Source organism: Saccostrea echinata, unplaced genomic scaffold, assembly GCF_033153115.1.
Source record: "Saccostrea echinata isolate AGI-Se365-2 ecotype Australia unplaced genomic scaffold, CSIRO_AGI_Sech_v1 ptg000006l, whole genome shotgun sequence".
NCBI classification, from domain to species: Eukaryota; Metazoa; Mollusca; class Bivalvia; order Ostreida; family Ostreidae; genus Saccostrea; species Saccostrea echinata.
Genome location: NW_026889755.1, coordinates 10,573,863 through 10,645,951, shown reverse-complemented (window position 1 = coordinate 10,645,951; position 72,089 = coordinate 10,573,863). Strand labels below are relative to the sequence as shown.

At 33.6% G+C, this 72,089-nt stretch overlaps 2 protein-coding genes and 1 long non-coding RNA gene across 3 annotated transcripts; all 3 read left to right on the top strand.

Moving 5' to 3' along the window:
* Positions 1-23,222: 23,222 nt before the first annotated feature.
* On the top strand, positions 23,223-29,032 carry LOC133180520 (uncharacterized). The gene is made up of 8 exons (XM_061315018.1): positions 23,223-23,464; positions 23,585-23,765; positions 24,127-24,212; positions 25,610-25,747; positions 26,532-27,181; positions 27,316-27,455; positions 27,749-27,930; positions 28,145-29,032. Exons 1-8 carry the CDS (start codon positions 23,329-23,331, stop codon positions 28,942-28,944), a joined length of 2,313 nt encoding a protein of 770 aa, XP_061171002.1. The 5' UTR covers positions 23,223-23,328; the 3' UTR covers positions 28,945-29,032.
* Positions 29,033-48,305: 19,273 nt separating this feature from the next.
* LOC133180113 (uncharacterized) lies at positions 48,306-50,536 on the top strand. The gene is made up of 5 exons (XM_061314689.1): positions 48,306-48,732; positions 49,037-49,071; positions 49,205-49,397; positions 49,488-49,622; positions 49,722-50,536. Exons 1-5 carry the CDS (start codon positions 48,306-48,308, stop codon positions 50,528-50,530), a joined length of 1,599 nt encoding a protein of 532 aa, XP_061170673.1. The 3' UTR covers positions 50,531-50,536.
* A 15,088-nt stretch (positions 50,537-65,624) lies between these two features.
* LOC133180519 (uncharacterized) lies at positions 65,625-68,863 on the top strand. The gene is made up of 3 exons (XR_009720347.1): positions 65,625-65,667; positions 65,931-66,060; positions 67,990-68,863. It is a non-coding gene; the product is annotated as an uncharacterized LOC133180519 (long non-coding RNA).
* Positions 68,864-72,089: the final 3,226 nt, after the last annotated feature.

The following is a 72,089-nucleotide window of genomic DNA, read 5'->3' as shown; positions in this document are numbered from 1 at the left end:
AGGGACTTCTAGGGGCCAAAGTTGAAAACAGACCTTTGACCATAACTTTTTTAATTCTTAATGAATTTTTGAACAGCTTTCTATTCTGGGTTTAGCTTAAAGAGTGCAATCTAAAAATTATGGTCCGTGGGATCACTTTTTGACCCCTTATAGGAGTTACAGAGGACTGAAATAATGATTTTTTTTTATTTATTTCAAATATGATAAAGTAAGAGTTATCTACCTTTGCACATCTGTTGGCGGGCTTACATACTCTTTAGGTTTCATGTTTGTTATGTATATGACAAGTACTTCCGGTTTTATGAATTTCTGAATTTGTCTATGGGAGTTCCCATGTTAAATGGAAAAATGCACATGTCACGATATTTCCTAAACTAAATAAGATATTCTTGTGAAAATTGAGTGATATAATGGCTTTGATATTGTTTCAACCCCAATTCGGTCTGAAAATGAAATTCTCAAAAATAAGGGATTTCAAGGGGCTTATATTGAAAACAGATTTTCCTAGGTATCTTTTTTTATTTTTCAATGAATTTTTGAACACTTTTCAATTCTGAGTTCAGCATAAAGGGTACAATTTAAAAATTATGGTCCGTGGGGTCACTTTTTGACCACTTATAGGTGTTTAAAAGACTTAGAATATAGTAACTTTTAGTAATTTCAGAAATAACAATGTAAGAGTTATCCCTCTTTGCACAGCTCTAGTGAGAATTATATACTCTTTAGGTTTCCATTTTTATAAGCTTCTGAAGACTTGATCATGTCTGATTTTTTTTTTATGTTTTTCATTTTGTTAGAGTTATCGCTCTTTAAGGTCCTTGAGATTTAAATCGTCGAAAAGCCCTCCGTTTTTGTTGAACGACAAAAAAAGGTCTAGTTGATAATTGTTTTTGTTTAAAATATACATTTTAGGAGTTGATGCTATGGATGTATTGGTTCTGGCAGCAGAAAATCAGAAGGTGTCAGATGAAAATTGAAAATTAAAGGATGATCTTCAAACTTTGTCTGGAGCCTATAATGATATTTTCCAGCAATCTCAAAGAAAGAAGAGGGATCCAAAGTACAGGTCAACATTCCTTACAATTTTAATGTTAATGTCATTGCTCAGAATGTAAAGCAGTTTAAATACTACACTGCATTTGCACCTCACCAGTTTGAAGGGCTTTCTAAATTTCTTGTGCCTACTGATCTTGAATTAAGAAACCACTTAACAGGAATTAAGAAACCATCTAACAGGGTGAAGGAAGTTATGAGATTAAGTCTAAAAAATCAATTATTTTTAACGATAATAAAACTCAGGCATGACTTCCACTATGCAGATTTAGCTTTTAGATTCAATGTAAGTAAACAAACAACAAGTGTCGTATTCACACATTGGATTAACTACATGTTTCTAAGGTTTGCTGAACTATCCATTTGGCCTCACAGAGATGTGATTTCTGCAAACATGCCTCAAAAGTTCAAAGAAGAATTTCCAACTACTTTCAGAATACTTGACAGTATTAAGATTAAAATTAACAAACCCTCATAATTAAAAGCTCAGTCTCAGACCTATAGCGATTATAAAAGCTTGGTTGCATGTGACCCCAGAGGATCCATAACTTACGCATCTATGTTGTTTAGTGGAGGCATTTCAGACAATGACAATTAGTAATATGGGAACATGATCCGCCAGCTCTGAAATGTGTAGCGTGTTTTGTCATTTGTGTTTAGGTCAGACGTGTTTACCAATTTTACTGCATGGCAATCATTTATTGCTTTTGTAGAATATTTTTTATCATTCCGTATGTAAGATATCCTGCAGTACATGAGCGATGTGCCCTATATAAGGGCCCAGGGGAAACATGTAAATTTATCGAGTGGGGGGACGTCGTTTTTCCTTTGACTCCTGTGACATTTGGCAGCGATCATCACATGCTTTTCTTTGCTGCTCTTGTTCATTTTGAACTCGAATTATAGCTATAAGTAAGAAAAAAGGAAAGAAATCAAACCATAAGAAATTGGGTCTTGTTTGGTTTTACAACACCATGTGTCCTTTTTTTGGTTTGGGTTAGCTTAATTGCCGTTCTGGTGCATCATATCTTGTCACCGCCTGGTGACGCCGACCGTTTTCATTAAGATGAAGAGCTGCTACACATAATCTATAAATGAAGGAACATATTAAGATTATCAGATGCAATATAAAGTTTTCATAATTACAAAAAATACAGAATACGCTTAAAATATTAAAACAACAAAAGATAAAAGCACAAATAGCTACCTGGTCATCACTGTTGGGCAGAAGAAATGGCTGACATACTTTTGAGAAAGATTATCTTTTCTAGAAGCGTTTGTGTGCCAGGTTAATTTATATGTAGTGCTATGTGCCCAACAGGCTTTAAACTATGTTAAGTTAGAAAAATATTCTATAAATCTATTTATAAACAGTAGGCATATAAGCTTTTTTATATATATCTATATATAGATAGATAGATAGATAGATAGATAGAGCACTAAAATTGCTATAATTGACCAACGACAGGAACAATAATAATTGTCCAATTTTCGGGACGCCATGTCCCTTCCTCAGGACAAAGAAAAAAGTGAAGAAGTCATAAAAACAAAGGAAACAGAGAAACAAAAACAACTAGCACTACTACTAAACACTATGTATTTACAATGTTATGAGGTTTAATTTGAAGTTTTTAACCAGTTGTAACTAAAGAAATCCGGACCGCTATGAAATACGTCCGGTCTCTCGAGTGAATTCTTGTGAAGTGCGATTTATATAATTGAACAAATGATACAAAATAAGAAATGGCAATACTTTTCAGTTTGATTAATTGTTACAAACATACAGAGTACCAGGTGAGTTTAATAAAAAGAGTTCACGAATTTTGAAGGTAAATCGATTGATGGCCCGATACAGAGAGTGTCATACTAATCTAAGTACTGGAATAGTTGTCATATAAATGCCACTATTTACAGTATGACAATACATCTTTTCGTACAAATTCTTTGAAAGACACATTATTTATTATTTGGTACATTTTTTCTTTGATTCCTTATTTGTCCTATTAATGGCATTATTTCCGCCTAGTACGCCGTTCGTCGTATGCATAAGGCCATCGCGCTTCATGATAAACAAGATATTGTGATATTTTTAGTTACCCCCCCCCCCCCCAGCCTAAAACACACATAGAAGTCAACAGAATTATGATGTGATTGAGATTCTCTTCTTGCTACAACAATCAGTCCCTTCTTTTTCAAAACTTTATGCTTAAAGTTTCCCTCATTTGCTAAAAGTTCTAATTCAACCTTTCGCTTCTCGGATCTTTTTGGTAAAGAACGAATTTGCATTACTTTGGGTTCAAGTTTGTGGGTAAGGATATGTCTTGATATTTTACTTTTGATATATTTGGAACAGAAGGTACAATAATTTTGTTCATCATATATTTGTTTGCATCCCTCCTTTATTTTTCCTTTTGGAAGCAATCCAAATTCTTCCTTCAAAACAACTTTTGTGTTGAATTGGGAACTGTACGGTAAGCTGATAATATCAGACATACAGGAATCGTCTTCAGTGTCGGAAACATTATCCTTTTCTTCCAACTTTTTAATGAGATTCCTTTTTTTTTTAGCCCCATAAACACTGTGTTCAAGTTTTCTTTTTTGGTGCCTAAACAAAGTGTCACTTTCATCGTCAGAATCACTACTAAAACTGCATTCCCCCTCACTTTTAGAACACAAAAAGATCTGGATTCTTGGAGCTATCATCAGAAGAAAAGTAACATTCATCTGAAAAGTATTGGTACACTGGTATAGCAACCATTCTCTCTGAAAAAAACAAGAAAATGTAGGGAAAAACTAGATATCATTGAGATTGTGACCATCTCAAAGGGCCTCGCTTAAATAATGGACATTAGTATAAAAAGCATTTCAGAGACTTAACCTATAACTTCGAAGTTTTCCAGTTGGCATAGAACTTAAATTCAAACTCATTGCTAACCTCTGAGCAAGATTAAGCCAATGAGAAAGAATTTATGGTCCAAAACTGGATTTTAAAGTTATCAGCTATGACCTTCACATCTGACCTAGAAGTATGGTTCAAGGTCACTGCAAAGCGTTTACCTAAAAGCCCCGTTTATGTGAAGTATGTGTCAGATAGGGCCAAGAGGAGAGAATATATAATCTATAAATTTTTTTTTGGAAAGAAAATGACCTTGATATGGAAACTTTGTTCAATGTCACTGCACAACCTTTGACCAAAGGCACTCTGTTGGTAAAGTATGAGCCACATTGGACCAAGAGGAGAGAATATATGATCTGGATAAGGATTTTTATATAATTCTGCTGACCTTACCCTTAGAAACTTGGTTTAAGGTTACTTCACACCCTTTACCCAAAGACACTCTGTGGATGTAGATGAACCAGATTGGGCCAAGGAAAGAGATATGCTCAGGACAAGTGATCTCAGACAGACAGACTGACGTATAGACATACTGATCACTAAAGGGTGCCCACTGAGCGGGGCCCAATTTAAATTGTAGTAAGTCAAGACTTGACAAATACATTATAAACATATGCATGATGAATGCAAAACAATAGGCCCATAAGCAACATCGCTCACCTGAGCAACACAAGCCATAATAAATCCGCTTAATGGAGTCATATATTAAGTATTTTGACAATGCAATAGAAAAGATCCTGTGTAAAGAGAGTTTCCATTTTTTCGCCAGATATATTCATGTTAAACATTGTAACAGGATGACTTTGTAGTCATATCTAAATGATTGAGAATCAACAATATATCAGGGTGCCTCGAAAAAAAGTAAAATCATATAACATTTGAGTTTCTGAGAATACCGGGTAATTAATTTCTTTTCCTATGTAAAATTGGACGCCAAATGTACGTGGACCTACTCTACCTCCAAAGATAAGGAATTTGATAAACTTAAATCTATACTATCTGACAATACTTTCGAACAAGAGGCGAAAGGGCCTTAACGATCAGTACAATACAACAATTTAGAGGATCCATAAACTGATAAATGAAGCTTTGTTGCCCAAAAGCAAGAAAAATAGTATGATTAGCATCAACAAATAATTGGTCTAGTATCTATCTGTCCCCCATTTATCACTAGTACCATGCAGACTATTAACAAAATGTCTATTTTTTAACCCCATATTATTACTTCTACAATTGGCCTCTCTTGACTTTTGAAGAACACTTAAAAAGATAAGTTATTTTTGTCTCATTTTTTATTCAACTATTATTTCCAAGTCACCTGATCATTAAAACTATGAAAGTACTTTTTGTATTATACAATAAATATTCTTGCATAATAGTCATATTCTTTTAACTTTCAAAAACATTGTTTACAGTGATTAATGATCAAAGGTGAATGACAAAGGGGAATAAATTTGCTCAGCAGAATACAAGTTAATAGTGCCCAGTCATTCTACGATAAATGGACCAATTCAGAGTAAAAAAAAACGTGAAAAAAATAATTGTTTCAAATAGCAAAATGAACATCATAATTCTATAAAGGACATATCAGTGAACTTGAAAACAAAGAATTGTCCAAAAATCTGGTATCGTTAACTTTTTACAACAATTTCAAGATACCATTGATTTTAATGTAATGCTATGGAAGTTAATGCTTGATCAAGCCTTATTATTTTTTTAAATAAAGCTGGATTTGACCAATTTTTCGTTTCTGATGTTCAAAGTAAAGAACGCTAAAGTATGATTCAAGAAGTCTCGCATGAATCCGAATTTAAATTAAATTTTCGGGAAAAATATCGTTACGGAAGTTAATTCCCAGCAATAAAAGTTAAAATTCTCTTCAATAGTTAAAATCAAAGTTTTTTTTTAGGATATTAAACAAAAGTATAAAGCACTTCGCCCCAAAAATAATAAAAAATTTTATATCAATGCAATAAGTATTCTTATAGCCCAGTTACACGTTAAATTGCTTATTTCTTTCCATAATCCTCTCATCACTAGAACACCTTATCTTATCCTCCTTCAATGAATAAAAAGTCTGTAAAACAGTTTGTCGTGTGTTGCCACCTTTGTGACGTTTAATAATTTGTTTGAAATTCTCAAAAGTATTATTAACAATGGCATATAATTTTAGCAGACACAAAATATAAATATGAGAAATAAACCAATTTTGTAAAGGGAGATAATCCAAATTTCCAGTAATTACAACTTAGACTTAACAGAAAAATCATGAAAAATGGGTCTGAAAACGCTTAAAATATAAAATTACAACCAAAAATTTTGCCGGAGGCGGGGTGGAAGGAGGTAAATAACAAACTTGAAAAAACGTCCGTCCTCCAAGGCTGTAGGTGGGAGAAGAGGCAGAGTGACGCACCGCGTGGCCGGAATTTAAATTGTTTGATTTTGATTGGTCAATTTCTGCCTCTCCTAAGACATGAAACAAAATGACCATTATAATACAGCACTATACAATATTTCAGACTTGAACATTCAAGGAGGACACATTGATTACAATAAAAAAATTTTAAGTAAACTTAAATTTATATCAATGCAATAAGTATTCTGATAGCCCAGTTACACGTTAAATTGCTTATTTCTTTCCATAATCCTCTCATCACTAGAACACCTTATCTTATCCTCCTTCAATGAATAAAGTCTGTAAAACGGTTTGTCGTGTGTTGCCACCTTTGTGACGTTTAATATACTGAAACGCAACATCCAATTTTAGGGGGAAATATTATATATAGGATATAATTTTGTATCTTAAATGTAAGGACATCTTCAACTTTGTAAATATCGGTAATTTAACGGTTGAATGATTTTCATACCATAACCGGAAGTTAAGTTTGAGTCCGCTTAACAGAAATCAAAAATTGCATGTTTAACAAAATATTTGGCAATAATATGGGGTTTTAAGAATTTGTATCTGTTCATCATAAGTAATGAAGCAATGTTAAGGAAAATAAATTCTCCTTTCTTTTCCGTAAGCAATGCCAAGGCTTCCTAAAAATGACTTAAGTACGCATTTCCATTGTTCTAGCTGGAAAATCTCAAAATAAAGGTGATGGAGAGTTGCAGATGTTAATATGCAACACATCACGCCTCAACAGGCTCTTACGTATCATTAGCATGAATGACGGTCCTTGGACCGGAAGTCCAAGGGTTACTACACTGCGCTTGGCTAGAGAAAATTCGACCTCATCATCTGAAAAACAGGCATTTAAAAATGGCAAGGAATATTTCTTTCGCTCAGATATCGAGATTGATAAACCTACTTCATCATAAAAAATCAAGCTGCAACTGTTGTACATGGCAGTCTTGCACGCTGTAATTGAATGGCCGGGGTGGGGGGTGTTTTAACATTCATGTGTTACTTTCTAAAGTTAAAAGATTATAATTTAACATTTTTATCAAATCTCTGATGTCTATAAATCAAGTTTTACCTTACTGTATTCATTTTTGAAAATCATTAGATAAAAAAATCAAATATTTGTAGATTACCGCTTGTTGCGTTTCTTTTGCGTTTCAGTATAATTTGTTTGAAATTCTCAAAAGTATTATTAACAATGGCATATAATTTTAGCATACACAAAATATAAATATGAGAAATAAACCAATTTTGTAAAGGGAGATAATCCAAATTTCCAGTAATTACAACTTAGACTTAACAGAAAAATCATGAAAATGGGTCTGAAAACCCACTGACTTTACCGCACTAGGGAAAGTTCAGACCCATGAAGAAAAATGGCAACACACATCAAACATTAATCATACCAGAAGTGAGAAAATTTACCTAATCTGCACATTGCAATATTGGAATAAACATATGTCCAATAATGCAACAAAACACCGTCTGTTCATGAGACATATAGGACAAGATAAATGTATCGATCTATTACAATTCAATTACATGTATAATAAAAAATTAATTTTTCTCGGGGTCTATGAGGGATAAACATATGCTCCATAATAACAAAGTCAGAAGATTACTGTTATAAGTGGATGCATTTCATATGCCCTTCTGAGTATTAACAAATGACTCAGGGACTGATGTGCCTGATAAGGGATAAACATATGCCCGAATATTCACAAAGCTTCACATTCCTCGCTGTCTTTTACCAAGTTCACACGTGTGTAGACTTTTTATCTATCAGCTTGAAGTATCAATAATAGACTTAAGCAAAAATGTGCCAGGTGAGGGATAGACATATGCCCCCATATTAACAATACGTCACACTGTAAATTTCATCGCAGTCTTTTTTCCAAATTTTATATGTGTGCAGTCTTGTCACCTACTAGCCTAAGTATTAACAAATGACTTAAGCACTATTGTTCTGGATGAGGGATAGTCGTATGCCCCCATAAGTTAATATTCGTGAAAATCACTTTGACATCAAGATCCTCAATGAGTAACAAAAGATCTGCCCCCAGGCTCCATTTCCAGTCAAGCATATACATGTATCAATATGGTGTCACATGTCTAATATAAGATTCAAATGCATCCGATTTCCATCTACCCAGGAATCTAATCTATCACTCGTCCCCCTTGATGCACAGTAAGAGGCTATCCCAATTCGAAAGGAATGTCCTTTGAATCTATTGACATCCAAATTACAAAACATGAGACTTTGCTTTAATACATTTGAAAATTCTTGCCTTGTGACTGCAATGTTTGGGGGGTAGCAAAAAAGGGGCCCATCACCCCTCCCTCTCATTTTCAAGTAGTGTTCTAATTCCTCAATAGGACAGTATTTTAAAGAACTGCAGGAATTGATTGTAAGAGTAAAAACTTGACGGCCTGAATGTTTATAATTTTGAAAGTGAATCAAAACCTTACTTGTGACATTTGTAAATGATGATTATCAGTGCAAACTGATGTTATTTCTCCTGTTCTGAGGAAGCCATGGAAAGCCAATAAAAACATTGCTTGAAATATTACCTTTTTTTTTTTAAATATATGTTTGATACTGTATGTTCTAATGCATCACAAATTTTATGTTGAACTACTATGTTTATTGGTAAACGAATATCCATTGAAGGTCTTGTTTTGCGACAAGAACTTAATAGTTTTTGAACAAGGAAGCATGACGTATTATCAGGCAAGTTATTAATTCTATGTATGTATGCTACTGATAAAAAAAAAATTACACAACAGAGGAGGCTGCCTGACCTTCAGCAAATAAATAAGAGATAAACAAAGCCAAAGTATCCTGAGACAATGGAAGATCATTACTGATATTAAATTTGTTCACAAAATTTTTATAAATAGACCATGCTTGTTTATATGCCTGAGTGGAAGCTGGTGCCAATGTTGAAGTCGACAGGTTCCTCAAGACTGGTTCTAACGAGGTAATGCTGGCAGCTGAGGAATCACCATTTGTTCTTTGACCATCCAAGGAGCCAGTTGATGGAACTGCTGCACCTTCAAATGAGACAAGCAGTCACATAGAATATTTTCTTTGGTACCAAGATGCCTAGCTTGAGACAAAATGTTAGACTTCAAACAAATGAGCACTGACATTCCTACGAGATACATTATATGTTTATCCTTAGACAATTGCTTGTTAATGATATGCACAAGGGCATAATTGTCTGTGTAGAAATAAATACACTTGTTTTTCAAAATATGACTCCACACCTTAAGAGCTAACACTATTGGATAAAATTCCAAGAGAGTAATATCAGATTTTTACCAATTATCATTCCAAGTCCCATAGAACCAGTATCCACCTAACACTGCCCCCTATCCAATAGATCCTGAAGCATATGTATACAATTCCAATTCATTAGAATCTACCCACCTATCTGGTGATAAGTCGCCTTAGCAATGCTCATTTGCAATACAACTAAGAAGACCAATTACTGATTGCATATCCTTCAAAGTAATATTTTTGGTTGGTAATGTATCCCTACATTTTTTAACTTTATCAATAGGTAGTCTTGCCTCCATCATCTCAGTGTCTAATTCATAACCCAGAAAAGTCATTACCTTGTCAGGACCGAATGTTTTATCCTTAGCCATAGGTATACCTATGTCAGCACAAATTGTTAAGAATGCCTCAAGTTTTTGTGGCATCCTGTAGCAGATTTGTCAACAATTAGAAAATCCTCTAATATATGAGTCATAAATTTAATACCTAATTTTTCTTGAGCTATCCACTGAAGTGCTGTACTAAACCTTTCAAATATACGACAAGAAGAACTGCAGCCTATCTGAAGACATGTATCAAAATACCATTGACCTTGCCATGTGAAACCAAAGTATTTGGACTGCGATGCATGTAAATTGATAATTCATATTGTGGATTTAATACCACCTTACCTGTCTGTTTTTTTTAACAACAAAGCCATATCACCATATTGTTTTGACCAAATTTTAGATTTGATTTTGTCGGAAACCCTTGTCTCTATTGGCACTGAGGAGCTCACAAATCCCGATTTCTTACCTGCATTTTCTACAGGTGGGAATTCAGTACCCACAATCTGTGAACTGTGTTCGGCTACAACACTATATATTAAACCTGAAATACCTGCATCCCCTGACTTATTCATTGTGTGACCATCCAACCCAGGAGGGCTAGCTAGTTAAGCTGTTGCTTGCAGAGGTGGTAGCATTATTACCCCTTTCACCCCCATATTATGAACAGAGATACTCCCCTGATGTTGTAGCAATGGTTTTATCTCTGCTAACATGTTCTCCATGACTGACTTTGTCATGGTTTGGGTTAATGCAGCCAAGGTTTCAGGAGGTACACTAAGGGGTGCAGTGCTGGTATCGCTTGCCACAGCATCAGTGGTGGTGGGCCCTCTTGTTTCCTTTTGGCCATGGTGTGGTCTTTTCGCCTGACTTGTTTTGGGCTGCTGGCATAATGTTGGTAAACCTATAGAATTGTAAAATTGAGGCAGAAGTACATTTCCAATATTTAACATAATATAGGCCTAAATGTCAATTGACCGGAACTGCATGAGTCAGATAAGATATACCGGTACTATGACCACGCATATGAGCATGTTAATACTTAAAAATACATTATATCACCACTTGAATGCATCAAATACAAAGTCGTATAGGCCTAAATGTCAATTGACCAGAATTGCACGAGTCAGATCGTATTAATACCTTGTCCATGCATGTGATCACGTTAATACTTAAAAATACATTGTAATGATTGTATAACCACTTGAATGCATGAAATACAATGTGTACATCTGATAAAACAAACTATTAAAGTTGTCTAACCTGAGACTTTTTCCAACCGTTAAATTACACCTATCACAGTTGATGACAAAATTTATCCCGGAAATATCACAATAAAGAATAGAACCAATATTGTTCTGAAACAGACCGACATTTCCCGCACTACTGTACTAGCAATCACACCACCCATTGTGCGACTGCAGAAGCCATTAATCAACTTCTCTGGAACCGCTGCTGGTCAGTAGAGACTAGCAACCACATAAAACAGAACGCTGACATCGGTAATATATCACCACTTTTGAAGTCGATTCACCTCGTACCTTGTCAAACCCTAGAGTAGGCTGTAGTGCCTTTACCAAAGACAACTACGCATTGTTAATTAGCAATAAAACTGAACGTGGCCATGGTGGTCCTAAAATAATCAAAGCAGATTTAATTCACAAAGAAACGCCGTCCAAACACTCAAAATAATACTTTTATATAAAGCATCTATAAGCAATAAACCTAAAATGTAGTTTGTTTTTTTTTTTTTTTTTTTTTTTTTTTTTTTTTTTTTTTTTTTTTAATATTAAGCCACAATTCGAAACGAGTAACTTAATAGGCATATTTAACAATAAATCTAAGTGCTGATGCACACCAATAAAACCGTGAATCGTTGATGAAACAAAAAGGTGTGCGTGACACATGAATGTCAAAAAGGGACAGCGAGTACAGAACGGAATTTAAGCAAACAACAAATATACCGCAACAAACAAATTGGCAAACATTCGAACAATTTCTTCACAGAAAAAAGGATAATTAAGGAACTAAAACGAAAACCCAAGCGGGTACAAAATGGCAAGTACAAAAGACTGCCTGAAACTTGTACTTAGGCATTACCTAGAGTACCGTAGAATTAAACAGTTTTAGTAATCAACTAATACCATAACAAACAAATTGGCAGACATTTCTCCAACGATTTTCCTTCTCAGAAAAAAGGATAAATCCGGAACTCATTAATTAAAATACATTCCTAGATAAATCAAATAAAATCGATGGAAAAATCGCCAGGGTAAAAGCTGAAACTAAAACGAAAAAACCCAAGCGGGTACAAAATGGCAAGTACAAAAGACTGCCTGAAACTTGTACTTAGGCATTACCTAGAGTACCGTAGAATTAAACAGTTTTAGTAATCAACTAATACCATAACAAACAAATTGGCAGACATTTCTCCAACGATTTTCCTTCTCAGAAAAAAGGATAAATCCGGAACGCATTAATTAAAATACATTCCTAGATAAATCAAATAAAATCGATGGAAAAATCGCCAGGGTAAAAGCTGAAACTAAAACGAAAAAACCCAAGCGGGTACAAAATGGCAAGTACAAAAGACTGCCTGAAACTTGTACTTAGGCCTTGCCTAGAGTACCGTAAAATTAAACAGTTTCAGTAATCAACTAATACCGTAACAATCAAATTGGCAGACATTTCTCCAACGATTTTCCTTCTCAGAAAAAAGGATAAATCCGGAACGCATTGATTAAAATACATTCCTAGATAAATCGAATAAAATCGATGGAAAAATCGCCAGGGTAAAAGTTGAAACTAAAATGAAAAACCCCAAACGGGTTTAAACTGGCAAGCACATTGAATGCCTGAAACACATACCTAGGTCATGCCTATAGTACTGTAAAAGTAACAAAATTTTTAATAATGAATTTCAAACGTAAAGGTTGAAATTAAAATGATTTCCCAGCCAATATCTGATAAGCAGATTTAATTTTTTTTTTTAATATAATACACTGTAATTAAATAATTAATTTACAAAAACTGCAAAATTTAAACTTGTTACATGTACCATATCCAAATGATTTTGAAGAAAGGATAAAAGTGACAATCTTGTTACATTTTCTAGAAAATCTATTTTCTCACTGAAATTAATGCTCCCCTTACACTCCTATATAACTGTACATTCCCTTGTTTGTTCAGATGAACTCCGTCGCATACAAATTTCCGACTACAGTCTCCGTCCCGGGGAGAAACAAAATAATTCCCGTGTTCCCAAAATACACAATAAGCTAGTGATGGCAATTTGCAAACAATTATTTTCGCAACATTATAGCGGCGATGCATCACCAATACCACAGTTTCAATTTCTGCGGCCAACAATGTAGGATCTGTACTGGGAACGATGTCGTTTTCTCCGATCATTAGAGCAACTACCTCGGGACCTAAAGCAAATACACTCTCCATATTCTTAGATATTATATCACGAACCTTCCTTCCACCCACACCCCTGTACAAAACGGAATGCGTTTTTCCCAGACCAAGATTTGCAGAATATCTAATGTCATCACCATGTTTCAAGAATTCGTGAAAACGACGCACAATTGAATGACCAAGAATGACAACCAAAGTTTTGCCCGTTGAAGACATGATAAAATAATTTTACTCACCAAATACTTGATAAAATAAATAACAAACTTGAAAAAACGTCCGTCCTCCAAGGCTGTGGGTGGGAGAAGAGGCAGAGTGACGCACCGCGTGGCCAGAATTTTAATTGTTTGATTTTGATTGGTCAATCTCTGCCTCTCCTAAGACATGAAACAAAATGACCATTATAATACAGCACTATACAATATTTCAGACTTGAACATTCAAGGAGGACACTTATTGATTACAATAAAAAATTTTAAGTAAACTTAAATTTATTTTAATGCAAGACCTTTCCTGAATTACCGTTGAAATCGACCTTTAAATTTACAGTTAAGGTATTACAACGGTAAATTTGTAAGCGACATAAAAAATTCTTAATTGGTCATGTTTTTGTAGAATGACGGAAAAGTACTTTTCATTGGCTGTCTTACCATTGTTATACCACCTGCGCTTGGGCCGTAGGTCTTTCCATTTATTTGCTCAAGTGTTCTGGTGCTGGTCAGGGCTCTTTTCATCTGTATTCTACTGAGCGAAGATATTCCCTATGCCATTTCTCCTTTGATAATTAATCACTGTAAATAATCACACTGCTCAACGCGTTATCGGTTATTCGGTTGTTATCGGGCATTCGTTGGATAACAAATTTTGACAGGTTAGTAAATTGTTGCAAATAAACACTGTAAAAATAGAAACAGAGAATGTTGATTGTGCTTTTTGTGAACAAGAATGAATACAGATACAAAATAAAGCCCCATTATATCTTATTATAGTATTCGTAGGTCTTGGGAAGACTTAAAAAGTCAAATTTATTATATTTTGCAAGTTTTTGGCCGATTTGCATTGCTGTATATAGCTCCTCTCTTCAAAATCCTCATATTTACCTCACATTAATTATTGTCCACAATATGACATCGTCAGAATCTCGCAAAAATGTAATTAAAGGGTAAAAATAGCCCTTTTTTTAACTTTCAGGATGTTATCGGAAATGCGGTTGAATGGTTCACTTTGTTATCGGAAATTTCGGTTTTAGTTATCGGAAACAAAGGTTGTTATAGGTTAGGAAAAATCTAAAGAAACAACAGAAATCTTCAATAAATCTAAATATTTAAAGTGGCAAGAACACAATTCTAATTTTTTGATATCATTTGTCTCTTTTTAGAATATGTAACTTTAAGAAAAGGATTGTTTTTTTTTATCATGAATGTTTTGGCATTTTTCATGATCACTTAAATGTGTATGATCTTGACTTGTTCGAAAATATCGTATTAGTTAATTCTCTGAATTATAAATCTCTGTTGTAACAAAAATACAAATGCCAAATTTATTGAGATTCTTACGTTGCATTATATTCGCAGTATAAAAGCATCGCAATAATTGCTGAATTCACAGTAATTTACTCTTAGTTTTCTGTGTGTTGCCTTCCAGTTACGCACTGTTCTTCGCTTTTGTCTCTGTTTTCCTTGCTTCGTTTTTATTCCTTGACTTTGCATTTTTGGTCTCCCCTTAACCATTGTTGTTCCTTTTGTTAGAACTAAGTATCTACATATATTAGTTTGGTATAAAGCAATTAAAGAATCTAAACTCAAGGGTGGTTAAATGAATTTTCCAAAAGGGTGTTAGACCAAATACGACCAAGAATTCCAACTTTTGAGAAAAAAATTGACTTAACTAGTTTACAAAGGCGTTACTGACGGAAAGAAACTATTTTTAATGAAATAAAAAGATAACTCATTCAAGTTCAAAAGTCTATTGAAACAGTTTACATTTGGAGCAGAGTAAACACTGAACACTAACAACATCAGATATTGGTTCAGGGGCAAAGAAGGGATCATCCCCTGTCGACCGATCACACCCGCGGTGTGCTCTTTGCCTTATCGGCCGAATGAAAAATCCGTAGACAATTCAATGTGTAGGTGGAGCTCATATTCGGATTTAGGATGGGGGTGTCGGGGAGGTTCGGACCTCACCTGGAATTTGCAGAGTTACTGAATATTTATAGTGAAGTAAATAAAAAAAAACTTTGGCACACCCCCTTCCCCATTGAAAACGCGGATTACTGTTTGTAAAAAAGGTTAAAAAGGTTAAACATGTGAAGAATTGAAGTGAATCGACTAGCATCCCCCTCCCCCCAAATAGGTATATTTCACGTTTGGGAAATGAGTTCAACGTTTTTTTTTAAGTCAATTTTTTTTTACTTATTTATTTTTACTGAACCATGTTTTTGTACAAGGATAGTCTCCTTAATCTACTACATACATGTACCCAAGTATAACAAGAAAGATGTATTTCTTTGCGGTATATTTGCATGTACTTATATACATGTACATTTACGTCTGAAACCGCCTAAAGCCAATAGTGCCTATCTTTAATGGAAAACAGCAAAATGATTGAGCAGATAAGTGGTTCTATTATAAAATCAGAATTATAATTATATACATGTATATCAAAAAACTAACAATGAACAGCTAGAAAATTTTCAAAAATTACTTGAAAAACATTACGTTTGAAATTTTCAAAGATTGACAGATTAAAATGGACTTTTTTCCAATCTATTTCTAAAGATGATTGATTGATTGTATATTGTTTTACGTCCCATTCGAGAATTTTTCACTCATATAGAGACGTCACCATATACCGGTGAAGGGCTTCAAATTTTGACCTTTACTCGGCACTCAGGGCCATTGAGCAGTGAGGGATCTTTATCGTGCCAACGCCTGCCGTGACACGGGGCCTCGGTTTTTAAGGTCTCATCCGAAGGACCCGCAACTTTCACTCCAAAGTGCCGAGCGCATGGCGAAGGAACAGTTGCTACCTATTTTTTATCGACTTAGGTCTGTCGCGGCCGAGATTCGAACTCACGACCTCCCGATCACGGAGCGAGCGCTCTACCGACTGAGCTACCGTGAACGGTTTTCTAAAGATGAAGAAGACTTTTTAACCTGAGTTTCCGATAAAGTGCACTCGTAAAAACCGAATTATCCGGCAACATCAACCTTGTTGACGATAACATGTTTTCACCTATCGAGACATTTTAAATGCCTGTTAACTAACCCTTAATTTGGATTTTTTATCTTAGTCTGCTTATCTACAGGTATATGATTGTCCATAGAATAAATAAATTATTTTGTTTAATACAAAAAAAAAATGAAATTGACTTCTAAAAAAGCCAAAATGTGATGACATATTCCGAATTTTTTATAAAATATCATTTGAAAGAGCTGTAGATCTTTTGAAAGAGAGTGATTTGGTTTGTGCTTTTTGCTGCTGAAAGTATAATCATATATCTGCCAAAAATCACAAACTTTGTTTGCTGGAGTACGCAATTATCGTTGAATTAAGAAATTTAAAATCACCTACGTTTTCTAAACATCGCTTTTCTTGCACCGAATGCCCGATAACAACCGAATTGCCGATAACGCGTTGAGCAGTGTGATAATGCATTTGAAAAAATAGAATAAGAGAATTATGCAAGAATTTTTATTGTGTAATACAAAAAGTTCTTTCACAGTTTTAATGATCAGGTAGACTTGTAAAATACACATGTAATAGATAAATGAAAATGAGACAAAAATAACATATCTTTCTAAATGTTCCTCAAAGGCAAAAAGAAGCCAAAATGAGAGGTAATGATATGGAGTTATAAAAATGGATATTTTGTCAATAGTCTGAATGGTGATTGTGATAAAGGGGGGGGGGGGCAGATGGATACTAAACAAATCATTCTGTTGATCCTGGTCATCCTATTTCTCTTGCTTTTGGGCAACAAAGCTTCATCTATCACAGTTTTAAGGTCAAGGGTCAAGGTCAAAAATAGCCTCTCTGTTTAAATCCTTGTCTCGAGCATATCTTCTCTCTCCTTGGCCCAATCTGGCTCATACTTCACCCACAGAGTGCCTTTGGGTAAAGGGTGGTCAGTGACCTTGAACCATGTTTCTAGGTCTAAGGTTAAGGTCATAGCAGAATTATATGTAAAATCCTTGTCCGCAGCATATCTTCTCTCCCCTTGGTTCAGTGTGGCTTATACTTCACTCACAGAGTGCCACTGGTCAATGGAAGTGCAGTGGCCTTGAACGATGTTTCTAAGTCAAGGGTCAAGGTCAACAATTGCCTCTCTGTTTAAAATCTTTGTTCGGTGCATAATTTCTTTCCCCTGAAGTCCAGTCAGCCTCAAACTTTACCAATTGACTTAGGGTATGGAACATTTGTGATTTTCCTTTCATATTTTTATAGAGGATATGCAACAATTTTCATAGAGGATATGGAAATTTCCTGATTTTTGTGCCGTTTTTTGATAGGAATATGGAGCACTCGTGATTTTCATGCCATTTTTTTTTATCATAACAAGGATGATATAGAAGCCCTTTAGACTCAAACAACACATTCCTTAATAGTACACAAATGTTCCTCTTCAAAACAAACCATTTTCAGCTACCTTACATTTTCATGTTCGTTGCTGAAAGCGGGGCCCTTCGAGATGGCCACCATCTCAGTGATATCTAGTTATTGATGCATCACTAATTTGATAGAGATCGCAACAGAAATTCTTGGAACATTGAATATTACATTCTTGTACTTAAATGAATAACTTTTAAAAGGCGTATATTGGATTAATATTAGGTTTCACATTCATTACCATCGGAATGTAAGTGAAAAATGAAAGTACAATTAAGTTGGATAAAATGTCCTATGTTGCTTGTAACCGCCTGAAAATATTTATCTTTTGTATGTACTAGGGTTGGACAAGTGTTCTAGAGTAAAAAAAAATCAACATTTCTTTCTAATATTTTCCCCAATCTTTAGTACACTTTTTTTCAATATATATAGCAAATTTCAAGTTGATATATGCTCAAATAAACAAAATATGTTATTTTAAGTCATGTGTGGTATCGTCTAACAGCGCACGGATGATAACGTCAAATGTCTAAGGCAACGTCACGTTTCAACTATGCTTAGAAAAACCCAATTCAAGTTCTGGGAATTTCACTGATGTACACACTCGAGTTCCCCTTTATTTCCCCCATGAACAGACGAGGGACCAATTTTGCACACATGGGATCTTTTGAAGATTTGTTTTAGTATGTCATGTAAGGTACTCTCACTTTCGTTGAACTAAATGGGCAATCTTTTTTTCGACGGTCTGCAGTGATAGCGGCTTTCGTTTTGATCAGTAGCTGATTGTCTATATGTTTTGTTCTACCCTGATTGGGACTCGACTAAAGAACCTTCGCTGAAAAAATGCCCACCCACTTGAAAACTAAAGTATTACTAATATATTTTTACACTTTGTTATTTTCTGTTATCATATAAAGTCTCTTAAGACGGCATTACTTGATCTATATATTAATGAACTGCTCTCCGGTGCGCCGTAACGCCATCAAACGTCGCAATTTTTCTCTTATTACGTTTACCACTTTTCCATTTGAAACGCTTGGGAAATTGCCAAAAATTAAGATATTGCCTTGAAATTTTCCAAATGGCAACATATGAAATGGTGAATTAAAAAAATATATTAATTTTTAGCCAAACCTTATCTATTTAAAACTTTTATTTCGAAGTAATACTCGCATGTTTCCTGATAAAACCCTGAAATTTTGGTTCATACCCTGTGCACATTCAATTACAATAAAATCCTTAGTTTTGCCTTCAAAAATATTAAAATATACATAATATGTTAGATAAACATTGCTGAAAATTTCAGCTTAGTGCGCGCATTATTTTTCATTAAAAACACGATGTCCACGATTTAACCGGAAAACTCTCGTATTGGACACTCAGTGTTGAAAAACATTAATTTTCTTTATTTCACAAGACAGTATCTTCATTTCAAAATAGAGTACGAAACTTATCAATTGTATGTTTTTAATTAATTCTTCAAAGGGTAAAATCCTCTAGAAATGTTATAATGCATACTGATAACTTAGCGATATTAAATGTCCATATATATATTTGAGAAGTTCAGATTAGTGATTGATAAAAGCGTTAGAGATTGGTGTTTGGGATTTAATAAAACATCAGGAAAATAAATGTACATGTATTTTTATGACAGAAAATTTCCTACAAGGATGTCCCTATCCAGTGTGTTCAGGTTACAGGAAGACATCGAGATTCAGAAATAGAGCTGCAATTAGCTAATTTGACAGGTTTTTTCAAAGTAAATTGGCATAGAGCTTGGAATGTGAAATTAATATGATTAAAAATATACAACTTCAAAGAAACGACATACACATATATGAACAGATTTCCTTGGAAAAAAATCACCCAACACGATTTTTGATCTTAATTTGAGTATCCAAGAAATATATTAGTTACTGGTGACAGGTGATCGAATTACTAGGTTACTTATAAAATGAAAGGATTTCAGCGTTAAAACAGCTAATAAAAGACAAATAAATGTATCAAAGCTTGCACTGCTTTTCTTGTTACTGAAGCCAAGTTTTTAAATATCCAAGCCTGAATGCCTGAAGTACATGTATGGCGCGATTAGACGGTTTAAAAATAGATTGAAAAATCTAGAATATCTCTAATTTTCATATACGGACGAGTAATTTGTCATATTAAGCATTAATACTGTCCTTTACAAATGAATATCATATTCAGGCAAGTATATAACCGTTCTTGTTCGTCAAAAGAATTTTCGAAGACCTACTGTGGCTAAAATCGGCTCGTTCAAATCCAATATGGCAGCCACACGTGTGTAGAAAAAATGTAAACAATGTGAATTGAACGTCTGGAGGTCTGTTTACTTCATGTTGAACACTATCACGTGACACAATTTTATATTCTTGTTTTTAAACTGTGTCCAGAAACAATTGAAGTATTTTATCTAGTAAAAATCGTACGAAAGCTATTTCGTGTGCGAAAACGAAAATGGAGTCCATCTCAAAGTTAACAAGAATAAATTTCAAGATTGACTTAATTTAAAAAACGAAAGCAGTGAAAGTCAAATAAAAACTTGATTTATAAACATAATTTAATCTTTCCTGGTGAATTAATTTCTGGAAATGACAACACGGCTTACGCATAACGGCACACATAATATACAGTCAAATCTTGAGCTCGAACTGGATGGGACCGAGAAAATACTTCGAGATACCCGAGGATTCAAAATATCCAGGGTGAAATCCTTATGGAAAAGCGTTTGGGACTTCCAAAACACTTGAAATACATCAAAACTTACCACTGCATTCAATTTTGTTGTTGGTTAAATCCCAAACAGCAAGATCATTGATCGCGATGACGCCATCATGGTGAATATGTGCAGTGAGTGGCGGATCAAGTAATACATATTATTACACAGAATATTCTTTACAAATGTTAGGTAGACCATTATTACAAATCTGAAAGCTGCATTAAGTGCCATTATTTAAAAACTATGGAGAGAATTCCTTGCATTAATTAATATTCTACCGTGGTTTTGTGTACATTGTTTGCATGTTTAACGCCGACGTGACTCATTAAATCGCCTTTTTGCAAGGACATACACTAACTAGATCTTGAAAAAAAATTTAATATACAAAAGGGACATATTCCTTAACTTGAAAAGTGCTGATGCTTTCTTCAAATCGAGAGCATTACTTAATAAATACATAAAATATTTGGAAAACGTCACACAAATTTCGGTTAGCGCCGAATAACGTGAAATTTTTAGGAAAAAAAATGATAATTCTATTTAAAGCAGCAGCACTTTCAAGAACTGATAAGTTATGTGGAAACAAGTTATTGGTTAAATTTTTAATTTAAACTAGGGTATGCCCTTGCTATATAGAAATTTCCGTATGACCTACATACAGTGCACATTATATGCATTTATCACGTGACTTTCAATTAACGTGACCAAGCCAAATTCAATACAGAATTGGGTAAACAATGTTATTTCAACTGATATTAAAAGTGATATAATAATTTAATAACTTTACAAAATATATTCAGTTTAAAATGATATGTATTTGTGTCCGTTTACAATGTATATTCTGTTAATTTCTTCCTTATAACAATGCTGCGCAGTTGCGGCCGTGATTTGAACAAACGACCCTCATGGTCACGGAGCGAGCGCTCTACCGTGATAGTCTCACTGAAGATAGAAATTTTTTGTTGAAATTCTTTCAAAACGCCACTCCTCCTAAAAGTTTCGTTTGAATTTTAATAGAACTAAATACACAAGTAGAATACAATAAAATACATATCTCGTTATTGGCTTATGATTTCAATGAACGATGTTTACATGAATACTTAAAATAGAAATTTCTGTGAAATTCTTTCAGCATGCTTCTTCTACAGTTCTTGTCCATAGGTAATTAAAATTTACTCAAAAAGGGACGAATACGTTTATTTATTGCTGTAACCTAGTTTCAAGTCTTAAGTTTTATCATTGTTCATTAAATAAAAACCAGTAGAGGTAGAGTGTCGTCAGAGAGTTCTCTCAAATATTAAAAAGTGGTTGTGCTTCTCTTTTCATTTTTATATTTATTTATTAGAGTTCCGAGAATATGTCTGTGCATGTGACAGAAGAAATAGAGAGAGAGGGGAGCTAAGAATTGGTTGGCTCTCACTTATTGAGAACAGAAATAAAAACCTTTTTGGGATATTCTGAACAATGCGTTAGATTTCTCTTTACTTACACATTTTCACTTGATAAAGTACAATGCTGAAACATGAAATAAAATAAGTAGCATATACATAACGCACACAAAACTTATTTTAAGGTACTTGTTTACTCACGATATTTTAACAACAACGGGTCGCCGTAGTTATAAATGTCGTAAATTTAAAAAGTTGTGTGAATGAATAGTTTTGTATTTTAAAACTATATGTAAGAGTTACACATTACATATACAACTAATATTTGTGTCTTTCTTATTCTAATATTTATAATTTATCGGAAGTATACTGTTAACGACATATGCCGTACATGTATATGCCGTATATCAGCGCGGTAAAATGTAAACAATCGTCTGTCATTTAACATCACCGATGCATCATGACACGCTGGAAGAAACAAGGTTTCTCAAAGAAAATATCCCAGTACAGGAAAAATTCTCAGCTGCTCACGAATCGCTGGTCAGAAAGTAGGATTAATTTAGACCATAATTATGATGTCAATCGATCTACCGAGGATGAGACTGGACATGATGACAACATACATGCAATTGTTCCAGAACCGGCAGGTAGCGACGTTCCCGTCTCCTTCAACGACTTAGAGAATTCTAGGTAATGCTTAAGTCTAAGACCATAAATTATTAGAAACGCTTTTTCTGTAGGTGTTAATACATACATGTAAATCTTTCGGCAAAAATATTGTTGCCTACATATAAACACTGATAAAGAGGTCGATGGAAATACATGTAATAACCGAATCCATCAGCTGTTAATCTGACAATGTCAGTGACATGTAACCTGCTCAACTGCTGAATCCTATTCACTTTTAATGCATAAATAAAGTATAGTTTAAAATGATATGAACTTGTAATGATTGCTTTGACTGCCAAATATTTTTTTTTATTTCGATCTTTATATATGAATTATGATATAGGATTATAAGAATGATTCAGTTTAATTGCATGATCAGTGCATAATTGTTATTGATCATCTAACTTAATGCAAATAACACTTTTTCTAAAGATATGACACTGCTTGGAGAGAAGGGAGAAGGGTGGTTGAGTTAGGGGTGTTAGCAGATGGGCTCTCTGGTTGTGAAGTTTGTGGCATTCCTCTCCATCTTTCTCATACCATGGGAATACTAACTTGTGGATTAGGTTCATTCCTGAAAGTCCAATGTCAAAACACAACATGTCAGCATGTAAATAAAATAGCAACTGGAAAACGCCATGGAAAGATATGGGATGCAAATACTAAGCTTGCCACAGGTACATATTTTGTATTTATTTTTCAGTTACAGTACATGTATATTATGAAAGGACCAGGTTAATTTCCTGTCATGAATATATTCTATTTTTCATAAATACATCTGAATTATATATTTTTAGGAATGGTGCATACAGGCATGGGGCCTTCTCAGGTGAATGCACTTTTAACATCATTAAATATCCCCCCAATCAGTTCTAGGACACTGCAAAACAGACAAAATGAAACAGGAACAGTTATGGAGAAAACTGCAGTAGAAACTACCAGAAGCAGCCTTCATGATGAAATTCAGGCAACTTTAGAGTATGTACATGCAGAAAAACACATCCATTGTAATATGAACATTTTGGTTTTGTATATTTAGGACACTAAAATATATTTGATTTAAATGAAGTTATAATGTGTTTATCAGAATGTAAATGGATAGACAATGTCATTTAAAATTTTAATTTTTCTATTCTCAAATATATTCAACTTTAACATATTACCTGTAAGCAGTAAATCCTATCATTTTCAATTAAAGATTTTAAAATAGTTTTCCTAAAGATATACTGCACAGTAACCTATTATTATATAAAATATTCATTTTAAGAGATTAACCACAATTAAAGTGGGAAAAACCAACTAGCTTCATGTTTCTGATGGCTTTCCTGTGCTTTTGAAGGTATGAAGGTACAGACGAGCTAACAGTCAGTGTTGATGCAGGTTGGCAGAAACGAGGCAGTGGGCGATCATTTGACAGCCTCTCTGGTATGTTGTGCATATTTTTTTATACCCCTCACTTGAAAAGTGGGAGGGTATATAGTGATCGGTATGTCCGTTCGTCTGTACATCCATCCATCTGTCCGTCCTTCCGTCTGTATGTCCGTCTGTTATGATTTGGGGTACCCATCTCTTATCCACAACTCCTTTTATACCACTGGACAGGGTTTTAAACTAACTTGTAATCCTTGATAGCCATGTGGGCTACTGAATCTTGCAATTCTGGGGCCCACATCAAAATTTATTCGCCCACAGATTATCACACCTTCTATTGAATATGAAAACAACAACCCCATTTTTCGTTTTTTTTAATCATGTGCTTCGTGTTTCTTTTCTATCCGTTGTAACATTATGTACGACTTATCTAAATTTGAAGTGGAACTCTTCTGTGAATGAAGATTGATATGATCATTCAATATCATATATAGAGCACATGGCATGTTTTCATTCACAAATAACAACAGTACTTTTTGGTTTCTTGCCACATTGTGCCCGACACAATCACTTAGACGCTTTATGTATAAGTACTTCTTACGGGTAATTATAAAGCACTTTACTGATTACAAAATTTTTCAAGAGAAAAATACAAAATATTTGGACAAAACTGAAAAACAAATATTTACTATCGTAAATTTTCTAATCACCATGTGGGCAACTTGAACGTAATCTTAAGTTGCGCACATGGAACATTAGTCGCAAATTGCGAGTGGGCTACTGTTAATTTCAAACCCTGCTGGATGAAATTTAATGAGACTTTCACAGAATCTTTGATACATAGTGCCATTGTGACCTCCTATTTTACTTTTTGATTGGACACATATTTTGGGTTTCCCAGAGCAAAATATGGACACTGCCATTCTTTCTGTAACATTGGAGGGTACCCATCTCTTATCCGCAACTCCTCCTATACCATTGGATGAAATTTAATGAAACTTTCGCAGAATCTTTGTTACATAGTGCCATTGTACTTACTTACTTACTTATCCTCTCCATGCCCCGGAGGACGCATGAGGCCGTAGATTGTGCATCACCTATTTTACTTTTTGATCTGACACATATTTGGGTCTCCCAGAGCAAAATATGGACCTTGCCTTTATAATCATATGGAAGGCAGGGGGTATCAAACTATCATTTAGTGAGCTCATTGCTCACAGTACCTCTAGTTTTCTTTTAAAAGGAGTTGGATGTTTAACACAGTAAAACTTCAATTGTTTAAATTATTTTGAATTATAATTGTTATACCTATTTTATACAATATTTATCATGTTTATATATTTTATAACAAATATATTTCATAACAAACCTATTATTTATATATTTTATCACAAATTCATTCCTTAGATAACTCAATCTGCATGACTTTTTATTTGAAACAATATTTTTAGGTCATTGCTCAATGATTGGATCTCAGACAGGTAAAATCATTGATTATGATATACGAACAAAATGCTGCAAAATTTGTGAGAGTGCTACAAGAAGTGGAAAAGACCCCAAAGATCACGACTGCCGAAAAAACTGGGAAGGTATTTTATTTTCTGAGAGAGAGAACTGACCCACCTATCCTTTTCTCTCTATTATTCTCACTTTCAATAATAACTAATCATCATGCAAATGTATGTACTTAAAACCGCTTGAAAGCACTTGTGGAAAACAGAGCAAGCAAATTTATTTTGTGCGAGACATGTGAAACAATATATCCCATGAGTATGGTGTCCAGATAGGGCCTTTTACAAAAGCTCACCAGTGATTTCAGAAAAGCAGGCCTTTGCACTTACAATCAACAACACATCAAGTTAACACAACTTCCCACAACACGAAATCACACTAACACGCAACATGTCAACGCACAGGAATTTTAAAAAATACTGTAAAACAACAACATCCAAGAATATACAAACATGCTTTATTAGTATATACATGTAAATAAAAATGAAAAAGTGAAGTTATGTTTTTACACTGTATTTGTTAGAAAAAAATCATGGAAATTCATTTAAAATCATAGCAAAAATTATGTGTAAAAATATCATGATACATTTATTATCATAATATTCTTTTTAAATCGTGATATATCTCGATATAAAATTTTGGCAATACCCATCCCTAATAACATAGGTAACTTTATTTATCGGATTACTTTTATCTGATAACCCCGTGCTTGACTTTATTTGAGGGAATTCTGCAAAATGATCCATTTAAAATGAGTTGTAGAGTGTATATTGTAAAATATAAACAGTTCTAGTAGCAGATAAAACATTTAACTAACTACAATAGTTTCATCTCAAGCTTTACTGGACTTCTTTTATATAGGAAGCTCTAAGGCGATGGAAAAGGACATGGTCGCTAAAATGGTCTCCAGAAAAATGGAAGAAGGGGTGAACATAACAAATGTGGTTGCAGATGAGGACACCACTACCTTTTGCCATTTGAGAAACATCCACAAAAACATTACAAAGATTAGTGATAAAAACCATATAAGGAAAATTTTCTCTTCAAATTTGTATGGTTTACAATTAAAACACAGATCACTGAGTACTAAAGTTATTCGGTACTTGGTAAAATGTTTTAATTACATGATATCACAAAACAAAGGGAATCCAGTGGGAGTACAGAGAGGGTTGGAAGCACTAAGCAGACACCCTTTTGGAGATCACAGTGCTTGCAATGAATCTTGGTGTTCCCATATCAGCAATCCGAAACAGAAATATTCTGCTTTGCCATATGGGAAACCACTCAAGGACAGCCATCTTCAAGAGTCCATTCAACTTGTCTGCTCCAAGCTACTGAAGGACACTTCCAAACTTTCAAGATTAGGAAGTACACAAGCAAATGAAGCATTCAACAAATCTGTCTCCCTAAAAGCTCCTAAGAATCATCACTTTGGTGGATCTGCAAGCCTCAGTTACAGAGTTGCAGCAAGTGTTGCAGAGAAAAATGCAGGGCAGACATATCTGGTTGAGGTAAGTCATATATAGTTCTGCATTTGAGTTATGATGACAACTTAACATGTCATAGATTGAATATTTAGGACACCATTGAGTCAGTGATATATTATTTATTGAGCTTTAACATTATAACATCATACTTTTAATAGGTGAACAGAAGAGTTGGTCTCTCCCCAGGAAAACACACGAGGAAATTCTGCTATTTGCGTGATTCTCAATCAAGAAAGAGAAAAGCCATCGCAAGAACAAAGAATGCAAAGAGGAAAAGAATGCAACTGAAAGCCAAGAAGTGAGATTTTTAAATTTAAAGTTATTATAAGTATTACTCCACCTCCAACCTCTTTGTGGGGTTTGATTGTGTTGGACTACTCAGTCTGTCACATACCTAGAGCACTGTATCATAATTTTTGTAAGGTGTATATAACGATAGTATTAAATGTAGACGGAAAAAAATTAGTTGTGTAATTCATGCATACTTGTATATATTTACTTTGCTCTTCTTGATAAGTTTTGAAAATCAGTTTTGTTTTGAAGTTTCAAATAGTTCAGTTATTGATATTTAAAATTTTATTGCCTTTATAGATGCCAGACTACAGCATGTAAAGAGATAAGAGAGGGACCTACATATGAGTCTGGAGTTGGAATCTCTGATTCCAATACTGTAGTTGATGAAATTCCACCACCTTCATCTGCACCACAACCACAGATTTTGTCAACCAAAGACAAAAATTTTGTCTTCTTTGACCTGGAAACAACAGGACTTGGTATTGATAAATTCTATTTCTCTAAATTAAATCTGTACAATTGATTTTAAGGGAAACTTCAAAAAAGCTGTCTAATATCTTAGAAATCATAAAAGAAAGCCAATGCTGATTTTGGTAAAAAACAAAAAAAAAAAGGTTAATGCATGCCATTGTTGATTTTGTTATTTTTTTTTTTTATTTAATGAATGTCAATGCTGATTCTTTTTTATTTCAGCAAGAACATCACACATTCTGCAGGTGGCTGCCATTTGTGGGAAGGAGACATTTTCTTCCTATGTAATGCCTAAGAAGCAGATTACACCCTCTGCCTCCACAGTTACTGGCCTAAAGCTTGATAATGGAACCCTCTATCACCATGAAAGGAAAGTCAATGCTGTTTCAATTTCAAGTGCACTTGGTTCTTTTTTAAGCTTTATTGAGAAGCAAGGCAATGTTATTTTAGTTGGCCACAATATCAAAAGTTTTGATGTTCATGTTCTTTTTCATGCTCTAGATTCTTGCTCTCTGTTAGATCGAATGTCAAAATGTGTACAAGGTTTTTTAGATACCAAATTTCTATTCAAACTTGTCCATCCCAATTTGTGTTCATATAGACAGGAACATTTATCAGAAGTATTATTAAATTGTACTTACAATGCACATGATGCTGTAGAGGATGTTTCAGCTTTACAAAGGTTATTTGACACTGTTCATTTTTGTGATGATGAACATTCATCCTCTACATTTACATTTCAGTATGCTTTGAGTGTCCATAACTACCAGAAGGTTGTAGATAGGAACATTCCATCCTTAAAATGTTTAATTGATAAAAATGTTCTGAGTGTCAGAATGGCAAGGAAGGTGGCAGGTAGTGGCCTAGACTTTGATTGTCTCAGATTAGCACATTCTAGAAGTCCTGATGGAATTAACAATCTATTCACTGAGCAGTGTGACAACAAATCTGTCAGAGTTACGAAGTGCAAGAAAATTATTGATATTGTTACACAGTTTTTCATGTCTTTAAATGAAAGTTAAATGACTGATCACTACACGCATAAGCCTGGAGTGTTGCATTCCTGTATTTTCCTAACAAACATTGAGGTCATACATACAAAATTAATGAAAGAAGATGATTATTAGTTAAATTACATGAAAATTTATATTTTGCCTTGAAATGGATTATGTTAAGTTGTGTAAGAAAAAAAGTACATTCTTTTACTTTGTTAATGCAGTAATTCATTTTTAACATATTAATCATTATATTTATTACATGTAAATTATTAATTTATTTTAACTTAATGTTTTAAAATTTATTTTAAATTTTATGGAATGTTTTTTTTTTTGTATATATTATGAAATTTTGTATTAACTCTTTCGGTTTTACTATAATTTGAGAAATGTGTGAAAATTGGAAAAAAGGATAGAGAAAATTCGAAATATTATAATTAAGTTTGTTTCCTTTTTCTTTAAAATGTCAATCAATTATATTTGCAGTTCAAAGTATCAGACAGGGTGACCTGAAAAAGATTTTGTTAAGTACATCAACTTTTTTTTATTGTACATCCTAAGGAGAACATAATGAAATATCGTATGAAATTGAAAAATAACAGAGGAAATTCAGGTTATTTTGTAACAAAATATCTCAATATTTTGATCATTGACAACCACTTTGTAATTTATTTTTATTTCTTTTAGGGTGTTTTCTATATGTATAAATCAACCATTTAGAGTTATCATCAGTCAAATTTTTAGAATATTTGAATGAAAAAGGTTCATTTTTATGCATAAAATGTTATAAAACAGAGGAAATTCGAGTTGCAGAAAATAAAAACGTGATTAATTTTGGAATTGATTTTATGTTATTTTTGAGATAACACCTTAAATAAAAAATTCACGTGATAAAATGTTTCATTTCTGTGCTCTCAAAAAAAAAAAATATTGTAAAAGATGGAAGTAACCTTTAAAAATTCATATCTACAATGGTGAATTCATGCTATAATTTCATTGGCTAATAGGAAAAAAAGTAGGTCATTGACCACGATGTTTTAAAATGGATTTCATCAATACATACATATGTCTTACTAATTCAGTAGCTGAGTTTTGATTATCATCAGTGGATTTTTTTTTTCATTCTGAGTAAACAAGTACCTTAAATTAAAAATTACAGGATCAAACAATCATTTAAAATTCTCCAATTTAAATTACTGACGATTGCGCAAATTAGGATCGATAAACACAATTATTATACCTCTACTGATTTTTCCCTAAATAACATTAGATCGTTAGATGTGACTAATTCCCTTAGAAATCATTATGAAAGGACTAATCCCCATGTGTTAGTCAAGTGAGCTTCTCCCTGCTTCGGAAGCTAATTCCCGGTTATCTGCAATCCTCTAGATTTTACTTTTACATTGGTATGATATGTGAATGGAGTAATCCCCTTGTGTTAGTTCGATGAGCTAATCCCTGCTTTGATATCACGCTATCTGAATCCTCTACATTTTACGTTTGTATCGGTATAATAAAACCGTTAAAAGTAATTGCGGAGCTAACTCCCTCAATGATATACTTTAACTGTATACTAACGACTAATTACAATGAAAAACATTAACTCTACGTTCTAAATCACGTCTTTTTCTGCATGTAATCGCATGTGCGTTTTGGTGAAAAAGATAACTTAATCAAAGCGTTATAAATGTAATGCTACTAATTAACGTCTAACAAAACAAAGTCTTGATTTTATAAATCCTCGAACATCAAACAGCCTCCAGAGATATATGAAGGGGTTTGTCAAAGAATTTAAAACACAAAGACAAGTCGATACGCCATGGTATGAGTAGTTTGCGGACGTACTGTCATCCCATAATCCCAAAATGAAAGGTCCCGTCAAAAATACGAGGAGTATAATTAGTATACCAACTAGCTTCAATGTACTGACAACTTTTTTTTGTCTCAGTGAAATTATTTTGCGATTACTCTGGGACTGTGAATTTTCTTTATGGTTGTCGAAAATAGACTTCTTCTTGTTTGTAGCACCGACCATGGCAGGCAATTGCCTCATTTGTACATTAATTGTCTTTACATTTGTGGAATTTGAATTACCCACAGGACTTACTTTCTTGTAAGTTTTCACAACATGGCAGACTGTTAGGGAGTAGAAGATGAGCGTTAATGATAACAGTGACAGTGAAAGGAACCTCATGTAAATTGTGTGTGCCAGATAATGTCCATGATAGGCATAAGGCAGAAAACGGTCATTATTCAAATCAAACTCCCTGTTAGGCGGTGAAACAAAAGCAAAGTTGATGAAAACCACAGTAATTGAACTGCCGATACAAATATAATACTTCCGGTTTTGCTTAAAAATGTACAAGTTCCAGCTTTCTTTACACAAAACCAGATATCTCTGTAAGCTGATTAAAAATGTCTGTAAAAGAGATAGACACAAGCCATTCGACATCAAAACTACTTGTAAGACAGTTAAGATCTTGTTTCCGTTCAAAGTAGGTTTGAAAAAAATTGGTCCGAAGCAGATGATTCCAAGACCGATTATAAAATCGCTCACAGATAACATGAGAACTAAAAACTTGTAGGGGTTCTCTCGTACAGCCTTATCTTTCTTTAAAATAACGAAAACTCCTCCATTAACCGATATGACCAGGATTCCTACAATAAGCACCGGAATAAACACCAATGGTATTGAAGTATAATCTTGTTCAATATGAATGAAACAGTTTAAGCTGTCATTGGATGAACAATTTCTTGGTTTTATTTTATTCATACCGCCTTTTGTTTTGGTAGTGCAGTCTAAATCAGTGGCTTCGTGTTATGTTTGCTCTCAGTAGGAGGTCCCCAGAGAAGATCCGATAGCAAAGGAGACTGCAGGTATATATGGTTTAAACTGAAATTACAGAAAAAGCATAAACTTCAAAAAATAAATTATGTTAAATGAATGTAAAAAAAATCATATAAAGTACTTAAAGTTACCCAGTCCTCAGTCTTACTTCCATTAACCAACTTTTCAACCTGTCTTATGCCAATCAAGAAAAGTACTTTCGAACATTAAAACAAACAAGAGGTCCAAAGGCTTAAACAGTCTTCTGAGTATAATACAACCATGTTAAAATAAAATAAAACAAAATAAACTGTTAGTATAAGCTGCATTGCCCAAAAACCAGACAATTCGGATAATAGGGAGTCAACAAAATAATTAGTCTTATACTCACTGACAAATCTTAAATCTAGTTCCTTGCCCCTATTTGTCGCTATCACCAAACAAACTATACAAACAATTGTGCCTGAGCACACCCAACTCAATCTCTCTTATATTGCCTTTCTGGCTCTTTGAAGAACATTTTATGTTCAAAGATAACGTATTTTTATTTCATTTTTATTACTTTAGAATTTACAATATACCTGACCATTAGTCTTTAAAAACAGAAATTTCTTTTCGTTTTATATATTATAAAATTTCTTATACAATTCTTTCGATTACATTACAGTGTTAACATATCAAAGGTATATATCAAATGGGAACAACCTAGAGGAATACAAATTCAAACAAGAAGTCTGTGAGCCAATGCTCACTAGTAATACCCCCGCTTTGATGTGAATGTACACAAGTTTAGTTATGGACAGACACAAGGATGAACAAGAAGTTGACATCAGATTCGTACAAAAATGAATCCCACCATATGGCATGCCAAAAAAAAGAGTTTGCTAAAATGTCAAGCATCTGCAATCAGTAGTTGCTGAGAAAACTGCGACCAAAATTTGTTATGTAGGGTACGGACAGACGCACGGATAAACAGGAAGTTGACATCGAATTCGTACAAAAATGAACCCCACCATATTGCAGGCCTAAACAAAGATTGTGCTAAAACTTCAAGCATCTGCCATCAGTAGTTGCTGAGAAAACTGCGACCAAAATTTGTTATGTATGGTACGGACAGACGCAAGGATGAACAGGAAGTTGACATCGGATTCGTACAAAAATGAATCCCACCATATAGCATGCCTCAACAAAGTGTGTTCTAAAATGTCAAGCATCTGTGATGAGTAGATGCTGAGAAAACTGTGACGAAAAATTTGTTACGGACAGACACACAAACACACAGACAGACAGACAAGGGTAAAACAGTATACCCTCTCTCCTTCGGAGCGGGGGTATAATTAACAGAGCCCTGGAGAAAATATGTATCCTATTAATAAATCGTCCGATTACGGCAAATAAAACACTAAGGATGGGGATTAAGCTATATTATTATACTAGTAAAAGAACATCTCCCTGACAGAATGCTTGGAAAAATATTGCAGATTACACTATTTTAATTTGAAATATATCTCGAAGTAGGACCACACCCCCCCCCCCATCCCCGTTTGTTTATTAATATTGTTTTTTACCTTGTGTATTTTTAGGATCCTGTACATGGCCAATCTCAAAACGTGAGAAAAAGTAAAATCTGCTTGCAAAGAGCATATGGATATTTTGGATTGAGAAATCTTATGTTATTGAGCAATTAGAGTTTCTTACTATTTTTTTAGATGCCTGTGAGGAAAATGTGTGTATTTGGTTGATTGTTTGATTGTATGTAGTTTAACCCCCATTCGAGAATTTTTCACTCATACAAAGACGTCACCATACGAGGGGTGATCAAAAAGTTCGCGAACTATCTCTATATTTACAAATTTACAATTCAGATGAGAATGAAATTTGGCCCACATTTAGTCATTCACAGGTTCTATAAATAGCAGATGTTACGTAATGCTAAGCTCCATGTTTTTGACGTCACAATGTGAAAATGTCGTCAATATGTAAATGACTTGTGACATAAAATGGTTGACTCAGTCGTACTCGAGCAAGGAACAGCTGTAAAGTTTAACATATATCCTGGAAATTCCTTTGCAGTACCAAATAATAATTTGTACAAGGTTTATGAAGACGAAAGACTTGCCGGAAGTTCAATCATTAATTAGATTGATTGTGTAAGTGAAGGATTGATTGATTGATTAGGGTTTAACACCGAGTCGGTAATATTTCAGCCATATTTCGGCGGAAGTAAGTAAAGGAAGGGTGATGGTTAAAAATGTTTTTTTTTCTCTTGTCCAGTGAAAGCAAGCTGGGCAGGAGACGTGTCCTTAGTTGAGCAATTTGTTATGAAAGATCGTCGTGTGACAGTTTGAAAAATTATTGAATATCTTAACAATAATATATTAGATCTTCTGAGCCAAAGGCTCAAAGAGCTAATGCTTTGGCCATTTGTGCGGTGAGCCTAATCTTTTTTTTAGAATATGGGCCATAACTAAAACTAGGGTTGTGACCCTTAAATAAGGGGAGATAATTAGGAAAATAGATACAGAAGTACTGTTTGCTAAAAATCCTCTTCTCAAGAACCACTGGGCAGATTATCACCAAACTAACAAAAAAGATGAGAATATGTTGCAGATTGAAAAATTGTTCAAGGCATCACCCTGGGGCAAAGGGCGTGGTCTTAATGTCACTTAAAATTTGACCAAAAATTACATTTTATTCAAAGGTTGATATTTGCCTACTATAAGGACTAGGATCATCAAATCTTGTCAGTTGATGCATCTAAGGACCTCATATCATGTTGACTCAAAAGTAGGTCACGGTGACCTACTTTTTAAATTTTGTAGCCATTCTTTTAAAAAATGATTTAGAGGCATATTTTGAACAATTTAAGGCCTATGATCATCAAACTTTTTCAGTTGATGTATCTTTGGTCCTCGGAGTAGTTCAAATAAAAGTGCGTCACCTTGACCTACTTTTTGAATTTTATAGCTGTTTTTCAAAACAATTAAGGTCATTAATTCGAATACTGAGAGGTTTAGAATCATTAAATTTTGTAAGATGATGCATGTTTGGGCCATAAAACATATTTATTAAAAAGTAAGTCACAGTGACCTAATTTTGAACTTTGCAGGCATTCGATTTCAAAGGCATTGGAGGCATAATTTGGACATTTTAAGGCCTATGATCATAAAACTTTGTACTTATTCGCTTAGAATTATCAAAGAGCAAGAGCCACGAACCATCAAAAATGGCCCTGTGTCAAAAATTAACGGGTTTTTGTCAATTGATAGTGAAGACCTTTAGCTTTGCTTTGCCGTTTTTCTTTTTTCGATATCGATTATATTTTTTGAAAAAGAGAGTTTGAAGTATGATGGTGTTTTAAAAGAAAAATGCTAGTAGAACGTCATTTTCTGTAACGTAACGTCGTAGGGCGGAAAAATTTCCTTGATCGATTTTGCATGTATGAATATGTGACTTTGAATTAAAACTAGTATCAATAATATAATAAACAACATAATTAATTTAAGACGATTAAAAGCATTTGGAACTTGATTTTACTTGCCGTCTTTATGGTAACCTCGTGTTTAACTGATTGAATTATATAGATACATGAAGTAAAAACTAGAGGTACTGTGAGCACGATACCCCGCCTATCATATATTTATAATGGCAAAGTCCATGTTTTGCTATGGGAGACCCGAAATATGTGTCTGATCAAAAGTGAAATAGGAGGTGCACAATGGCACAATGTAAACAGATTCTGTGAAAGTATCATTAAATCTTTAATTTATTCAGGCGTATAAGAGGAGTTGCGGATAAGAGATGGGTACCCTAAATATTATTTAAAGAATGGCAGTGTCTATGTTTTGCTATTGGAAACCTGAAATATGTGTCCGATCAAAAAGTGAAATAAGAGGTGCACAAAATGGCACTATCTAACAAAGATTCTGCGAAAGTATCATTAAATTTTATTGAGTGGTATAGGAGGAGTTGCGGATAAGAGATGTGTACCCCAAAGCGTAATGGACGGACGGAAAGGACACCCCCATCACTATATACCCCAACTTTTCAAGCGGGAGTATAATAATCTGTGTGACTGTCTTGGAATATTTTCATTCTACCTGGTCCCTATGATAATATTAAAAAAAGGAACACTCTATTTATATCCCTTCAACACATTTTTGAGCGATGCTTCGCTCCTAGTGAAGTATTGTGTATAGATCATCATAAACAATATACGACATGCTTCGAATGCCGATAGTCAGACCAACTAAGTTTTCCGGATTTTTCAGATATCAAGCTGATCTTTGTCATGTGCGTCCAGGCACGTAGTATCGTTTTTTAAAGTTGGGAAGGGGGCAGTCGGGAAAAAAATAATTGACAACATACCTGAAATGATCTTGAAACGAATGTTTCTGAACTGAAGAGCTAATTCTATAACTACATGTAGGTAAAAGTTTAATTGCAAAAAGTTTTGTTTAAATTGAAAGAGACTTTCAATGCAAAATTCTTAGATCCTGATATTGCGAGTATTTTAACGTATAAAAGATCTAAATTATTTGGACAAGAGGAAGAAGGAAAAAGTTGGAAGGACTTGTTTCTAATCCATTTATTCATTTGTAACAATAATTTGAACGTTGTTTTTGATACAGAAACAGGGAAAATTTTAGATTAATTGGAAAGAGATTTCGCAGTTTATCAGAATGGTTTAATTAGTAAACAGAACTCATCAAAACATTCTAGCCCTAAATGTAAGTTTCTTTGGAGTAATATGGAAAACAGTAGAGTACACTTCAAAAAATATTCTTAAGAAAAATAAATTTGTTAAAAAATCACTCGTCACTGTCCATTATTATATATTTAACAGTATTTGCTGGAACCCCCCACCCCCCATTTTTTTTGCAAAATATTCGAATTCTTTTCTCCAAATACCTTAATATCTGCAGGGATTTTGTAAAGGTAGAGTCTGCGAAAATTCTATGATTATTTTCCATGTAAATGTTTCAAAAGATTAAGCATGAGGAATTTTTCGTTATTATCACACGTAATCATTGTGTAAAATCCACACTTTCGATTTCATTTGCACATTATGATTTTTATGGTTTATAAAAAAAAGTAGAGCTACACTGATATTGCTGATATGTGGGTCACTATCATAATTGAAATACATGTACAGGTGTTCATTTATCCTTGTTTTATTGTCTCACAATCAGCACAAGATTGATTTTAATCAACAAAAGCTTGCTTAAAAATATTTTACTCGAAGAAGCAATAAGAGTTGACCGCACATATTGTTTTCGATTTTCTTTATGATTTTTTTTTCGTGAAAAGATGCGCTGCCAAACCAGTCCCCACCCCCCTTCTCATTGAGGAAAAAATAAGAGGAGTAGGAAAGTCTTTAACAATTTTCAATTTCTAGATTGATTTCTATTAATTAACAATAAAGAAAGTTAAATTCAAGACAACCTAAGAGAATAAAATAAAAATAACTACATTAGATGAAAATTTTGTTGCCATTAGTTTGTAACACCCCCCCCCCTCTTTTTTTCAATCTCAACTGGAAGTCTTGGATCTACCATTCTACATATCATGATACTAATAGTTTATACTGAGGGAGGAGGTACATGTACAAGTGTACTAACCAGAATAAGCTGACAATAGATTTAAAAAAAAGAGTAAAAATTATTATCCAAAAAAAAAAAAAATCTACTTCTTTGGGTTTAAAAAAAATCTAGCTATAAACAACTTACGGCCATACGTTTTAAAGAACATATTCCCGTTTTATTGATTTGTTTTTCAAAACACATTCTAAGATCTCTCTCTCTCTCTCTCCATGTGTTTTCACATCGCTGAATTCTTAGATAGAACCGTATACTAATAAAGTTGCAATGAAGAGATGATGACGGATAAAAACTTTGGGTAAATTATATGTAGTGTACTTATTATTTAATTTATGTTTTGTCTAAATAGACCTATAATCACTACCCTTTCACTGACTGACGATCTGAAGCATAACTATACTAATAATTAAATTGTGTTAGTTACAATGAAATATTTGGAGCACAGTACAAAAAATGCATAAACATTTTATACTGATGTCTAAGATATACGACATGCATTTAATGCAATTTTACTCACTGGGGGTATATTTGAATTATGTTTCACAAAGGATGACAAGATCGGGTATATGTTTTATGTACATATGCATCAATAGCCTCACTTCGATTTTAATAAATACAGACATATTAAAAATAAACCGATATATTCTTTTGTTTTTGATCACGGGCGCGGGATCGTCATGTGCAAGTGTTTTGACGAAACCCGATATCGGTGCTCACATAACTGTATACTATAACTATACATTATTTTGTATCAGCTTGTATAAGCCATGGATATAATTGTATTTTGTTAATCAACTGAGATGATTCTTCTGCATGTACATAAAAAAAGTGGATTTCGGTGCGGAAATGCAGATGATTATCTTAATGCGTATTTTTTTCATTCCTTTTTTTCATTTTTTTTTTTAATTTTCACTTTGGACAGCAACCCATATCATTATTTCGCTTGTTTTAAAAAGGTATAGCGTGATATCTTTGCTACACTCTCTATTAATTTGTTTACAATTTAAGTCATGCCTGATAACACTACTATATAACAACAGTATTTTGAATTATTTCAGGGAGGGGAGGGGGGAGGGGTAGTAAAGAAAGACACCGTAGCGGGAATTTCTGATAACTTATATAATTTGATGGTATCATCCAGTTGGGTTTGCATGTAATTAAATCATATACATGTAAATACATGTAGGGGCACTATCTAGAGCGTTAAAAACTTTTCAGCAACATCCCAAATAATTTACAGCCTTTATGACGTCACAACTGACGTATTACTAGTAACGTCATACATAATGACCTAGTCATAGTAAAAACCACAAAGTTTTTCCAGACATTTATTTCAGAAAATGTATGTAATTGACTATTTTTCACATTTAGCGTTTTAAATGAACAATTTACTGATTTTCTAGCATATTTTGTGAAATTTATATTTTTTTATTATTACGTGAATTGAATGTAAACGATTGATCTACAAATTAAGGATTATTTGATCCATCAAAATTTAAATATAAAATCAAATTTCATATTGGCCACAGCCACGAACAACAACGATATTAAACATAAAGATTTGTATCGGTAATATCTATATCTATGGGAAGTATAAAAGTTGTTCTTGACTGTGGCCACATCTAACTTTGGGAAAATCTGTCGAAAAAAAGGCATTTTTTAACGTTTTTATGAAACCGTCGCATTTTCCAACCGTCGCACGTGTTTAATGGCGCATTATATAACGATATAAGTTATGTGTGGAAAAGAAGAATGTTGTCCTCTAATATTTAACGTATAGTACTCTTCTTGAACCGAAACTTTATTTTTGTGAAAAACACAGGGCCAAATATGATGGTTCGTGGCTTTAGCTCTTTTGTCATTCGATGCATCTTAGGTCTTGAGGTAAGTTGACTGAAAAGAAGGTCACAGTGATCTATTTTTGAAATTTTATTGCTTTATTCAAATATTTTTAGGTACTGATTGGCTTAGAATCATCAAACATTGTCAGTTGATACATGTTGGGCCCGCAGAATTAGTCGACTAAAAAGTAGGTCACTGACCTTTTTTGAAATTTTATGGCTTTATTTAAATATATCAGGTACTAATTGGCTTATAATCATCAAACTTTGTCAGTTGATGCATCTTTGGTATGCGTAGATTGTCGACTTGTATGTAAGTCACTGTGACCTACTTTTGGAATTTTATGGCTATATTTAAATATTTCATAAATCAATTAAACGTATTCTTGGGTATATTATAAAGTGCTGGGGGCAAGTCTGAATTTTATTTCTTAAGAAAATATTTCACGAGAAATTCAACTTACCCACATACAAGGGGTCATTTTCCACTCTTCATCGCAATTTATACAAGATGAGATAAATTACATACAATCCCCCAGCAAAATTCGTTTAGAGGACATATTTCTCTAGTAGATTCACACGGAAAATCTTCAATTAATCCTTATTATTCACTTGTGCCAGTCTAATATATACACGATTTATAAATTCTCACTCCGTCTACAGGCGCGTAAGGGGGGAGCGTTTCACATTTTCTTTTTGTAATTGTTTGAATACGTACATGTTTGACAAGAAAAAGGAATAACAATATTATACTGCAAATATTCACCATCATAACAGCCTTAAAACAACAATCCAGACACATGAATAAAACATCAACGTAAAAAAATTCTACATGTGATGTGAAAGGAATGTAATTATTATGACACTTTCCCCCTCATGTCTGCTCAAATTCGCAGTGACTTGCCGTCATATGCCATTATGACATCATATCTAGGTAGTTCAGAGATGTTACTGCGGCTGGTACACTGTGACATTCTTCGGACAGCCTTATCCTAGCCGCGCATTTAAGTTTGTCAGGTGATGCATCTTGGGTCCTCAAGGTATGTCACCTGAAAAGTAGGTCTTAGTGACCTACTTTTGAAATTTTAATGGTTATAATTAAATATTTTGGGTATTAATTGGCTTAGAATCATCAAACTTTGTCAGTTGTTGCATCTTGGGTTCTCGGAGTACGTCACTGAAAAGTAGATCAACATGAACTACTTTTGAAATTTTAGGCCTTATATAAATATTTGAGGTACTATTTGGTTTAGAATCATCAAACTTAGTTAGTCGATGCATCTTGGGTCCTCAGAGAATGACAAGTGATAAGTAGGTCAATATGACCTACTCTCGGGTACAACTAGGTCATGATGACATACCTTTAGAATTTCAAGGCTTTATCTAAATATACAGTATACTTAGAGGCATCAAATAGAAGTGATAGGTTGCACAGTTTATCCGGGGGGGGGGGGGGGGACGGGGGCATGAAATTCACAATTTCGTTACTCCTTCACCCATACATACTATTTTCCAAAATAGGTTCAGCGGTTCATGAGAAGTTGAAAATGGTCAAATGTTAACGCACGACGACAGACAAAACCAGATAACAGTAGGTCACCCGAATAACTAAAAAAAAACGTCTGTACGCATAGAGATCTCTGCGAAGATTTAGAAGCAAATTTTGCACCGTCACATTGGATGGAACTGTACCGAGCAATGCTACAGGAAAAGCACAAAAGGTCGTCAGAGACAATGCCAGTATTTGGAGAAAAACGCAAAATATTGAAAACGTGCATATCGATGTTAACATTAAATTTACTCAATTTTAAGAAATTTCAAAGTAAAATATAATTATATCAGAATAACGTGTTTCTACCATAAATTTGAAATATTTCATTCAGCTTGATATTATTAAAGAAGCGTTCTTTGTAGGGAATAAATGAAGACCTGACTACCCTTCCGCTTTTGGCGTAATTCTTCCTCTTTTGATAATTAACACATCATTACGCTGTTACGCCATGAAATTTAATTTTACGCTTTTAAATATTTTTCCTAGAAAACTTCTTAATGAAAGGCTAACTTGGGAGTTAAAGTAAAGGCTAAATGAAAACGGGAAGGTAAATGATACTAATTAATAGAGGATTTCGATTCTTCACGATATGATTATTTACGATACAGACAACATACGTAATATACCTTGTAGTTATAATATGCCTTTTAAGTGGGTGGCATGCCAAAGATTATAAAACAATTGAATGAAATGTGCAATAAGTAAAGTCAGTTTAATTTTCAAATCAGTTTATTATTACATTGCTTAGAACAAATAGAGACAAGTAAATGTATAGAAAACAAAAACGACAGCAAAATAATGTAGAATTTGTATTAATATGGAAATGAAGCTCTTAATTATGTGATTTGCTAGAAATTAACCAAACGTTCATTAAGTATGTAAGTTTAAATAAGTTTGATTTTACTTCATTTAGGATACCAGTTTCACAGCACATGGACTTTTTGTAAATAAATGACTTTAAAGAGAAACATTCATGTTTGCTTTGTTCAATGATGTACAATTACTGGTTTATCTAGACAATTTCGTATCATTGTAAAACATCAAACAAGGGAAACATAACAGATTACGCCTTTACCCCTGAAAGTCCACCTAAATGAGTATTGAAATTACACTCTCGCACTAATAAAAGGTCTGTAAATGGATTACATGTTCACCAAAATGTCCGCTGTGTAAAATGACGTTCAAACATTAGTACAAGCTGTATTTTGGGGGATTAAATTCAAATACTTTAATACGAATGAAAAATTTATTAAATTTGCACAATGTGCTTATGCACATGGTCAGAATTATTGTCAGATTGATAAATTCACTCTATATATGAATACTTTTAAAAACGTTTAGGATCTTCAAATATTTGTCCAATCGACGTTCTTCCTGAAATATGAGGTGTATTTCTTTTTTCTTAAACATACGGCAGAAAAGGCGTTTAAGACTTATTTTGGTTTAGTAATGAAAAACTTTATCATATATAAATCAAGTTGAGTCGTTTCGTTCATTTGTCTAATTAAAGTAGCCGATAATTTTAAAGCATATTTCAAAAACCAATTAAAAAAAGGTCGATCATGGATAGTTTACTTCCGCAGCGCTATAAAAACTAACATCAACAATGTGCTTAATGTCTGAAACGATCTTACTACTACTACTCTGACTAACAAAGTTTTGATTTATTATTCTTTGATGAAACATCTCATATTAAAGTTAAAGTTAGAAGGTCCAAAAACTAGACAAAGAATGAGTGATTTATAAAATTAATATCACTTAATTTATCATATACACTTATTCTTCACCCTAACATTTGATATGTAAATTTGGTGTTAAGACCTTCCTTATTTTTTTTTAAGGTTAATACATGTATTTCACTCTGCATGTTCTTCCTAACTAAGACCGTTCATGGTAGCTCAGTCGGTAGAGCGCTCGCTCCGTGATCGGGAGGTCGTGAGTTCGAATCTCGGCCGCGACTGACCCAAGTCGATAAAAAATGGGTAGCAACTGTTCCTTTGCCATGCGCTCGGCACTTTGAAGTGAAAATTGTGGGTCCTTCGGATGAGACCTTAAAAACCGAGGCCCCGTGTCATGGCAAGCGTTGGCACGATAAGGATCCCTCACTGCTCAATGGCCGTAAGTGCCGAGTAAAGGTCAAAATTTATAGCCCTTCACTGGTATATGGTGGCATCTCTTTATGAGTGAAATATTCTCGAATGGGATGTAAAACAACATACAATCAATCAATCCTCCATCACTTTTTCCCAGTTTCATATTTTGGTGTTGGTTAAGATTTATACTATAAAAAGGAAATAAATATTTGTTAAATGTTAAGCAATGTTTTATAATCTTACCTCTATGCTTTCATCTACATCAGGGTATTTCTTATATGATCTAAGGATAGTGGCCAAAGGAAAAGTTTGCGTCGAAGTGCGAACATGGAACTAAAATGTCAATATATATATATATATATATATATATATATATATATATATATATATATATATATATATATATATATGTACATAAATCGATATATTCTCTACGAGACGGAAACAAACGTCAAATCGTATTACATTTAATTTCTGTTTTCTACGGAAACTCTTCATCAAGATCAAAACCCAACCAATATCGTTGTTTTAGTAGTATTCCCTTGTAACATACACATGGCCTAAGTTATGATAAATATTACTTCTAATCTGACAAATCTTCTTGAGAAAATCATCTTGGATATAAAGCACAGATTTCAGTATCTGTAGAAGATTTTTTTCAGACAAATAGTGAAGGGAATAAAGGCTAACAAACAATAAAAAAGCAAAAGTGTTTTTTTTTTCACTACTTTTAATATAAAATCCAACTACAATTACTTTCCAAATAATATCAAATTTTAGAAAAAAGCGAACTTTTTCCCATATGGGTTTAATAATTTTACAATCAAACAGTAAATAATTTGTATCATCTTCAGTTCCACAATTTTCACGCGAAGGAGAAATATCTTTATTCCACTTGCTCACATAGACATTGTTGTTCAAAATACCACGTAATAATTTATATTCAAATTCCGATATTCTCTTCTCGTACATATTCATAATCTTGTTTTTATAAATATTCTTTCTATATACAACCATCCAGAACATTAATTATTCTTTTCCATCTATTTTCTAACAAAGGTTTTTGAAATTTAATAACAATAAAAATTGAGAAATAAAAAATGCTTTTTATATCTCGTAAAGATTTAACAACATTATTTTTAAATTAAAGCAAGATGTGTTTCTGAAACACTGATGCCCCCGTATGACAACTTATAGCAAAGGTTAAACTTTCTCAAATGCAAATCAAATATGTTGATACCCAAAGAAAGGCCTTGCCTCGAGGACTAAACCTGTGAAATATGAATGGCCTAGCAGCAACCATTGAATAGATATTGAGAAGGTTAATTTTTTTTTTCAAAAGTATGTCAAACATCAAGGTCAAAATTGATGGTGCCAAAGAAAAGGCATCCTCCCAAGAAATACACAGGTAAAATATGAAAGCCGAAGCACCAATCGTTTAAAAGTTATGGCCAAGGTTAAAGTTTTCCAAAAGTAGGTCAAGCGTCAAGGTCAAAGCTGTTGGTATCCAAAGAAAGGTCTTGTCACAAGGATTACATTAGTGAGGTATAAAAACCCTAGCACCAACCGTTCAAAAGTTATGGCCAAGGTTAAATTTTTACAAAAGTATGTCAAACTCCAAGCTCACGGTCAAAGTTGTTGGTATCCAAAGGAAGGTCTTAATTGTCACAAGGATAACACATGTTAAGTATAAAATCCCTAGCACCAACTGTTCAAAAGTTATGGCCAAGGCTAAAGTTGGGTAAAATTTTGCAAAACTGGGTCAAACTCCAGGCTTTAGGTCAGAAGGTCATATATGGTGGTACCAAAGGAAAGGTCTTGTCATAATGGACACTCATGTCAAATATTAAAGCCTTACCCTTGACAGTGCAATAGTTATGGGCTAGGTTAAAGTCGACAACAGACAGACAAACAGGACAAAAATAAATACCCCCCGGGATCTTTCGATCCAGGGGCATAAAAATGTACATTTGGTTCTACTTTCACTTACTTAGACTATGAACAATTTTTTGCTTAAAAGCTTTAATGGTTTTATTCACATATCATTCTTTCTTTTCAGTATGTTCCAGAAATAACTTGTATCATATTTCCCCTGATTCTTCAAATATTTCTTTCGTGTATACATGTAAAATATCACTTTGTATCCAATTGTTAAAAAACAGGGGCTTATAATTAAATTGATTCATTCATTCATTCAATCTTTATTTCCCCCTTTCGGAGATTTCATGATACATCCAAATTAAATATTATAATGCATAAAGAACATCATAGAAAATGGATACGACAGGTGAAAATAACGTAATTATATACATGTCAAAGAGAAGCGAAAAAGAAAAAAAATAGAGAGAAAAAAGAAAAATAATCATACTTTCAGTGAACATTTTCAACACTTTGAGTAGCCTTGCCATAATAGGCAGTGGCACCACAAACAAATTGTTTAAATAAATTCTTTCATGTCATTTATATCTGTTAAAGACGTTGTTTAGAGCCCTCCTAGTAACGTTAAATACAACACATCATTGCTTGACTGTGAGAGCTCTACGTACAAGTATGCGTCAAAGTTATCTTCTATGCTGTCAAAGAAAGCATTTCTGATATGACTAGTGAGTGGGCACCCCAACACAGCATGCTAAAATAGATTATCATACACATTTTGACATAAAACACAGATTTGTACAGTAGATGAAGGTGGGATAGTCCAGAGTTTGGTGAGAAATTTGATGTATGGAACATCATCGAACGAAAAAGTAAATTTCCAAATTTTGCTAGGTTTAACGCTATTATGAAGGATTCTAAACATTCTGAAGTCGGGGTCAGCTTCTGTGCGGACTTTCCAAGCCTCAGTATGGAAGTGATGGATAGCCTTTATAACAATAATTTTCCAAGTCCCTTTCTCGGGAAATTGTCCGTTTTCACTAAACATCTGTAGGTATTGTATTAAATTGTATTTCATCAATATTTCGAACAAATCCTTCTTAAGGTATTCGATGTATAACGAGCTCGTACATTCCCGCTAATTTCCGTAACACTTCGGAATGGGGGATTTCCCTCGAGTTATTCCGGTCTTCCTGATAAGAGTTATCGTTCATAAGCAACCAAAATGGCCGATCAGAGGGACAGTCGAGGTCGGTTCGCGAAGAAAGGTCCCAAAAGAGTTCGAATTAAAAGAACATATGTCTCAACTGAGCATAATTATTTAAGTGGACATCAGTGCCCTGGCGATTCATGTAAAGATAGACGGTGTCCTTTATTTAATAACATCCATGATCTCGGGAAAAATGTGAACCGTAACTGGAAGGACGGACGGCGTGTTATGGAGCTAGGTGTTTTGCTGGAGGCCCTATCCGCATGTTCCTCCTGTCGCATGGGACCGATTCCTCTTTATGAAGAAAATGTTATAGGAGAGAGACGACGAGGCCTTGGTGGATATTTGTACGTCGTATGCATGAATCCCGAGCGTGGTGAAGTTAACATGGTACCATATGGGAAGACGCGTCGACAGAAAGATAAAAGAACAGGAATGCCATGTTTTGTTGTGAATACTAAGTTAGGCAAAGGTTTGTAATTTCAAATAGTTTCAGAAATTAAGAAAAATCACAGATGTACACACTGAGTAACAGTCATATAATGTTTAAAATAAACTTTCACTGTTTAATACCATTTTTTTTTTCAAACCACTTGTGCACAGTCATTGTACAGGATTACATTGTTTCTAGCTATGATAGACAGTCTAGGAGGGCCAGATCGAGTCAATAACCTCCTGTCTACGCTGAACATACCAACAGTGAACAATAAAACATTAATGGCTATGGAGCGGCGTGCAGGAGAAAATGTAGAAAGTATAGCCCAGTTAACCACAAAGAAAGCAGCTGATGAAGCTTATCACGTGGAAATGGGGTAAGTTTAATCAGTTTAATATGCAGTATTATTGAACATGAAAATGTGTATCAAATTTGGTGTACATAATTGGTTCATTAACTCTAATTTGAATTGATGGTTTATTAAAACTTGGCATTTTTCTGTTGCTAATATATAAGCTTTTCTTCTTAGTGAAGTGGCTAATGCAGAGTCCAGTGACGCCTCCCAAAGTATGGAAATATTGGATGATCTGGGAGTTGGAGTGTTACCGGATGCATCAGCAAAAACTAAGTAATTAAATAATTTCAATGAATTCAAATGGTACATTCAATGCCTATAGGCAGGGAAATTTTATTGACATTTATGTCACTTAAATTATTTTTTAATGTAATGATATTTCAGAGAGATGCTGCTAAAGACCTAGTTGCATGACGCTTTTGATGACTCTGATAATGAATCACCTGATACTGACCACAGAAAGTACACACACTGATACGTTAACTGATATCGTCATATCAATAAGTTTATGTGATTTTTTAAAAATTAAATTAATCAATAATTTGATTGTATAAGACAATAACAATAAGTTAATGTGATTTTTAAAAAAATTGAATTATGCAATAGTTTGATTGTATATGACCTTAATTTTTTTTCATGTATTTATTATCTACTGTAAAACTAAATAATTTCAGAGTTAACCAAAACATTGCCTCCACCACTGCAGCTACACAACATGGAATGCCCAACACTCCTGAGGTTGGCCAGTCAGTGTAAGTATTTTGTTCTGGTATATTAAAAATATGTTATGCATGTCCTGACATATATAATAAATCACCATTATCAGGTAATAATGAGCAAGATGATACGGCACACCAATATTTTGAAATAAATATTTATATATTATTTACAGGGATGACACAAGTACTGTTTGTACACCAGTTACTACTAATTGTCTTCCACCCTCACAGTCACGGAGAAGGAAAATAAAATCGAAGTCCATAGGCACTCTCAAGAAATCAGTGAATCAAAAGCTAGACAAGAGGTTTCCTTGCAAGACAAGGAGGGGTATGACTTGTGCTGTTGATACGGCTTGGCATAAACGCGGATTCGATAGCCTCACAGGTAAAATGAACTAGATTTTACAGATAAGAAAAAAAAAACAATGTTATTTTGTTTATGAATAAGATGAAACTTGTGATGTAAAAACTGGGCATACTTTTTTTTCCATTTTAGCACATACATTTTTTATGAGCAAGTCAAAATATGGGAAAAAAGTTCTCAAGACAGTAGTTGGTCATTGGACATGTGGAACCTGTAGGTGGTGGAGGAGAAACCGACCTGGCCTCCCAGTAAGAAAGCATCGTTGTGTTCAAAACCATCATGGTAGTGCAAGAAGCATGGAGAGTTCGACTGGTATCCAAGGCATAAAAGAGCTGATTGATGAAGGAACACCGGTAGAGTACATTGAAGGGGACGGGGACAATACTTTAATTGCTCGTTTGCGATCAGAGCTAAATTTGGATATGAAGAAACGATTTGACAAAAGCCATGTTGTGAAGAACATTGGAAAGTGTTTGTTTGAACTGAAGGGGAAAAAAACTGAGTAAAACTGTAATTATGCATATTCAGAAGTGTGTAAAATATGCTTTTGCGAAAAATCAGGGTAACAAACAGGGATTGGAAGAAAATCTTAGAGGCCTTATTCCACATCAGTTTGGAGACCATCAGCACTGCAAACCAAGATTTTGTGGCTTTTTGCGGAAACCAGGAGGTGTTTATCAACATAGAAGTCTGCCCTACAAAACAGCACTGAAAGACACCGATTTACAACATCAGCTAGAGGAAGTTTTTGAACCACTCATAGCCAATGCTGAACAATACATAGATCTTGGTTCAAGCCAGCAGTGCGAGCATGCAAACCGTGAGGTGACACTTAGAGCTCCAAAGTCCCTCCATTATGGAAATTCTGAGTCCATCGACTTTAAAGTGCATGCAACTGCTGCATTTATCAATGAAGGACACGGATATATCTCGATGGTATGCTGTTAAAAAAGGGCATTGAAATAATTTTATTTTGATATAATCTTATGGATATACTAAAATTTGAAAAACGTTTGGAGTTCTGAAGTGAAGCCAGTAAAATATTTCCATATACTTGAAACACTAAATAGAATTTATCAATACCTGATATACTTTCTATATTCATATAAGCAGAACTGTGAATTCTCATTACGTGTTTATTGTGCAGATATTTTACCTTGGCTTTGGTTCATGTATTTTAGTGTTTTTTTGTTTGTTTTCTTTGGACCAACATTGAACTTTTTTATTTATGTTTCTCTTTCTTCCAGTTTATACTAATGTATGGAAACAGTTTCAAGACTCAGTAAGTTCATAGTTATTTCTTGCTAGCAATGTGTATTCGAAATAAGAAAATTTATTTCAAATCAATAAAATATTGTAAATATGGATTTTCAAAAATGTTGTGAGCAAATGAGTGAAACTGGTATTTATTTTAGGCAAATGAAAAAGGTGGTATTTCTCCTGGAAAGTTTACTGAAGAACATGCTAGGAAAAGGATGAAAAGGCGCAGAGAGGTGCAGAACAAAATTCAGCTCCCTTCAACTAAGCTTAGACGTCTTATTTTGAAACAAGAAAGAGCTGTCACTCAGGGAGCTCAGGAAACACTGGAGGGAGATTCCTATCAGTCCGGTAAATTAGGATGATGAATTCACTCTACAGAATGAACAAATATTTAACATCATCAAGACTTTATATTTACATTTATGCTAATCTTTACAGGTATTGGTCACAGCGAACATCCTGACATCACAAAACTACCAGATCCAGTTATGCCAGGAAGTTTCAAACCAGTGACCCTATCATCAACAGAGGAACCTACAATGGTTATGTTTGATCTTGAAACAACAGATCTTAGTGAGTATTCTGAGGTGTTATTTTTAACGTATTTTCTTTTTTTTTTACTTGCAAGATATTTAAATTATATAGCTTATTTTTTTAATTTGATAATTACAGTACGAGGGAGGCATATGCCCCACATAGTGCAAATTGCAGCTGTTGAACTTAAAAGTGGATCTGCATTCAACACCTATGTTCGACCCAAGATGGCTCAGACAGATACTGCACGGACAGTAACCGGTATAGTTGCCAGTTCTAGTGGTGTATTTGTTGCTGGAAAATTAGTGGAGTCGGAGAATATTCACTCTGCTGCAGAGAAATTCATAAAGTATCTGAAGAAATTCAAAAATGTATGTTTATTTGCTCACAATGGACGGCGTTTCGATTTTCCAGTTCTGATATCAACATTTAAAAACATAGAGAAAGATATTGAACTAGCCAGTGTTGTGACTTGTTGTATAGATAGTCTCTCAATGTTCAAGAAGTGTTTTAAAGATCAAGATTCATATAAGCAAGAGAGTCTTTTCCGTTCTCTTTTGAATGACACATACAGTGCCCACAATGCTGTCGATGATGTGAAAGCTCTTGGAAAACTTGTACAACATGCATTGCTGTCCAGTGTTGATGTTCTAACCTTTAGCTTTCCTTTAAATGCAGTTCTGCAGCAACTTACCTACAATGGTGAGAAAGCTAAAAACTACAGTTCACTGACAGGACTTGTGCAAAATGCTGTTATCTCGAAGTCCATGGCGGGGAAAATAGCAGGATCTGGGCTGGCTTTTCAGCATCTCAAGGCAATCAAGAATCGTGATGGTGAAGATGGATTGAGAAATACTTTTCTTGACAAAACAAGAGGACAAGCAAGAGTTAATTGCACAAGGAAAACCTTAGATGATGTTGTGTCCAAACTCATAAATGCTTTGTAAACCATTTTAAAATTCAGTGTTAGTTTAGTAAACTCTCTAGATGACAGGGTTTTCCTCTATGACATATACATGTATAACTAAAACATACAGGGTGTTTCAGCAAACACGTCTCGACTTTGCTGTTAGGCCATTCCAATTTTTTTCTATGTTTAGCGTCCAATTTCGTGTCTACAATATGTCATATTAGTTATATTTTAAGCATTCAATTCATGTACTTTGATTTTGCTAATGAATTATAGATCTTTGTACAAGAAAAATAGATAATGAAATCAATTTCTTTGAATTATGTAATTTTATGACTATAGAGTCTGTGTTTTATTTTTGGTTTTTGTGTTTTTTTACAAAATTTTTTGCATGTTATGCATTAGTATTGGTAATTTGAAGACTTTCTGTTTGTTAGGGGTGCAACGATACACTAACCTCACAATACGATACGTATCACGGTATTCAGTTCACGATACGATACGTATCACGATACATGACAAGGGTAAAAAGTCTTTCAAGTTTGTCACCATATTTTTTCTTTAACTTGACAGGGTTATATAAAATGTTGATATTTTTTTTATAATAATTAAAATAAAATTTTGTTAACTTGAATTGGATTATTTGGTACATCTTTGAGTTTTGACAATATTCTAAACCAATGATGAACATTTACAGGGAACTACGGGGACCTTTCCTAATAATCTTTTTAAATTGGAATGAAAAAGAAAGACATTCATTCTTTTATTCCTTTTATTTACGTAGAAAACCAGTTGTCATATTTCTCGTGTTAACACGTTTTAGTCAACAAGACAGTGAATTCTCATCGAAATACACACGTGATGAAATATCGTGTATTACCAAAGAATACGTTTAGATCTAAAGGGTTTATCATTTGTCTTAACATCTATAACATATAATCACATTAAGTCCTTCTCAGTGCTAAATATGAGGTCTATAAGATGCTGGAGATGAGTTTAACTTCCGTTAATGCGTTATCGGCGACCTCACGTTTTGCGCGGAAGCCATTTTGAAATTGTAAAAAAGGAAACAAAACGGATGATTCGGATAATTCTGGACCGATTGAACCGAACCGCGATATCAGTTTAGCGTGTCGTGAATTGAACCATGGAAAAATATACCGCAATATACCGTCAAACGGTTTATCGTTGCACCCTTACTGTTTGTATAGTTTAGTTCTAAAATATCCATAGATTCATTTTGCAGAAAAAACATAACCTGAATTTTGAAGATGTAATCAAAACTTCAATTATAAAAAATAATGACTTTTTTTATGTTGTTTATATCACAATTATATTGCCAGAAAATGTAATATGAAATATAATTTTGTGAATATTTGATTGTCATGATTATTTAGCAAAAATATACACATCAAAAGTCATGACATGTTTTTTAAACACTCAGTACTATTTTATTACCCATCAAGAGATATGTTTCCTCTAACATGTCTAAAAACGGTGAACAAGAAGTCTGTGAGCCAATGCTCACTAGTAATACCCCTGCTCTGATGTGAATAATACACTCTCATAAGACTAAGTCACTATTAAAAGGAATTTGACATCATATTTATATTCATACAAAAATGAATCCTACCATAAAACATGCCTAAAAGAATGTACTAAAATCTCAAGCATCTGCCATGAGTAGTTGCTCAGAAAACTGACAAAAATTTGATATGGACAAACACATGGATAAACAGGAAGTTGAAATCAGATTTGTAAAAAATGAATCTTACCATATGGCATGCAAAAACAAAGAATGTGCTAAAATTTCATGCATTTGCTATGAGAAGTTGCTGAGGAAAGTGCACCGAAAATTTGTTACGGACAGACAGACAGACAAAAGTTTAAAAAAAAATTGTATATATTGAAAGTTTTTCATTATCCTGAAGTATTCATACATTATATACCAGCTTGTATCATTTCAAATGTAAATATTTAACTTTTGTGTTGATTATGCATATCTTTGTACATCAGAGGAACACTTCACAGATTTTACATTTTGGGGGTAGAGGTTGTTATAAGTCATACAGAAAAAATATGAGATGGTGAAAAAAAAAATTTCTTAGGTTTATATGTTGCCTATATATGTCTTTAAATTTATATCATTCTGAATATGGATGCACCTCAATAGTTTTTTAAATTTTGGCCACTTTGTGTATTGGTCTGCATTTTGACAAGACATTCTCGGAAACAGTGCATAAGGTTTGAGTGATTAAAAAAGTCAAAAGACCTTTATAATTTGATTTGTTCTTTATATTGTTTTCTTTCTACTATATTTGTCTTAAGAATATTCTATTAACACACATTTATCATTAATGTGAAATATTTTATTACTCAAGGTTTTAATAAAGCCGTTAGTGCTGAAATACAAAAAATGGTACCTGTACACTTTTTCAGATATTTAGTAAACTATGTGGTAAATGTTCATGAATATTTCAAAAATAGGGACCTGTTATATGCTGATTATAAAAATGGAAAGTAAAATTCTGTACCAAATTTTGCTCGTTATACATTGAATACCTTAAAACCAGAAAAATGTTTCTTATTGTTTCGTAAGAAGTCATATAATCTTGCGGAGAAGATGCTTTTTGTTAGAGTGTTAATGTCTAATTTACACAGTTTCCCAAAGAATAATAGTTTTCTCTTGTCTATTTCTGAGATAATGGGATGTACCCAAAGCATACTTTTACACATATCTGATCTAATAGAAATTTTAAGATCCTGTATGTCATTTATCACAAAATGCTGAAATTTATTTAGGAGATGTAAATCCGTTTGTTTTAAATCGTTCCACAGCTCGCAACCATATAAAACAGTAGGTAAGGCCACCATTAAAAATACCTTTGTTTCCCCTAACCCGACCCCTAAAATCTCAAGTTGGGTAGGTAGGTAGGTAATATATATTTTTTTTTCTGATAGCAGCTTTGAAAATACATTCTGAAATTTAATGGAATAATACCTATATAAATAAGTAAAGTACAAAAAAGCGATTTGTAAACAGAATATCATAAAAATGCCGTTTAAAAGCAAAATTTAAGGTAAATTAATTCACAACTATAATTCAATTGAATTTGTGAAATATCTCACAGTGTGTATTGTAAATTTATTGAAATCCAATAGTTTAGAAGACAAGATTCTCGGATATGCAAAGACCGGGCATCTTAGTATATTTTTCAAACCCACTATCAGCTTCCAGTACTTACACATGCAATGTACTTTTTCAAGGGCCTCGAATCCTGCAGTGGTTCTAGAGCATTTCGTTTTGGAGTCTCGAAGTAAGGAGCTGGTTCAAATCCCAATACGGGACGTTGAGACCAGTCCTTCAAATGAGACCGTAAAATCTTAGGTCCAGTGTCGCAGAAGATCCCTCAGTGCTCAATGACCAAACCTTCACTGGGCAAATGTTCAAATGCTGACATCCTAACAATTCTCAAAGGACTTGAAAACAAAGAGACAACCAATCTTCAAGGGCCTAATTAAAGAGGAATACACTGGACGTCTCAGGAAGTTGTATCATGATTTCAAAACTATTTTAGAAAGAGCAGGTAAACAATATTTAATTGAATAAAATCACATAAAATGAATACGCAATGTCATAGTCACGAAGTTTAATCCATGAAGAAAGGACGTCTGAATTCTATTCACCAGGATGAAATATGCAGATATATTTACAACTTCTGTGGTCCCATATAGTAAACATAAAAACATAGATGAACTATTGATTAGATCAAAACTCAAATAAAATTAAGTATTTTTATGAAATTGTATTTTATAAAAGTTGATACACATTAAAAAAAAAAAATATTTGAAAAATCTAATTAAAAAAACTTTTTCAGTCGGCGCTATTTAATTGGGTCGGTCGCGTTAGGGGAAACAAAGGTATTTTTTATTTTGGCCTAACACAATTTTCCTGTATAGACTAACAAGGGTTACGCGTAAAGGGTTGGTATTATTGGACAGATCATTACGTATGGCAAAGTATGCTTTTCTACCCTTGTTGCAGCTATTTGTTCGGCCACTGGATTTGAATCGACAATGTTGGATGATTCCCAAATGCTTATAGCTGTCACTCGACGGAATGTTTTCATCACCTAGTTTCCAAACTTGCTGTGTTGTGGACTTGCCCTTACCATAAACAACAATACATGATTTTTGCGCATTAAATGAAAAGCGCCATAAACAAGAATACTTAATGCAATGTCCAACATTTTTTGTAACCCGTTCGGGCTTAAACTTAAGCATGCTATATCATCAGCTAAGGCTGGGTTTGTGGATGTTACATTATATACACCGAAATTTTTATTTACACTGAAATTTTTATTTACACACTCTAATGAATTCAATAAATCATTAATAAAGACACAATAAACCTCCCTACCGTACACCCTGTTTTTGTTTTCAAACCATTGGGACATGTGCCCATTAACAGTTATTAAGCTTTCGGTGTCCCAATGACAGTCATCTATAATTTCCCATACTTTACCCTTTAAACCCAATTTAAGCAGTTTTACCATAAGACCTTTTCTCCAAACTGTATCGTATGCCTTTTTTACAATCTAAAAATGCAGTGTATACAGTGCTGCCATGATAATTGAAATGCCCAATTGTTTCTTGTAAATTAAAACCTGCCGTAATGCAGCTCAGATCCCTCTGAAATCCCTGCTGTTGGGGGTTTGGAATTTGATTTTACTGAGACTAATTCCTGTTATTCTGTTATATAATATTTTTTCAGTGTTAACAAACATCGGTAGGTAGCTATATGGAGAGTTTTTTGCTTTGTTATCCCCCTTGTAAATAGGAACTACGATGCCCATTTTCCATTCTTTAGGAATCCGACCGACCTTCATGATACCATTGAATAGTCTGCAGAGTTGATGCGTAACTGCGACAACGCCATATTTTAGATGTTTTGCTTGAATGCCATCCACACCGGGAGCCTTGCGCAATTTGAGGGCATAAGTAGCTTGAGATATTTCTGATTCCGAGATTTCGAACTCAAGACGTACATCATTTTCACTATCATATTTGATATTTTCATACTCTATATCCACTTGTGTTTTGTTTTCATCTTCATATTTGCTATTACTATGGGGAGTGTAAATGTCTAAGTAATATGCTGCAAAAGCATCAGCTACCGCTTCGGGTGTAGTTGCAGTTATTCCTTTGTATATTATCTCTGGATAAATCTTATCGCGTCGGGGTTTTTGTCTGCTTATCAGTTTCCAAAATAGTCGTGCATCACACCCAGCTGCTTGGTCAATGTCAGTATAAGTGTTTTTGATATACTGTTCGAAAGCATCTGTTAAATGCTGTAAAAACATTGCCGTAAAGTCACACGCACTACTTTTGATATCAAATACTGAAATATTGTATTGTTGCAAAATATTACTGTGAACTCGATGTGTAACACTTTCTACATTAACTATTTTGCTAATCCATGATGCCTTAAGTTTGCAGAATGGAATTTGCTTTCAACATGGACCACAGTTAGTTTTTGTAAACACTGGAGGTCTGGGACCTCATATCTCCCATTACGCTAGTCTTCTTCAATTTTGGCTGTAGCTCCATTTGAACACCTTGGAAAAGACATAACACAAATTAGTTAAGGATATCCGATCCTCAGCCTGGAAGGATAACTCTAAATTTTATCATTTTATTAAAAAAAGTCTTAAAATGAAGCTTGAAATTGAGATCTTTTCGTGCAAAAATGTTCATTTTATGCATCTCAATATGATTCAAGGTTCTTGGAAGTCTTCGAAACGGACTTGTAAAAAGTTGAAATTTGTACCCCATAAAAGAAAAAAATGAATTCATTTTTAGAGAAATTGATTTTCTTTTAGTCTAGCAATAGTTATTAGCATGATATGAAACTAGACGTGATATGTGATGTCTAGCAAAGATAGCACAAGCTTTTTACACTATGTATTATCATATAATTGAGGTGAAGAGAAGAATTAAAATACTGTGTAAGCATAAAAAGATGCAATTTTCTCCAAATGCCTGGATACCTATATTTTTCTATCCTAAATTATATTTGTTGATCACTTTTAAAAAAGTAAATGCATAGCTGGTGTATTTATTCGCATTTCCTGAAAATATATTTGAGATTTGACAATTTTCCCTATATAATATGATTAACTATAATTATGAACATTGAAGAAATACCATTGGTAAATTCACGTTACTATGTGATATCAGAGAAATTTTTGTGAGCATTTTCCATTACTTAAGAGCTGATTTTCAGAACCTGAGGATCAAACTACCTTAACAGTGTGAAACCTGCACACTTTACACTCGCATTTTGCAAATCAAATGAGTACAAATTTACATGCAACTTCAATACCGTAAGGGTGTAAATTATACATTTTCGTAAATGTATCGTTTACATAGGCCTGCATAAAGGTAAATATTCTAAATCTTTTTGTCAATTAATAAAAGTGCATCATTTGAGCTTAACTTATACCTCGTACGCTTAAGAAAGTCATGATTGTTGCTTTAATCTAGTGATTAAAAGGTCATGCATGTTGCTTAATCTAGTGATTAAAAAGTCATGCATGTTGCTTTAATCAAAACTCATGTTGCTCAATAATAACAAAAATTTACACTAAGAAAGTATATAAAACAAGAGTAGAAAAAGAGGGACATGTCAGATTTCACCCTATAACTCTAGTAACGGATTTCACCCTATCACACTAGCAACGGATTTCACCCTATCACGCTAGCAACGGATTTCATCCTATCACATTATCAACGGATTTCACCCTATCACACTAGTAACGGATTTCACCCTATCACTCTAGTAACGGATTTCACCCTATCACACTAGCAACGGATTTCACCCTATCACACTAGCAACGGATTTCACCCTATCACACTAGCAACAGATTTCAACCTTTTCACACTAGTAACGGATTTCACCCTATCACACTAGCAGCGGATTTCATCCCATCACACAAGCAACGGATTTCAACCTATCACATTATCAACGGATTTCACCCTATCACACTAGTAACGGATTTCACCCTATCACACTAGCAACAGATTTCACCCTATCACACTAGTAACGGATTTCACCCTATCACACTAGTAACGGATTTCACCCTATCACACAAGCAACGGATTTCACCCTATCACACTAGCAACAGATTTCAACCTTTTCACACTAGTAACGGATTTCACCCTATCACACTAGCAGCGAATTTCATCCCATCACACAAGCAACGGATTTCAACCTATCGCAATAGCAACAGATTTCACCCTATCGCACCAGCAACGGATTTCATCCTATCACACTAGCAACAGATTTGCCCCGTTTTAAATTCACCCATGCTTGAATATGATAACAAGATAATTCTGTTATGTTGAATTTCCTTCAAAGAACAATAACTATTTAACGCCATATAAACAAATAACCATACCCCGGATGATCTGATGAGAATATTAAGCAAGCGATTATTACAACTGCAGAGCGCTTCATTAATATCATTTTCTACTAATGGCCAAGTCTCTGTCGATCGAAGATGGCTTTGTTCAAATATTTGAACGGAACACCAAAAGGAAAATCGGAATTATTATTTTATATAAACCCGATTTTATATAAACTAATGAAGAAGTTTATGACGAAATTATCGAAAGCGGTGGAAAAAAGGAAAAACGTGGAAACTATAATAATTACAGGCCCGAGGTTCGAGCAAAAATGTCCAAAGTTTGCTGTAGCAGTGCCGCCAGGAAATTTACTGAGGATTTTGTAAATCCTGATGAGAGGAGCACTATTCCAAGTATAAAATCCTCATATTTGCGACTGTTTATTTTCTAAGGAAGAACTGACAGATTTACCCAAAGATGACAAAGAACGTCCCCTTTTATATGGGAAACTATGAGGCGAATTTAAAAGACTATATAAAACAATTACGATTAAAAGGTGGCATTGTTTCGACACAAAATGCAATTTCTCCAACGACTGGAATTCTCAAACACCATAGCCTTTTGTAACGTATTGACTTAAAAACTTGGGCTAAATAAGTTCTCAACCGCGTGGCTTTTGTTAGGCTTAAGGGCATTTATAGTGCAAGAACAATTCCAACTGACTTTCCAAAATTGAAAAAAAAAAAAGATTTCCTCGAATAGATTCAAACGAAAATTGCCGAGTTTGACGTCCCAGATGAACTTATTTCTAACTGGGTTAAGACAAAAGTTTTGTTTCCGGGGGTCAGCGGACAATGGACGAACGAGGTTCGAAGCAAATCAATATTCATTTGTTGGATTATATGACACTCGGCAAATCACTGCCCTGTTAGCAATAACACGATCTGGCTAATTGCTCTCCATCAGGTAATTACATGTGAACCATACTGTTTTTAATAAGTATGTTAAATTTATTTTATTGCTAAGCATACATTTTCTTATTGAGTAGAGTTTCATGTTCTACTGAAACAATATACAATTAGAGTTAATTTGAGTCTAACCAGGCGTTATCCAAGCCATATTACTTTTAAAAGTTTAAATTTCGTATTTTAGGTAATTTACAAGGACGCATAAATCAATGTCATCCAAAGTTTAAATTCTGTGTAATGCCCCAAAAATATTTTTAAAAATTAAGTACCATTCTGTAAATCGTAGGATGAAAATGGAAGCAGGCATAATTTATAACTTTTTTTGCAATAAAACTACTTTGTCTTATTAATTATCAGTTTTGCTTTTCCTATCGAGTAAATTTTACTTAGAACAACTTGCTGAAGATGAATTTTAGATGATTTTTTTTTAAATAAGGAATAAAAGAACAGTAACACCAAAGACAAAATGTAACAAAGAAGACCAACATGTACATTATTTTTTTTCCAGTAATTGTTTTTTACTTTTGTTTTGTTTGTTGTTTAACGTCCCTCTCGAAAATTTTTCACTCATATGGAGACGCATCCATTTGCCGGTGGAGAGCTGAATTTTTTTTACCTATACTCGGCACTCAGGGCCATTGAGCAGCGAGGGATCTTTTTCGTGCCAGCAGCTACTGCGACACGGGACCTTGATTTATACGGTCTCATCCGAAGGACCGGTATCCTCGTCTCAAAGTGAGATTCTAACCCGCGACGTAAGGATCAACTCCTTACTCCGTGACTCTAGAGCAGACACTATAACCACTGCCCCACGCGGGCGACTTTTTTAATATTTGTAATATTCCTATATTTCCTTCATGAGTCGTAATTTGTTTTTCTGAAGGAGGGGGGAGGGGGTACCGGGGTACCCCCAACAAATATCTTCAAATTCAAAATTATTTTGTTTTATTACAAAAATTCAGAAAATATATAATAGTAAAGTGTGTATGATTTCGTTATTCGTATGGATGGTGTAGGATTAGGTTATGAGCGGGGAAGAAGAATAATGTCTCTGTACATGCCGGGTGCCTGCATAAACATTTTTTTGGCTTTGGTTGTTTTATTTATGTTTTTTTTGAGGGGGAGGGGTGTTGTGTCAAAAAAATATTAGGCTTAAAATCCTAAGAGCCTTATTGCCCCCAGTGTAATCCGCCTTTTTAATACATAGTAATATTTATCCATCGTTTGTAATACATTTGTTACCACGATTTTTGTCGTTATTAACAATTTTCATAGCATCTTTAACATCACTGAGCAGTTTTAAATATGATTCATTCAATTTTTATCACTGTGTGGTTTTACTGAGTTGAAGTCTATCAGGAGATAAAAGTAGATCTACACCTTTTCCCCATTAATTCGTCCAAATTCACAGAAAAAATTACAAATTAAATAATAATCAAAATAAAGTCCAATATTTTCTCATTTGAAAGAAGAAAATTTAATGAACATTTTTATGAAAGGAGATGAGGGAACAAGGCGTGCAGAATTCCTATAGCTTCAGATATATAATAATCGTATTCAATTTATGAATTTAGCATTAAGAGTAAAGTTCTCATTATTGAAATTTATGAAATTACGATAAACAAAACTTTTCTGAGGATTAATTAAATAATAATCAAAATAAAGTCCAATATTTTCTCATTTGAAAGAAGAAAATTTAATGAACATTTTTATGAAAGGAGATAGGGGAACAAGGCGTGCAAAATTCCTGTAGCTTCAGATATATAATAATCGTATTCAATTTATGAATTTAGCATTAAGAGTAAAGTACTCATTATTGAAATTTATGAAATTACGTTAAACAAAACTTTTCTGAGGAAAATTTTATAATAATGTAGTACTCTCGGGGTTCGAACCCCAGCAATAAAAACTCTGAGTATCATTTTCTTTTTGAGACCAACGCGCTAACCACTATGCTACAACTCTTGATGAATATCGCGACTGCAAAACTGTATGATGAGGAAGTTGGTGTTTTAAAGGAATTTCACAGAAATTAAAATTTTTAGTAATCATGGCAACACCGTTCATCAAAATCAAAAACCAATACACTAAATGATACACTAAATTATGTATCTTAGTGTAGTCTACTTGTGTGCCAAGGTATATTGAAATCAAATAAAAACTGTAGGAGTAGTGTTTTAAAGAAATTTCACAGAAATAATTTCTATTTTTAAAGATCATGGCGACACCGTTTATCAAAATCTAAATTATCTATCGTAGTATAATCTGTCTGTGTGCCCAGTTATATTGAAATCAAATGAAAACGGTAGGAGGAGTAGCCTTTTTAAAGGAATTTCTTAGAAATTTCTATTTCTAGTAACCATGGCAACGCCGTTCATCGAAATCAAAAACCGATGTATTTCTATTTTTAGTAACCACAGCAACACCGTTCATCAAAAACCGATGCACTAAATTATGTATCTTAGTGTAGTCTACTTGTGTGCCAAGTAATATTGAAATCAGACCAAAACTGTAGGAGGAGTACATGTAGCGTTTTAAAAAAAATTGTTTACAGACAGACGGACGGACTGACGCCGGACACCTTACTATCGCATAAGCTCTTCTGGTCTCTGACCAGTAGAGCTAAAAAGATGCAATTATCTCCAAATACCTGGATGCCTATATTTTTCTATCCTAACTTATATTTGATGATCAATTTTCAATTAGAAAATGCACAGCTGGTGTTTTTTTTCCCCCCGCATTTCCTGAAAATATATTTGAGATTTGATAATTTCCCCCATATAATATGATTAATAACTATAATGATGTACTTTTGAAGAAATTCAATGGGTAAATTCACGTTAATATATGAAATCAGAGACATTTTTGTGAGCATTTTCAATTACTTAAAAGCTGATTTTCAGAACCTGGGGATCGGACTACCTTAAAAGATTTCACCAATGTCGAACACTCAAATTGTTAACTTATTGGACACCTACAGGTAAACAGATCTCGTTCTACTTTTGGCGACTTCTCCAGGCACTGTTAGGTAAAAAAAAATGAGTTTTAGAATTACCATCGTTGTTTTTTCAATCGTAGAAATCAGCGATTCACTGGTTTATATGGCTAAATATTAGGGCTGGATCAATATATCGGTAATCGGTATATATCGGTATTTTTTAGTGATACGATAACCGATACAGAGATGCTTGCGTATTGCTCGATTATTTCGACGTTTAATTAAGAGAAAAAAAATGTCTTTTCGGTAAGCCAGAGCGACTAACATTTCGAACGACTTATCTAAAATCCTCTAAACGCATGACTTCAAAGCAAATAAACATGTCGAAGGTGTGGTGCTATTACACAAAAGTCAGCTGTAAAAAGGCAAAATGTAATATTTGTCTACAAGAAGTCGCAAGTTCTGGTGGAACAACAAACTTATCTACCCATCTTAGACGGCATCACAACATTGACCTGTTTGCTACCGTGAAACGAGGAGGCAATTCCGGTAGGTAAAATGGCGCGTCGAACAAATCAAAATCATGGAATCGTGGAAACCGATAATAAAATATCAATCAGAATTTTTAAATCTCTAATATATATATCATAGTTTATTTAAACTCAAAGCAATTTGGTAAAATATTTTAGCTGCCATTACTTCCACAAGTAACGTGAATACGATGTCAAGTATCAACACAGTCAGCGTAAACACATTAGCCCCACCGGCAGTGAAAAGTGTCAGTTCTACTTCTGTTACCCCATGGACCATCGCTAGAACAGCAAAGTTGCCATCTGCAAAATCTAACGAGATTACTAATGCATTTGTAGAATACATAATCCAGGACCTGCGACCTTATAGTACAATTGAGAGCCCAGCTTTCAGGTAATGTACTCTATTTCATCGATATGATAATTCCTTTTGATAAACAATGATAAATTCCCTGAATTATTTCATATACTATCTTGTAAGGAATAATTTTTTTTTATAGGAACATGCTCTACCAACTTGATCCTAGATATCACCCACCTAACAGACCTACTGTCAGTGAACAATTAATACCTGCACTTTTATCTCAAGAACAAGCTAAACTTCAAACTGATTTAAGTGCAGCAAAAGCTGTGGCTCTGACTTCTGATGCATGGACGTCACGCGCAACAGAATCTTACTTAACAATTACTTGTCATTATTTGAAAAAACCTGAGTGGAAATTATGCTCAAAAGTTTTGCAGACAGAAAAATTTGGAGGCAGTCACACTGGAGACAGAGTGGGATTTGAGCTCAGATCAGCTATGATGAAGTGGGGTATTGAGAAAAAAGTTAAAGTTATTACAGTGGATAATGCTTCAAATATGGACATAGCAATTCAGGTATCAGGAGCAGAATTAAAATTGGGATGCTTTGCGCACACGCTTAACCTTGCCTCAAATAAGGCATTAACTGACCCTTCGCTTTCAACAGTCCTTGGCAAGGTAAGGGCAATAGTAACATTTTTTCACAAAAGCAATATAGCAACTGAACTCTTGAAAGTGAAACAGGAGGGACTTAACATACCCATTCATAGATTAATCATGGACTGTAAAACAAGGTGGAACTCCACATACAGCATGCTAGAAAGATTTCTTGAGCAAAGGCCTGCGATTTTAGCTACTTTACTTGATGACAATGTAAAACGCTTAAGGATATGTGAACCTGACGATTTTGAACCTACCGCGCAACTCGAACTGCTGAAGATCAGGTCAATGTCGTGATCATACGTAGAGCGTTTGGTTTTGCTATTAAACTATTCTAAAGGATCGTAAACACCGAATTCCTTGTGAAATAAAGTCAAATTAAATTAATATTGCATGTTTTTCATAAATTTTTGCTTTTTGCTTGTTCTTCCGACCTCGGAGCATTTACGACATACCCTTGCCGTTTTGCGACACCATGTCGGTAGAGAGGGACGCAACGATACATTTGCACGGAAAACACAGTATACATGTATATTCCAGTAAAGGGTTATATTTAGGCAAGAAATATAGAGATTGATGCTGTAAGGTTTCGTGCAACAACTTCCCAAGCGATGTCACCTCTGAATACAGTATCATGATGCACTACATGGTTTCAGGTTAGTAAAAATAAACAGCAGAATAAACATGCACCAAACACTGAAACAGAATGATAACTTCACACCTTATATACTTATTCTTTGGTTGTAATTAATATCATTATAGCACCATCGACATTCATTTTCTTACTAACCGGGATTTACATCATTCACGTCAGTTTAAACTTTTTAATTTAAGCTTTAATTTAAAATTGCAGAAAATCTGCCAAATTTTCCTATACAGTTACATATACATAGATATCTCGCTCATAAATTCAAAAAGATGGGAAAAATAAACATCTAGCATGACATCAGTGACCTCTGAGTATAATATTTGGTGCCAAATATTTTGTACCTGTGTTTTTCAGACTTGAAAATATACAAGTTGCATAAAATATTTACCTCTCGGGGTAATCTCAGCGAGATTCGTAGGGACTAAAAATTTTGGTCTGGTGTCCCTACGAATCTCAGAACAGTACCACACAAACTGATTCGGGTTTTCTTGCCCCGACTTCAATCACTTGTTTCAATCAATATGGGCTGAAATGAATTAGCTGCCCGCTTCAACTTTTTCCTTTGGACATTCTTTTAAGTCTCTATCACTATAAAACTTTCGTTTCTTACCTTTAAAAGGTTTAAATCCAATAAAATATAAAGTTGTTGATTTTTCATAAGAATATCCTATTCGTTTAAACCTCCGATGCTGAAGAGTTCCAGCAATAGTCTGCTTCAAATACTTCGTACTACTACAATTTCCTATAGAAATGAAACATAATACGAAGTATTTGAAGCAGACTATTGCTGGAACTCTTCAGCATCGGAGGTTTAAACGAATAGGATATTCTTATGAAAAATCAACGACTTTATATTTTATTTAATTTAAACCTTTTAAAGGTAAGAAACGAAAGTTTTGTAGTGATAGAGACTTAAAAGAATGTCCAAAGGAAAAAGTTGAAGCGGGCAGCTAATTCATTTCAGCCCGTATTGATTGAAACAAGCGGTTGAAGTCGGGGCAAGAAAACCCGAATCAGTTTGTGTGACACTGTTCTGAGATTGGTAGGGACACCAGACCAAAATTTTTAGTCCCTACGAATCTCGCTGAGATTACTCTCGGGGTTGCTTTAAAGTCTTTTAATTCTTAGTGGGGTCAAAATTTTCCTTCATTTATGAATATGGAATTATAATATAGTCTGAAATGATATTTCTAAGATAAACATTGTAATTACTTTTTGTTTACTAGAGTCAAACTATCAAATTACACTTCACTAGCCAAGTGACAAACTTAATGATAAACAATTCTGTATGATGTATGTGCAATACAAGATATGACTTATTAAAAAATGATGGGTTATGTACTTAGCCTAAGAAATGAAGTAATGTGGGGAAAAAAGACTTGATCAAAAAGTGTTCATAAATTTTTTTAAGACAACAAATTAACCAATTTTATTCTTATTTCAAAAGAACAGGACTCCTTTTCTTGAGTGAGCTTGAACACTGTGGTGACTTTACACATTCATTCATTAGTCTTTGTTGTTGGTTATGGATGCTTATATGCTGCATAATTCTTTTAGAATTTTGGAATTATTTGAAAATTTTAATAAATAATAATTAGCACTTTTTATTATTATATCAATTTCAGATAAAGGAAGGAAGATGTTTTAGAGAGAGATAATTCCCAAAACAATGCGAGATTACAGATAATGGAAGATTGCTGGGGATTATGACAAACAAAGGTCTGATTAAACATTAAATATCCTTTTGCCATTCAATCATTTGCAAACAATTTAACTTCAAGACCTATATGGCTATGGATCTCTACTGAAATAAATTTTAGCAAATGAATAATTATGCTGCTTTAAATGATGTAACTGTTCTATGAAATTATTTACTTACTACCGGTAATAACTAATTGACATTGACTGTACATATTCAAAGAATATCTATAAAATTTACTTGTAAATTGAATATATTTGTGACTGATTTGTTATTTGTACAGGTATCAAGGAGGAATATGAACAATGTAGGTCAGCAGTCAAAATCTCTCACCTTATTCAACTCTTAGCAGCATGTTCCTATGGATCCAGATGCATTAAAAGATTTCTATTGTGTTGCAACCAATGGAATAGGTAGGAATGAATTAATTTTATTAAAATAAAAAAAAAATGGGTTCACTATGTGTTCAATTCTGGTGGTGGTGGTGATGGGGGGGGGGGGGGGGGTTTAATATATTTTCTGGCCTTCAATAAGGACAAAATATTTATTTCCCAGCTCACCAAAGACAAATTATGACAGCAAGATTATTATTTTATTTTCACTGGAATAAATTAGACAAAAGAAAAAAAATATTCACAGTGGAGAAGAATTTTTTAATTTTATTAACATATTCTAGGTCAGATTATTTCCAAAATCTGCCCTCAAAATCAAAAGGTCCTCCTTTAACTTGCTAGCATGATAATAGAATTTTTAAAAATGTAACTTTTTGAAGCCTCATTAGACTAGTAGTCGTATTTCATAAATAACTGGAAAATGACTATTAAAATGTTATATAGTAATGTAGTAAATTTTAAATAGGTATTATATACAGTTGAACTTTGATATCTTGAACACTGATATCTTGAATACCATGGATATGTCGAAGTGATTTGGAAGTCCCAACTACTTATCCTTAAAGTATTTTACCCCTTATATCTTGAATGCTCGGATATCTCGAAGTTTTTTCTCAGTCCCATCTAGTTCGAGATAATGAGGTTTGACTGTATTTACAATTTTACTTGTATACTATATATATATTAGGGATGGCAATCGAATACAGAATTGCTAATCGGTTAACCGCAAGATGTTCCGACCGATTAACCGGTTAATCGTATCAAAACAGACATTTTTTTTCCAAGTAGCCCTATTCATATACACAAGAAGACTGAAAAAGAAGTTAGAAGTTAAAAACATAAGACTGTTTATTTTGATCAGGAAATTACATGTAAATATATTTTATTTCAATTTCAATAAACAAAAAAAAAATTATGAGAAAACCATGAAACATGTCTGAGAAATCAGACATTGATATTAATTTTTCAGAGCATTTGTCACACAGGTTCATTTTGCATTGTCACTATAATCAAAACTATGACTGAACTCTCACTTAATTTACAATGTTTGTCTAATAATAAAATTTAATAGATAACGGCAAAAGACACACATACCAATTCATAGTGCTCAACGGTGATTTAATATCATTAAAGAATTACAGGACAATCGGGGTAACGACATGGTGTTTTTAAAAACAGTAATTAACTTCACAAACTGACCAATTACTCCAAGATCTCAAACCGTAAAGCCATAATTACCTCCAAATCAGCTTAAACAGATATATGAGAACGGTTGATTTATCAAGTTTTATGCGAGGGTTTATTTTTTAGAAATGAATTTTAGGAAAATTGCAGTCAACTTTACATATATTTTATTTTTTTCCGACTAACCGATTACAGATTTTCTAACCGATTACCATCGTTCCGACCGAGTAATCGGTTAACCGGTTACAAATTGCCATCCCTAATATATATATATATATGTATATATATGTATATATACACCCATAAGATAAACCTATGCTGTATCCACGGGTATGTGCTTTATCAATAGCACGTCTTCCAGTTTCGACACAATCCTTAGGCCTCGCTTCAAGATGTAAACTTATCAAAACTTCTAATTGAAAGTTCTGTGTTATCAAATGAATGCTGATGAGCAAAAATGTTCATTAAAAATGAGAAAAAAACTAATTACACTTCAATGAAATGTCAAAATTTATCAATGTACTGGCTACAGCGATAAAGGATGTTACCCCCCCCCCCCCCCCCCCACACACACACAATTGCTCTCATAGGAAATGTTAGATCTAGCAGTTAAGTTGTAGTTGGAATATATTGGCAAGCCTCGTGAATATACACCATTCAACTCATTGGATAAAGCAAATATCAAATCACACAATATAGATATCCTCTATATATCCATGTCCACATCATTTGAAGGTTAACACTAAAATGGATTTTATTTTCCAGGCTAAGAATAACACTGTTTTGCCTCTGTCACCAAAGACTGAAATGTTTACTTCAAAAGACCTTCACCTGCAGTTATTAATATTTCAACAAAGTTCGTGGCCCAAAAAAGCTTGCAGTTGAAAAGGAAAGGAAAGATAAAAAAGATTCACTATGTCATAGAAGCTAGCTTTACTAGAACTGTGTAGAAACTTTTGTCAAGGTTAAAGAAATCATTTTGTGTAAACAGAACTAACAGTTATTGCTCAAACTTTTTAACAGGGATAATTTAAACTGGTATTTGTTATCTTTATATGTTGTACATTTTGATACTATTTCCAATTAGATTATGCAAAAATATGTCATTTGTATCAGATAATGCTTATAAGTGTTAATGTGAGTTTAAACAGAGGAAATTCGGACTGCAATTTTTGGGGAATTAGATTATGAAAATACACTACTTTTATATAGGATTTAGATCCTTTTGTCCTATATTCTAATAAATTGTACATTCAATGGTTAAAAGTTCCTTGTATAGATATTAAATGGGAATTTATTGTTCATTTTTTCTGCCATCATTCAGAATAAAAAAGTAATGTTTAAAGGAAAATAGGAAATCGGGGTGATAATTATCTTAATTATTAAAGACCGATTCATAATTTTCTTTATATGCATGATTTTTAGTTTTATTTCAAGATAGTAATATATTTAAAATCAAATAAAATATTTTTTTGTTTGATTTTTTTATACATCAACACAGATAAATGTGCTTTAGGAATCAGTTTTTAAAAAAAGTTAGAGAAAATTCAGGTTACCATATCTTTTTTTCCGATTCATGTGCATACCAATTTTTTTCCTCTGTTACATAGCTATATATCACTTCTTTAAAATGAAGATGAAAAATAAAATATTCAATCATACCAAGTGTGATTTTATAACCTTTTTTGTAGTCAAGGGCAAGGAAATATAGTCAAATTTAAAGAGGGCAGAGGAAATTCAGACTGTGATAGTGAGCTATATAAATATGATAGCTATGAAAAAAAAAGTTTAGATAACTAAAGTTGTCCACAGACCTTTTAAATATTTGCAAAAATCTACTTCTGCTTATATTTTGTTTCCATTTTATAGCCTTTTTTACAGATAATCGTGTATCAGAAGTAATTTTTTAAAAGTGATCAGAGAAAATTTGGATTACCATATCTTTTTATCTGACTCATGTACATACCATTTTTCCCCTTTATTACTTAGTTCTATAACACTACTTTAAAATGGAATTTAGAAATTAAGTTTTTAATTATAGACAATGTGATTTTATATCCTTTTTTATAGTCAAGGTCAAGGAAAATTAGTCAAATTTCAAGAGTGCAGAGGAAATTCAGACTGTGATTGTGAGCTATTTAAATATGATAGCTATGAAAAAAAGCTTAGATCAATAAAAGGTGTCCACAGACCTTTTATATATTTGCAAATCTACTTCTTCTTATATTTTGTTTCCATTTTATTGCTTTTATTACAGATAATCATGCATCAGAAGTAATTTTTTAAAAGAGGTCAGAGAAAATTCAGATTACCATATCTTTTTTTCTGACTCATGTACATACCAATTTTTTTCCTCTGTTAATTAGCTCTATAACACTACTTTAAAATGGAATTTAGAAATTAAGTTTTTAATTATAGCCAATGTGATTTTATATCCTTTTTTGAAGTCAAGGTCAAGGAAAAATAGTTAATTTTCAAGAGGACAGAGGAAATTCAGACTGTGATTGTCTGCTCTCTGAATATGACACCTATAAAAAAAGCTTTACTACATTATGCTCATTCATAAGTCTTTAAGATAACTGCAAAAAATTAAATTCTAATCATAATTTATGAGATTTTTTTTATCTTTATTTAATTACAGTAGACTTTTCTTCATAGCTTTAATCTTTTTAAACAAGGGCAAGTTCAGAGGCTGTTGCCATGGAAACCAACTCATGTACATATATCAAAATTGTTGTTATTTGAACAAGGGACTTGTCCTCTATGCAACGGTACCTATTTTTTAACTTTCCAATTACTTTTATTTCAGGTTCACATATCCTTAAATCAGAAGGGAAAGATGGTGGCTGGAATGTTAGATTCAGAGATTCAGAGATGTGAGGAGTTTGTGGAAGTCATGAAAATAATGATGACAGCAACAGTAGCACTATGTGAAGAAAAGTCACCTACCGCAGGACTTATTTTGCCTTTATTAGGAAAACTTAGGAAGCATTTTACAATTTGTGACACTGACTCGGCATCTTTGAAATCAATAAAAGAGTTGGTTGGCAAGAATCTAGCAGTAAGATACACACAACAGAACATTGTTCATTTTCTAGAGGAGGCAAGTGCCCTTGATCCCAGAACTAAAAAAACTACCATGATTGATGAAGGAACATGGGAGAGAATCATCAACAAATGTATTACTATTGTGGCTTTGTGCAAAGACAACATAATTGTCAAGCAAGAACCAGGAGCTGAATCTGAAATTTCTGCCAAACCAGCCCTACCAAGTTTAAATATGGAGCTTGACAGTAGCTCTACTGCACCTAAAGATGAAAAAGATGTTGCTGCTTGTGAGGTGATAGCTATTTTGCTAATTTCTACTTAATGATTAAATAATAAATAAGCACTAGCTACAGTATGTTATTTACTAAGAAATGTGTATTGAAAATCTTTTAATAAAATTATACTTTATAATTTCAGCCTCCACTGAAAAAGTCAGCTTTGTCTTCGTTGTTTGATGATGACATAGAAGTAACACATGTAGATCCTCCTTTACAGGATAGTGAGATTGCCAGAAGGGAAGTAGTAAAAAAAATACAGGGGTATTCCACAAACAAGCATGTTGGAAAACCCTCTTCTTTTCTGGAGGGAAAGAAGTTTTGACTTTCCAAATTTGATTGTTCTAGCTGAAGAATATCTCTGTGTTCAAGCATCATCTGTAGCTTCGGAAAGAGTATTTAGCACCAGTGGCGACATCGTTTCAAGCACAAGGGCCTGTCTGAAACCAGACCAAGTGGATGCTTTGGTTTTTCTCAAAAAAAAAATATGGACCAACAATGACATTAATCTGTCTTGCACTGTCAATTCAAAGGGAATAAACTAACAAGGATTTAAAATGTAGTTTTATTTTATTATAAATTTATGCTGTAATCAAAAAATACTAAGTAACCCCTTTAAAAAACACACAACAAACAAAATAAGAGAGTGTTATCTAATTTGTCTGTATCGACAATACGTATCGCATATCGCATCTCTGTATCGCAATATGTATCGTATCGAAAAAAAAGATTTCAATACCCAGCCCTACTAAATATAAGCACTATCTGTTTGGTCTTATTTAACCGCATTGCGACATTTTTAACTATGTACTACGCAAGCGTAAAAGTAAGTTCTATTAAATTCATGAATATTTATTCATTTTACAACGCAACACTCGGTTGAGGATATTTTTGGGATGTTGCCCCCCTTCCCCCACTTTTGAAACCGTTGCTACGGACCTGCAAGGCTTATGTGTAAGAAAACCCATGCAATACCGTATGGTTCTTTGTGTCCCCAAATTCTTTACATTTTCCATGTATAAATAAGAAACCAAATTCTCTACATTGTCCATGTATAAATAAGAAATGAAGAGTATTTACTGTGAATTAATCGATTTAAGTTTGCAACGGATTTTCTACATTTTTCTCGAGACATTCAGTTCACCCTACGGATTATTCCTGCATATTTCAGTAGAATTATCATGTGAAATATTTATAATTTACGCTGTTCATTTTCTCCAGTGCTTATATTAAATTGTTTGCTTTATTAAACAGAGTGCTTTTAAATGCTGTTTATTTCTCTGCGTCGCCCTATGTTTTCATTTCAATGTTACCTGTAGCTGTCCAATAAGTTGAATCTTACCGAACACTTACCGGTAACGTATTGGATGTAGTGCAGGATATTAAGAAATTTACTGGACCAGGATTAACAAAAGGTGACATCAAACAATATTGTAACGAAGTTTAATATGTATGTAAAAAAAAGAAGAAATCAAATAGCAGTCTTTCTGATATCTTTTATTTATTTTGTCTCATTCACATCTAATTGTAATTAACGTCCAA

Bases quoted from the DNA above. Each gene is read 5' to 3' on its own strand.
- LOC133180113 (XM_061314689.1), top strand. From the start codon at position 48,306: ATGCATATTCAGAAGTGTGTAAAATATGCTTTTGCGAAAAATCAGGGT. The intron at 49,072-49,204 runs GTAAGTTCATAG...TATTTATTTTAG, and splicing joins GGAAACAGTTTCAAGACTCA to GCAAATGAAAAAGGTGGTAT. The intron at 49,623-49,721 runs GTGAGTATTCTG...TGATAATTACAG, and splicing joins TCTTGAAACAACAGATCTTA to TACGAGGGAGGCATATGCCC.
- LOC133180520 (XM_061315018.1), top strand. From the start codon at position 23,329: ATGGGAATACTAACTTGTGGATTAGGTTCATTCCTGAAAGTCCAATGT. The intron at 23,465-23,584 runs GTACATATTTTG...ATATATTTTTAG, and splicing joins AAATACTAAGCTTGCCACAG to GAATGGTGCATACAGGCATG. The intron at 25,748-26,531 runs GTATTTTATTTT...TCTTTTATATAG, and splicing joins CTGCCGAAAAAACTGGGAAG to GAAGCTCTAAGGCGATGGAA.